The sequence below is a fragment of the Crinia signifera genome, chromosome 4 (genome assembly GCF_055691185.1).
Source record: "Crinia signifera chromosome 4, ASM5569118v1, whole genome shotgun sequence".
Classification (NCBI taxonomy): domain Eukaryota; kingdom Metazoa; phylum Chordata; class Amphibia; order Anura; family Myobatrachidae; genus Crinia; species Crinia signifera.
The window spans coordinates 121,288,638-121,360,726 of NC_139220.1; the positions used below are offsets into that span (position 1 = coordinate 121,288,638).

At 42.9% G+C, this 72,089-nt stretch overlaps 1 long non-coding RNA gene across 1 annotated transcript; it reads right to left on the reverse strand.

Annotated features, from left to right (window-relative positions):
- Positions 1–26,668: 26,668 nt before the first annotated feature.
- Positions 26,669–33,880, reverse strand: LOC146072409 (uncharacterized). Its single transcript, XR_014473112.1, has 3 exons — positions 33,841–33,880; positions 27,443–27,515; positions 26,669–26,700 (listed from the first exon to the last, which is right to left on the reverse strand). It is a non-coding gene; the product is annotated as an uncharacterized LOC146072409 (long non-coding RNA).
- Between the last annotated feature and the right edge of the window lie 38,209 nt (positions 33,881–72,089).

The following is a 72,089-nucleotide window of genomic DNA, read 5'->3' on the forward strand; positions in this document are numbered from 1 at the left end:
CCAGGCCAGAGTGGACAGCCTTATTGAGTTATTACGGCTCACTTTTAAGATAAAGGAGCCTGAGGTACAATCCTCTGCAGAAGGGCCAGATGCTGAACCAGTATTCAAGCGTAAAAAGAAGGACACTGCTTTTTTCCCTCAGTCAAAGCAGTTGGATAACCTGTTTGAAGAAGCATGGAAACATCCTAATAGGAAATTCCTTGTGTCAAAGCGTATCCCTTCTTTTTATCCTCTAGCGGACGACCACAAAAAATGGTACGACCCCCCTCAGGTAGACGCCCATGTCACCAGACTAATCAAGGCTACGGCTTTGCCCATACCAGATGTAACATCCTTAAAAGACCCTGTGGATAAGAAGCTGGATCAGTTTCTCAAATCCATTTATTCAAACGCAGGGGCAGCTCTGCGGCCTAGCTATTCAGCCGCATGGACAACTAGAGCTATAGCACATTGGGCAGATGCTCTAATAGAGGGTCTACAGTCTGGTACCAAAAGATCTGAGTTACTTCCTTTGGTGGACAATATTAGGGAGGCGAGTTCCTACCTAAGTGAGGGTGTGTTGGATGCTGGAATATTTGCATCCAAAATTTCAGCAGTATCAGTGGCGGCACGCAGAGCCCTTTGGCTCAGATCTTGGAAGGCGGACAATGACTCAAAGAGAGCTTTAAAGGCATTGCCATTTACGGGAGGTATCCTGTTCAGATCAGAATTGGACAAAATCGTTACGTCCATTGCAGCCTCAAAGTCAGCCTTTTTGCCCACAGGAGCCACTAAACCAAGACAGCAGGCCTTTCGGTTCTTTTGTCCCTCCAGTAGGGCCAGATCCAATTATACAGGATCCTGGCAAACAAGGTCACAGCAGTCTTTTCAAAAGACACAAGTCCAAGCCCAAACAGGGATGGGCAGCTCGTCGTCAGACCCCGAAGCAGCCTGAAAAGCCTGCGTCCTGACGCCGGGCACACCAAAGAGGTGTCGTGGGTGGGGGGCCGCCTTCTGGAGTTTGCGGAGACCTGGTTAAGTTCCACATCGGACTCTTGGGTGTCGGAACTAATATTGCACGGTTATACTCTGACCTTTTGCTCCAGGCCCCCAACACAATTTTTCACGACGGCTGTCTCAACCCTGTTGGAACAAAGGGTGATCATGCTGGTTCCACAATCACAGAGAGGGACCGGATTCTATTCAAATTTATTCCTGGTCAGCAAACCAGACAGGTCCTTCCGACCTATACTGAATCTCAAGAGATTGAATGTCTTCCTGAGAGTACCCAAATTCAGAATGGAGTCTCTGAGCTCCATCCTCAGTGCTCTGGAACCAGGGGATCTGATGACCTCTCTGGACATACAAGATGCATACTTGCATATTCCAATCAAACAGGAACATCAGAGATTTCTCAGGTTTGCAATATTAGATCGCCATTTTCAATTTCGTGCTCTCCCGTTCGGGCTCTCAACAGCCCCCCCGGGTGTTCACAAAAGTCATGGGGTGATGGCGGCTCGCTTACACCTTCTAGGTATTCGGATTCTCCTTTACCTAGACGATCTTCTCATTGTAGCTCAATGGAGGAAATTCAAAATCATCTACAGATTGCTCTCAACCTCCTCCAATCTCACGGTTTGATAATCAACTGGAGGAAGTCCAGCTTGACCCCATCATCCTCCATGATACATCTGGGGTGATAGACACGGAAGCTCAAAAGGTATTTCTTCCCCAGAATAAGATACAGGACCTACAATCACAAATCCAGTTCTTTCTGGCGCAACGCAGAGTCTCTGTCCACCTCTGCATGACATTGATAGGGAAATTGGTATCAGCCTTCCCAATGCTGGAATTCGGACAGTTCCACTCTCGGAGACTACAGCTAGCCCTGTTATCTCAGTGGAATCGATCGCACATGGACCTAAAAAGACAGTTCCTCACTATATCGGACGAAGTCAGAAAGTCCCTCCAATGGTGGCTACTGTCAGACAACCTAAGAAAGGGAAAGTCCTTCGCAAGTCACAACTATGTCATAGTGACAACGGATGCCAGCCTACAGGGTTGGGGAGCCGTGACACTGGACCAGTCGTTCCAGGGCCTGTGGACACCACAAGAAGCAAAGCTACCAATAAACATCCTAGAGCTAAGGGCCATTTACCGCACGTTTCACAAATCAGGAACTCTTCTTCACGGAAGGCCAGTCAGAATCCAGTCAGACAACGCGACAGCGGCCGCGTATGTAAACCACCAAGGGGGAACCCGGAGCCGAGCAGCCATGCGGGAAGTGACTCAAATCCTCCTATGGGCAGAGAAGTATCTACTCGCCCTGTCGGCTGTATATGTTCCCGGGGTGTTGAACTGGGAAGCCGACTTCCTGAGTCGCCAGACAATTCACTCCGGGGAATGGTCTCTCCATCCAGAGACATTCACTACCTTAGTAGACCTATGGGGAGCCCCACAAGTGGACCTCATGGCCTCAAAGCACAACAAGAAACTCCCTCTGTACGGATCCAGAACAACAGACCCACAGGCATGTCTGGTAGACGCCCTATTGGCTCCTTGGCCATTTCAAAGGGTATTTGCATTTCCACCCATTTTGTTAATTCCCCGTCTGCTTTGACGCCTCAAGAGGGAGAAAGTGACCATGATCCTAGTGGCCCCGAATCGGCCAAGACGATCATGGTATCCGGACCTGCTACAACTGGCCAGGGCACCTCCATTCCCATTGCCACTCCGGCCCGACCTTCTATCACAGGGACCGTGCCTACACCCGGACTTAGCCAGGCTGGCTTTGACGGGGTGGCTGTTGAGGAGTCGGTCTTGAGGAAAAGAGGTTTTCCACCTACAGTCATCAAAACATTGCTAGTGGCAAGGAAGCCCTCATCAGCAAAGGTGTACCATAGGATTTGGCAAAAGTATTTTCTTTGGTGCGAACCTAGGAGGTTTAACCCTAGAATATATAAACTGGACAGAGTCCTAGGTTTCTTGCAAGCAGGCCTGGACATGGGGTTGAGCCATTCGTCCTTGAAATTGTCGGCTCTCTCGGTCCTTTTCCAGAGGAAAATCGCTACATCTTCAAAAATTCATACGTTCTTACAAGGAGCACTCCACCTACAGCCACCTCTACGTCCACCAGCAAATCCATGGGATCTCACACTAGTGCTGAGACGGCTGACCAAGGCCCTGTTAGAACCTTTGGAGTCAGTTTCTCTGTCATGGCTTACCCTTAAGACTCTTTTCTTGCTACCCATCGCATCGGCGCGGCAGATTTAGGAGCTCTCTCCTGTAGACCTCCATTACTTATCTTCCATGAAGATAGAGCAGTTCTCAGAACTAGACTCGACTACCTCCCAAAGGTCATATCTAGATTTTATATAAATCAGGAAATCGTGGTTCCAGTTTTTACTACCACCACTTCGGACTCACAAGAAAGGGACGTTTCTTTATATGTAGTTCGAGCCCTTAACATTTATGTGACCAGAACAGAGTCAATACGGAAATCTGATTCCCTATTTGTCCTCTTTGATGCCCGGAAGCTGGGTTGGCCCGCTTCAAAGTGCACCTTGGCTAGGTGGCTAAGGTCCACCATAAGACAAGCGTACCTGTTGGCGGGAAGGCCAGTACCTCATTCGGTAAGGGCACATTCCACCAGGTCTGTAGGGGTATCGTGGGCCCTGCGGGCAGGGGTCTCGGCGGAGAGCATCTGCAGGGCAGCCACGTTGTCTTCGGCTCACACGTTCATCAAATTTTACCGTTTCGACACCTTCGCCTCGGCCGATGCGGCTTTTGGCAGAGGTGTCCTCAGTGCAGCTCGGGAGCGTTCCCACCCTTAGGGACACAGCTTTAGGATGTCCCACATTTCCCAGCATCCACCGCAGGCCGTAAGAAAAAAGGGGATTTTTGGTCCTTACCTGTAAAATCCTTTTTTCAGAGGCCAAGGTGGATGCTGGGCGCCCGCCCTATCGCTCCAATCTTGCAGTTAGTAAGTTATAGTTAACAATGTTTAGTTGTTCGGATGGTTGAATGTTCATGTAGTTGAATGGTTCCCCTCTCCTATACCTGTTCCTCAGCTTGTTAAGTTAAAAACTGGTCTCTGAGGACAGGAAGGGGTATTAGGGGGCGGAGCCTGGGGCTGCACTAGCCAAAAGAAGTTCTACTCCTTGGTGCCCGGACCTCCAGCCCCGGAATACCCACATTTCCCAGCATCCACCTTGGCCTCTGAAAAAAGGATTTTACAGGTAAGGACCAAAAATCCCCTTATGTTACTTATAGAGTTAGACACAATAAGAAGGAGCCCCCAACAGTTTTCTGTACATGTAACAGTAACATTACCATTGCATCAGCTACTGTGAATATTTGAATTTGTTATTTTGATGACATTATATCCTGGTTTAGGAAACCGTTGCATCATTCTCAGCCTTAAATCTGATTTCTTTGTTTTGACTGCCAGCACAGTAATGCAAAGCAGCAGATTAAATCTTTCAGAACAGCTTTTATAATGTATTTTAAACATTTTTTGGCAAAAACATATGGTGTGTCTTAGAAAATAAGTCTTGGTTTTGATATTTGGTTTCTGCTAAACAAATGTTCTCCTTCAATGAAGGTTAGACTTTGAAAGCTTGATAATTTGTCTTTTTGCCGGTTTAGCTTAATACTTTAACCCCTTCCCGACATTTGACGTACATTTACGTCATGGTCGGGAAGCACTTCCCGACACATGGCGTAAATGTACGTCATGGATTTAAACTGTCACCGCGTCTATAGCCTGTTTGAAGAAGCATGGAAACATCCTAATAGGAAATTCCTTGTGTCAAAGCGTATCCCTTCTTTTTATCCTCTAGCGGACGACCACAAAAAATGGTACGACCCCCCTCAGGTAGACGCCCATGTCACCAGACTAATCAAGGCTACGGCTTTGCCCATACCAGATGTAACATCCTTAAAAGACCCTGTGGATAAGAAGCTGGATCAGTTTCTCAAATCCATTTATTCAAACGCAGGGGCAGCTCTGCGGCCTAGCTATTCAGCCGCATGGACAACTAGAGCTATAGCACATTGGGCAGATGCTCTAATAGAGGGTCTACAGTCTGGTACCAAAAGATCTGAGTTACTTCCTTTGGTGGACAATATTAGGGAGGCGAGTTCCTACCTAAGTGAGGGTGTGTTGGATGCTGGAATATTTGCATCCAAAATTTCAGCAGTATCAGTGGCGGCACGCAGAGCCCTTTGGCTCAGATCTTGGAAGGCGGACAATGACTCAAAGAGAGCTTTAAAGGCATTGCCATTTACGGGAGGTATCCTGTTCAGATCAGAATTGGACAAAATCGTTACGTCCATTGCAGCCTCAAAGTCAGCCTTTTTGCCCACAGGAGCCACTAAACCAAGACAGCAGGCCTTTCGGTTCTTTTGTCCCTCCAGTAGGGCCAGATCCAATTATACAGGATCCTGGCAAACAAGGTCACAGCAGTCTTTTCAAAAGACACAAGTCCAAGCCCAAACAGGGATGGGCAGCTCGTCGTCAGACCCCGAAGCAGCCTGAAAAGCCTGCGTCCTGACGCCGGGCACACCAAAGAGGTGTCGTGGGTGGGGGGCCGCCTTCTGGAGTTTGCGGAGACCTGGTTAAGTTCCACATCGGACTCTTGGGTGTCGGAACTAATATTGCACGGTTATACTCTGACCTTTTGCTCCAGGCCCCCAACACAATTTTTCACGACGGCTGTCTCAACCCTGTTGGAACAAAGGGTGATCATGCTGGTTCCACAATCACAGAGAGGGACCGGATTCTATTCAAATTTATTCCTGGTCAGCAAACCAGACAGGTCCTTCCGACCTATACTGAATCTCAAGAGATTGAATGTCTTCCTGAGAGTACCCAAATTCAGAATGGAGTCTCTGAGCTCCATCCTCAGTGCTCTGGAACCAGGGGATCTGATGACCTCTCTGGACATACAAGATGCATACTTGCATATTCCAATCAAACAGGAACATCAGAGATTTCTCAGGTTTGCAATATTAGATCGCCATTTTCAATTTCGTGCTCTCCCGTTCGGGCTCTCAACAGCCCCCCCGGGTGTTCACAAAAGTCATGGGGTGATGGCGGCTCGCTTACACCTTCTAGGTATTCGGATTCTCCTTTACCTAGACGATCTTCTCATTGTAGCTCAATGGAGGAAATTCAAAATCATCTACAGATTGCTCTCAACCTCCTCCAATCTCACGGTTTGATAATCAACTGGAGGAAGTCCAGCTTGACCCCATCATCCTCCATGATACATCTGGGGTGATAGACACGGAAGCTCAAAAGGTATTTCTTCCCCAGAATAAGATACAGGACCTACAATCACAAATCCAGTTCTTTCTGGCGCAACGCAGAGTCTCTGTCCACCTCTGCATGACATTGATAGGGAAATTGGTATCAGCCTTCCCAATGCTGGAATTCGGACAGTTCCACTCTCGGAGACTACAGCTAGCCCTGTTATCTCAGTGGAATCGATCGCACATGGACCTAAAAAGACAGTTCCTCACTATATCGGACGAAGTCAGAAAGTCCCTCCAATGGTGGCTACTGTCAGACAACCTAAGAAAGGGAAAGTCCTTCGCAAGTCACAACTATGTCATAGTGACAACGGATGCCAGCCTACAGGGTTGGGGAGCCGTGACACTGGACCAGTCGTTCCAGGGCCTGTGGACACCACAAGAAGCAAAGCTACCAATAAACATCCTAGAGCTAAGGGCCATTTACCGCACGTTTCACAAATCAGGAACTCTTCTTCACGGAAGGCCAGTCAGAATCCAGTCAGACAACGCGACAGCGGCCGCGTATGTAAACCACCAAGGGGGAACCCGGAGCCGAGCAGCCATGCGGGAAGTGACTCAAATCCTCCTATGGGCAGAGAAGTATCTACTCGCCCTGTCGGCTGTATATGTTCCCGGGGTGTTGAACTGGGAAGCCGACTTCCTGAGTCGCCAGACAATTCACTCCGGGGAATGGTCTCTCCATCCAGAGACATTCACTACCTTAGTAGACCTATGGGGAGCCCCACAAGTGGACCTCATGGCCTCAAAGCACAACAAGAAACTCCCTCTGTACGGATCCAGAACAACAGACCCACAGGCATGTCTGGTAGACGCCCTATTGGCTCCTTGGCCATTTCAAAGGGTATTTGCATTTCCACCCATTTTGTTAATTCCCCGTCTGCTTTGACGCCTCAAGAGGGAGAAAGTGACCATGATCCTAGTGGCCCCGAATCGGCCAAGACGATCATGGTATCCGGACCTGCTACAACTGGCCAGGGCACCTCCATTCCCATTGCCACTCCGGCCCGACCTTCTATCACAGGGACCGTGCCTACACCCGGACTTAGCCAGGCTGGCTTTGACGGGGTGGCTGTTGAGGAGTCGGTCTTGAGGAAAAGAGGTTTTCCACCTACAGTCATCAAAACATTGCTAGTGGCAAGGAAGCCCTCATCAGCAAAGGTGTACCATAGGATTTGGCAAAAGTATTTTCTTTGGTGCGAACCTAGGAGGTTTAACCCTAGAATATATAAACTGGACAGAGTCCTAGGTTTCTTGCAAGCAGGCCTGGACATGGGGTTGAGCCATTCGTCCTTGAAATTGTCGGCTCTCTCGGTCCTTTTCCAGAGGAAAATCGCTACATCTTCAAAAATTCATACGTTCTTACAAGGAGCACTCCACCTACAGCCACCTCTACGTCCACCAGCAAATCCATGGGATCTCACACTAGTGCTGAGACGGCTGACCAAGGCCCTGTTAGAACCTTTGGAGTCAGTTTCTCTGTCATGGCTTACCCTTAAGACTCTTTTCTTGCTACCCATCGCATCGGCGCGGCAGATTTAGGAGCTCTCTCCTGTAGACCTCCATTACTTATCTTCCATGAAGATAGAGCAGTTCTCAGAACTAGACTCGACTACCTCCCAAAGGTCATATCTAGATTTTATATAAATCAGGAAATCGTGGTTCCAGTTTTTACTACCACCACTTCGGACTCACAAGAAAGGGACGTTTCTTTATATGTAGTTCGAGCCCTTAACATTTATGTGACCAGAACAGAGTCAATACGGAAATCTGATTCCCTATTTGTCCTCTTTGATGCCCGGAAGCTGGGTTGGCCCGCTTCAAAGTGCACCTTGGCTAGGTGGCTAAGGTCCACCATAAGACAAGCGTACCTGTTGGCGGGAAGGCCAGTACCTCATTCGGTAAGGGCACATTCCACCAGGTCTGTAGGGGTATCGTGGGCCCTGCGGGCAGGGGTCTCGGCGGAGAGCATCTGCAGGGCAGCCACGTTGTCTTCGGCTCACACGTTCATCAAATTTTACCGTTTCGACACCTTCGCCTCGGCCGATGCGGCTTTTGGCAGAGGTGTCCTCAGTGCAGCTCGGGAGCGTTCCCACCCTTAGGGACACAGCTTTAGGATGTCCCACATTTCCCAGCATCCACCGCAGGCCGTAAGAAAAAAGGGGATTTTTGGTCCTTACCTGTAAAATCCTTTTTTCAGAGGCCAAGGTGGATGCTGGGCGCCCGCCCTATCGCTCCAATCTTGCAGTTAGTAAGTTATAGTTAACAATGTTTAGTTGTTCGGATGGTTGAATGTTCATGTAGTTGAATGGTTCCCCTCTCCTATACCTGTTCCTCAGCTTGTTAAGTTAAAAACTGGTCTCTGAGGACAGGAAGGGGTATTAGGGGGCGGAGCCTGGGGCTGCACTAGCCAAAAGAAGTTCTACTCCTTGGTGCCCGGACCTCCAGCCCCGGAATACCCACATTTCCCAGCATCCACCTTGGCCTCTGAAAAAAGGATTTTACAGGTAAGGACCAAAAATCCCCTTATGTTACTTATAGAGTTAGACACAATAAGAAGGAGCCCCCAACAGTTTTCTGTACATGTAACAGTAACATTACCATTGCATCAGCTACTGTGAATATTTGAATTTGTTATTTTGATGACATTATATCCTGGTTTAGGAAACCGTTGCATCATTCTCAGCCTTAAATCTGATTTCTTTGTTTTGACTGCCAGCACAGTAATGCAAAGCAGCAGATTAAATCTTTCAGAACAGCTTTTATAATGTATTTTAAACATTTTTTGGCAAAAACATATGGTGTGTCTTAGAAAATAAGTCTTGGTTTTGATATTTGGTTTCTGCTAAACAAATGTTCTCCTTCAATGAAGGTTAGACTTTGAAAGCTTGATAATTTGTCTTTTTGCCGGTTTAGCTTAATACTTTAACCCCTTCCCGACATTTGACGTACATTTACGTCATGGTCGGGAAGCACTTCCCGACACATGGCGTAAATGTACGTCATGGATTTAAACTGTCACCGCGTCTATAGACGCGGTGACAGTTTCAACATGTCTGCTGTCCCTGACAGCAGACATGTCCGTGCATGCCCCGGGGGGGCTGCGATGCCGCCCCCCCGTCGGCGATCGCTGTGATTGGCTGTTCAGTGTGAACAGCCATTCACAGCGTTTTCCTGTGTCACCGGCGAATAACGTTCGCCGGTGACACGGGATCAGAGGTGATTGGTGCTGTAAAGTACAGCACCAATCACCGCGGGGTGTAAGGGTGACACTGGTGTCACCCCACCTCACCCCGCCCGCCCCCAAAGGCCGTGATTGGTCCGTCGGTCCGACGGACCAATCACAGCCAAGGAGGGGGATTTAAACTAACGGTGACTGCACTGCAGACGCCATTCCGGTCTGGAAAGCGTGCAGTGCGGTCACCGTACCCCCCTGCCGCCATACTGACCAGAATACTTGCTGCAATACTTACCTGATCGCTGCTGATTGCTTCCTGGATCCTGTTCAATAATTGTGCCTTCCTGTGAAATTGTGCTGCTGCAGTGTACTAGCTAGATAGATAGAGAGATAGAGAGATAGATAGAGAGAGATAGAGAGAGATAGAGAGAGAGAGATAGAGAGAGATAGAGAGAGATAGAGAGAGATAGAGAGAGAGATAGTGTCAGAGAGTGCTATATTTTGTGCTGCTGCAGTGTGATATAGTTATAGATAGAGAGAGAGAGAGAGAGATAGAGAGAGAGGCCTACTGACAGAGTGCTATATTTTGTGCTGCTGCAGTGTGATAGTTATAGAGAGATAGAGAGAGATAGAGAGAGAGAGATAGAGAGAGATAGAGAGAGAGATAGTGTCAGAGAGTGCTATATTTTGTGCTGCTGCAGTGTGATATAGTTATAGATAGAGAGAGAGAGAGAGAGATAGAGAGAGAGGCCTACTGACAGAGTGCTATATTTTGTGCTGCTGCAGTGTGATAGTTATAGAGAGATAGAGAGAGATAGAGAGAGAGAGATAGAGAGAGATAGAGAGAGATAGTGACAGATTGTGCTATATATTTTTTATATAACTGACTGCTGCCCCCTCCTTTTGTGCTGATCAGTATAAATTAACTGATCAGCAACTTTTTGGGGGCGCAGGTTTTTTTTAATATATAGATATACCTGTCAGTGCTGCTGCTGCAGTGTCATAGAGTGATAGATAGTGATAGATAGTGAGAGATAGAGAGATAGAGAGAGATAGTGATAGAGAGTGCTAAATTTTGTGTCTGCTGTCCCCGCCTTTTGTGCTGATCACTATATCTGAGGTGATCAGCAACTTTTTTGGGGGTACAGAGGTTTTTTTTTTTTTATATATACCTGTCAGTTGCACCAAAGGTTGTGCACCTGCTGCACCTCACTGGTAATCAGTGTCGCATCACTGATCACCTTTTTTTTTTGTGTGTGTGCTGTGGGGTATTTTTAAAATTTTTTTTTTTACACACACTGTGATTTTGTGGGTGTCCTGTGGCCGCTGTGCGCTGATCAGTGACGTACATCACTGATCATCTCTTTCGGCACAGGGTTGATCTATTTTTTTTTTTTTTTTGATCAAATTCCTGTTGCCTTTGAGCGCTGTTCAGTGACAGACGTTACTGACCAACATCTGTGCTCAATTTTTGGCGCAGGACCTTTTTTTTTTAACCCCTTCCTTTTTTTTTTTTTTAACCCCTTCATTTTTTTTTTTTTTAACACCTTCATTTTTTTTTTTTTTTATTGGTATAAAGTATTTTTTTTTTTTCTGCACCACATACACACTACACACTACATACCCCCCGGATTGAAATAAAGTTTGTGCCCCCCCCTACACTATACACGTGTTGAAACATTTCACTACCGGTAACACAAAAATAAAAATGTCCTCCCAAATGTCCTCCCAAATGTCCTCCCAAATGTCCTCCCAATCATCCAGGAGAATGTATTCAGTGGAGGAGGCATATGCCATGCTTGCTTCTGACTCTGACACAGCCAGTGATGCAAGCGGGGAATTTGAAGGATTTGCCTTAAGCTCCTCTTCCTCCTCTGCTGATGAGGGACCCCCTCAAAGACGCCCCCGTAGATCAGCTGAGATTCCCCCCCCAATAATTGATCTAGTATGGACCCCACCACCAGACAATTTTGAGCCCCAGGTTCCTGAGTTTTTGGCCATGCCAGGAATCCAATTTGATTCCACAGGTCTCAGAGAAATTGACTTTTTCAAATTATTTTTCTCTGATGATTTTATAAATTTAATGGTGGACCAAACTAATTTATATGCCCAGCAGTTTATTGCTCAAAACCCCACGTCATCATTTGCTAGGTGGACCCCTGTAGATGCAGTAGAGATGATGACGTTTTGGGGTCTGGTGTTTCATATGGGCATAGTAAAAAAGCCAGAAATTAGGCAATATTGGAGTACAGATGTTCTGTACAGTACTCCATTTTACCGTATGGCCATGCCCCGGACTCGATTTGAGACAATTCTTAAATTCATACATTACACCGATAATGCACAGTGCCCACCCAGAGATGATCCCACCTTTGACCGGCTATTCAAAGTCAGGCCGGTCATTGATCATTTCAGTGCCAAATTTGAAGAGGTGTACATCCCTGAAAAATTTATTTGTATCGACGAGTCCCTTATACATTTTAAAGGAAGGGTTAAATTCCGCCAGTACCTTCCCAGTAAGAGGGCAAGGTATGGCATAAAAATGTATAAACTGTGTGAAAGCACCTCAGGGTACACCCACAGGTTTAGGGTTTATGAAGGGAAGGATTCAAGAATTCAACCGCCAGAATGCCCCCCCTCCCTCGTAGGTGTTAGTGGGAAAATTGTCTGGGATTTAGTGCACCCCTTCCTGGATAAAGGTTATCACCTCTATGTGGATAACTTTTACACTAGCATCCCCCTGTTTAAGGCCCTTGGTTCAAGAGGTACAGCAGCTTGCGGTACTGTGCGCAAGAACCAAAGAGGCCTCCCAAAAACGCACATTGCCCAAGTAATGAGAAGGGGTGAAAGCAGGGGAATATGCACCGAAAATATGTTGTTGGTCAAATATAAGGACAAGAGGGATGTCCTTATACTGACAACAATTCACGGAGACAGTACCACCTCCGTCCCTGTACGAGGTACCAGTACCCACACCTCAAAACCTAATTGTATCCTGGATTACAATAGGTACATGGGCGGAGTGGATCTTTCAGATCAGGTACTGAAGCCGTACAGTGCCCTGCGGAAAACAAAAATCTGGTACAAGAAGGTGGCCGTGTATATCATCCAGATGGCACTGTATAACGCTTACGTGCTATTCCGTTCTACCGGCCAGAGGGGGACATTTATGCACTTTCAAGAGGAAGTCATAAAGGGCCTAATATTTGGGAACCAGCAGGCAGAGGGCCCCAGTACTTCTAGTACTGGCCCCCGTATTGTACCAGGGCAGCATTTTCCTGATGAAATCCCCTCCACTGGAAAAAAGGGCAGGACACAAAAAAGGTGCAAAGTTTGCTATAAAAAGGGAATAAGAAAGCAAACTATTTTCCAGTGTGACACTTGCCCCGACAAACCCGGCCTATGTATAAAGGAGTGTTTTAAATTATACCACACATCTATGGAATATTAGGTTCATAATTTCACCGTGCTTCGGGGGTCTTGCTAATGCCACATAGCACCCACCATTCATTCCACCAGAATCTGAGCCGCAAAATCCAAAAATCACTCCTTCCCTTCTGAGTCCTGCCATGCACCCAACTGGTATTTTTTGGTCACATGTGAGGCATTGCCGTACTCGGGAGATATTGGGGCACAGATTTTGGGGTGCTTTTTCTCCTTCATACCTTCTGAAAATGAAAAATTTTGAGCCAGAACTGCATTTTTGTGTAAAAAATGTAATTTTTCTTTTTCACTGCCCACTTGTATCAAAATTGGTGAAACCCCTGGGGGTTTTAAATGTACACTATACCCCTAGATGAATTCCCTGAGGGGTGTAGTTTTCAAAATGGGGTGACTTGTGGGGGGGTTCCACTGTATTGGTGCTTGGGGGGTCTTGCTAATGCGACATAGCACCCACCAAAATTCCACCAGAATTTGTGCTGCAAACTCCAAATATCACTCCTTCCCTTCTGAGTCCTGCCACTTTTTGGTCACACATGAGGCATTGCCGTACTCGGGAGAAATTGGGGCACAGATTTTGGGGTGCTTTGTCTCCTTCATTCCTTGTGAAAATGAAATATTTTGAGCCAGAACTGCATTTTTGTGTAAAAAAATGTAATTTTTCATTTTCACTGCCCACTTGTATCAAAATTGGTGAAACCCCTGGGGGTTTGAAATGTACACTATACCCCTAGATGAATTCCCTGAGGGGTGTACTTTGCAAAATGGGGTGACTTGTGGGGGGGTTCCACTGTATTGGTGCAACATAGCACCCACCATTCATTCCACCAGAATCTGTGCTGCAAAATCCAAAAATCACTCCTTCCCTTCTGAGTCCTGCCATGCACCCAACTGGTATTTTTTGGTCACATGTGAGGCATTGCCGTACTCGGGAGAAATTGGGGCACAGATTTTGGGGTGCTTTTTCTCCTTCATACCTTCTGAAAATGAAAAATTTTGAGCCAGAACTGCATTTTTGTGTAAAAAATTTAATTTTTCTTTTTCACTGCCCACTTGTATCAAAATTGGTGAAACCCCTGGGGGTTTTAAATGTACACTATACCCCTAGATGAATTCCCTGAGGGGTGTAGTTTGCAAAATGGGGTCACTTGTGGGGGGGTTCTACTGTATTGGTGCTTGGGGGGTCTTGCTAATGCGACATAGCACCCACCAAAATTCCACCAGAATCTGAGCTGCAAAATCCAAAAATCACTCCTTCCCTTTTGAGTCCTGCCATGCACCCAACTGGTATTTTTTGGTCACATGTGAGGCATTGCCGTACTCGGGAGAAATTGGGGCACAGATTTTGGGGTGCTTTTTCTCCTTCATATCTTCTGAAAATGAAAAATTTTGAGCCAGAACTGCATTTTTGTGTAAAAAATGTAATTTTTCATGTTCACTGCCCACTTGTATCAAAATTGGTGAAACCCCTGGGGGTTTGAAATGTACACTATACCCCTAGATGAATTCCCTGAGGGGTGTAGTTTGCAAAATGGGGTGACTTGTGGGGGGGTTCCACTGTATTGGTGCTTGGGGGGTCTTGCTAATGCGACATAGCACCCACCAAAATTCCACCAGAATCTGAGCCACAAAATCCAAAAATCACTCCTTCCGTTCTGAGTCCTGCCATGCACCCAACTGGTATTTTTTGGTCACATGTGAGGCATTGCCGTACTCGGAAGAAATTGGGGCACATATTTTGGGGTGCTTTTTCTCCTTCATACCTTCTGAAAATGAAAAATTGTGAGCCAGAACTGCATTTTTGTGTAAAAAAATGTAATTTTTCATTTTCACTGCCCACTTGTATCAAAATTGGTGAAACCCCTGGGGGTTTGAAATGTACACTATACCCCTAGATGAATTCCCTGAGGGGTGTACTTTGCAAAATTGGGTGACTTGTGGGGGGGTTCCACTGTATTGGTGCAACATAGCACCCACCATTCATTCCACCAGAATGTGTGCTGCAAAATCCAAAAATCACTCCTTCCGTTCTGAGTCCTGCCATGCACCCAACTGGTATTTTTTGGTCACATGTGAGGCATTGCCGTACTCGGGAGATATTGGGGCACAGATTTTGGGGTGCTTTTTCTCCTTCATACCTTCTGAAAATGAAAAATTTTGAGCCAGAACTGCATTTTTGTGTAAAAAAATGTAATTTTTCTTTTTCACTGCCCACTTGTATCAAAATTGGTGAAACCCCTGGGGGTTTTAAATGTACACTATACCCCTAGATGAATTCCCTGAGGGGTGTAGTTTTCAAAATGGGGTGACTTGTGGGGGGGTTCCACTGTATTGGTGCTTGGGGGGTCTTGCTAATGCGACATAACACCCACCAAAATTCCACCAGAATCTGAGCTGCAAAATCCAAAAATCACTCCTTCCCTTCTGAGTCCTGCCATGCACCCAACTGGTATTTTTTGGTCACATGTGAGGCATTGCCGTACTCGGGAGAAATTGGGGCACAGATTTTGGGGTGCTTTTTCTCCTTCATACCTTCTGAAAATGAAAAATTTTGAGCCAGAACTGCATTTTTGTGTAAAAAATGTAATTTTTCTTTTTCACTGCCCACTTGTATCAAAATTGGTGAAACCCCTGGGGGTTTTAAATGTACACTATACCCCTAGATGAATTCCCTGAGGGGTGTAGTTTTCAAAATGGGGTGACTTGTGGGGGGGTTCCACTGTATTGGTGCTTGGGGGGTCTTGCTAATGCGACATAGCACCCACCAAAATTCCACCAGAATCTGAGCCGCAAAATCCAAAAATCACTCCTTCCGTTCTGAGTCCTGCCATGCACCCAACTGGTATTTTTTGGTCACATGTGAGGCATTGCCGTACTCGGAAGAAATTGGGGCACATATTTTGGGGTGCTTTTTCTCCTTCATACCTTCTGAAAATGAAAAATTGTGAGCCAGAACTGCATTTTTGTGTAAAAAAATGTAATTTTTCATTTTCACTGCCCACTTGTATCAAAATTGGTGAAACCCCTGGGGGTTTGAAATGTACACTATACCCCTAGATGAATTCCCTGAGGGGTGTACTTTGCAAAATGGGGTGACTTGTGGGGGGGTTCCACTGTATTGGTGCAACATAGCACCCACCATTCATTCCACCAGAATCTGTGCTGCAAAATCCAAAAATCACTCCTTCCCTTCTGAGTCCTGCCATGCACCCAACTGGTATTTTTTGGTCACATGTGAGGCATTGCCGTACTCGGGAGAAATTGGGGCACAGATTTTGGGGTGCTTTTTCTCCTTCATACCTTCTGAAAATGAAAAATTTTGAGCCAGAACTGCATTTTTGTGTAAAAAATGTAATTTTTCATTTTCACTGCCCACTTGTATCAAAATTGGTGAAACCCCTGGGGGTTTGAAATGTACACTATACCCCTAGATGAATTCCCTGAGGGGTGTAGTTTGCAAAATGGGGTGACTTGTGGGGGGGTTCCACTGTATTGGTGCTTGGGGGGTCTTGCTAATGCGACATAGCACCCACCAAAATTCCACCAGAATCTGAGCTGCAAAATCCAAAAATCACTCCTTCCCTTTTGAGTCCTGCCATGCACCCAACTGGTATTTTTTGGTCACATGTGAGGCATTGCTGTACTCGGGAGAAATTGGGGCACAGATTTTGGGGTGCTTTGTCTCCTTCATACCTTCTGAAAATGACAAATTTGGAGCCAGAACTGCATTTTTGTGTAAAAAAAATAATTTTTCATTTTCACTGCCCAGTTGTACCACAATTGGTGAAACCCCTGCGGGTTTGAAATGTACACTATACCCCTAGCTGAATTCCCTGAGGGGTGTAGTTTGCAAAATGGGGTCACTTGTGGGGGGGTTCCTAACTTTTAGCATGTTATGGTGCCTAGAAACCTACATGGTGCCTAAAAAATAATCTCATAAAAAGGAGGCTCCAAAATCAAGTAGGTGCTCCTTCTATTATGAAACCTGTGGTTTGGTCACCGTGCACACTAGGGCCACATATAGGATATTTATGAAAACAAAAGAATTGGGGGAATCAATTTTTAGTCACATTTCTCTAGTAAAATGTACTGTGTTCCTTAGAAAAATGTATTAAAATTGCAAATCTGCAAAAAAAAAGAAATTTTGAAATTTCACCTACACTTTGTTTTAATTCCTGTGAAACACCTAAAGGGTTAACAAACTTCCAAAATGCTGTTTTGAATACTGTGAGGGGTGCAGTTTTTGAAATGGCATCATTTATGGGGGTGTCTCACATACAAGTCCCTCAAAGTCACATCAGAACTGAACTGGTCCCTAAAAAAATCAGTGTTTGAAATTTTCTTGAAAATTTGAGAATTTGCTATTCATATTGTAAGCCTCCTAGTGTCCCAAAAAATTAAAAGGAAGTTGAAATAATGATGTCAACATAAAGTAGACATATGGTCTATGTTAGTTATTCACTATTTTGAGTGGTAAGATTATTTGTCTCACAAGCAGAAAATTTAACATTTTGCAAATCGCTAAATTTTCCATTTTTTCACGATATTTTGGTATTTTTCACAAAAAAACACAGACTGTATCGACGAAAATTTACCACTAACTTGAAGTACAATGTGTCACGAAAAAACAATCTCAAAATCACTGGGATAAGTAAAAGCAAAAAAAAGTTATCCCCACTTAAGTGAGACATGTCAGAATTGAAAAAAAGGGCTCTGTCAGGAAGGCAAAAACAGGCTCTGTCAGGAAGGGGTTAAAAACCACAGATGAGTAATATAAATAATGTTTTTCACAAACAACATAAAAGCAACATAAGCTACAACTGTGTAACATTTTTTTTAGGCTTTTTAAATTATCACAAAATAAAACACAAAATATATCTCCCAGTAATAAAAGATAAACATTGGTTTGAGTCTTAGGTTAAGATGTATTAAAGTGTGGTTCAGTAAAATTGACATTCTTAATGCTGTTTGAGGTGTGGTTTGCAAACCATGCAATTTATAAATGACACATTTACACAAAGAAAACAGCATTGCTTCAAACAGGCAGATCTGGGAAACATACACACAGTGCAATGTACATGATCAAAATGGTGGTTTGAAATAGCGTACATTTCTGCAGGTCAAACTGCTTCTATTTAGGACCTGATTATTATTGCGGAGAGTATTCAAATGTCATGATTTCTATAAATAAGACATGTTACAATACAGTATAGTACTGTACCATAGCTCTGTGAAAATTGTGGCGATTGGTGAAATCGTTTGCCTTTTTCAGACAAAAAGGGAAATGTGTTAAATATTCTTAATCAAGGCTATTCCACTGGCCCGTGATTGACCTTTTACAAAAAAATTTTTAATTACTTATCAGGGAATTTGGGGACTCACTTTTTCAAAATGTTTGGGTCACTTTGGAGATAGTAATAGCCGATAGTACAGTCAGCAGCTGCAGAAGACTATAAGAAAAGGAGGAGATGCTGGCGTCTTTCACTCACTGCTAGATGCAGCAGGACCCTGTTTGGGAAGGGAGGAGGGTGTCCAATGAAAATTTTGCGTGTGTGGGGAAGTTATTGCTGCCACTCACTGGCTGGTGAGCTGTATAGAATGCAGCTTTGCTCAATCCCCATCATCACCCGTATATACAGTATAAAACAGTGAGCAAAGCAGTACCTGTTATACTTTAAATGCAAAGGAACCTGCTGCGCTGTATAAGAAAGTGTTAATAAATAATTAAATAAATTCTTCAATAAACCAAACCACTGGCCTGTTCATAGTTTGTCATCCTATCTATCTATCTATCTATCTATCTATCTATCTATCTATCTATCTATCTATCTATCTATCTATCTATCTATCTATCTATCTATCTATCTATTGTATCTATCTATCTATCTATCTATCTATCTATCTATCTATCTATCGATCTATCTATCTATTTCTTTATCTTTATGCATGGTGTGGCATTATAACAGATTAGAGTACAAACTTCCCCGAGTTCTAGTGCCAAGCATGTATGCACAGTAGGGAGTGCTGGAGTGTACTAATATTTACTGTCCTGTACACTGTTATGTCTGAGGGCCTGGTTTGGTGTGGGTTTGAATGGGGTATTGAGGTAGAGGTTATAGGAGCATGAATGAAGTGATGTGGTAGGAGACAGTTCTTTCTCATGAACAGTGTGTGTGGAGACTCGAGAGAGAGAGTCACCCAAAGGCAGGTGGAATGCAAAAACTTTATTGTTCAAGTAGTTATACAAGGAATCAGATGGGGGGCTGGAGAATAACTGCAATTATAATAGTTTTGGTAGCTGTATTGGAACTAGAATTGTGCTGGAAGCTAGACTGGAACTGGAGTAGTGCTGGAGGTTGGACTGGCACCGGATTGGTGCTGGAAGCTGACCTGGAACCGGACTAGTGCTTTAAGCCGGGCTGGAACCAAAATAGTAATACAAATACAAAAGTGTTGTAGACTAACTGAGAGTGCACTTAAAACAGCTGGCCTACTGAATAAACAGAAAGTGAAGTTACTAAATTCCTTCACCCAGAAACACAAATGCACAAAAAAGAATTCTGAAAGCTCTCTTCACTAGCACTGAGTCAGCCAGATGTAATTTTAAAAACAGTATATTTCCATTGTCACACGGTTTTCAAAATAGAAAGAGAAATAGTATATAGTGAAGTACCATTAATTTAATCTTTAAGAACATATCATAAAACATCAAAATATAAAATAACCATAGCCGTCATGTAGGATAGATAGCATCAAATTACCAGAGGGCATGTGAACTGATATGATATAACCGTTCAGGTCGAGCATAGGATTAATTATACCTCGGGTGATAGTCACTGGTCCTGGCTCCTGATGGTCAATGCTGCCTGCAAAGTGACTGCAATACTGTTGGAAACTGAACTGGGCTAGTGCTGGAAGCTGGACTGGAACCAGAATAGTGCTGGAAGTCGTACTGGAACCAGAATAATTACCTGAGTGATTCATGGAAAGGAACTTCCTACATGTAAGAGAATCTAGAACTTACTGGATCAGACACACTGGAGTTTCCGAGTCTCAGAGAGCACAGCACTGTGTGTCAAATTCACAGAAGCGATGTAGTTTTAGTGATTTTAGTCAGTTAGGAAACTGAATTTATAGGGTTGAACAGTAGCAGTTTATTTGTAGAAATCAAGTGACTTGGAAGCTGTGCCCTGAGTGGTGGAGAGATGTCAGGTGACTGCATTCAACATGGCTGCACACATGTTGGTGTTTTGGAGGAATATCTGGTAAATGTAATGCCGGATGGGATCTCTGAGTTTGGCATGCTGCGTGGAAATGTCTTTCTGCACAGACTGGAGTGCAACACAGGACCAGCACGAACAACCAGCCTAAAGCAATGTGCATTTCCGGTGGACCTCCATGACATCAGGGAGCAAGATCTGGACAGGCACTGGAAATGTTAAAAGGTAGTTTACAACTCCAGCGCATGACATTCAAATTATTATATGGTTTGCAGTTCATGGAAACAGGATTAAAGGGGGGAAGTAACATCCATACCAGATAGATGTTATAGCAAGATTGTCCAGATGGACAATCCTTTACTTCAATGAAAGTGTATCCTGTCGCATACACCTGAGGTCTTTTCATTGTTATACATATGAGTTCTGTACTCAACTTATGTAAGAATTATTCTTTTTTTAACTATTTTATAGTAGTGGCAGTCTGGGGTGGAGGGTGGTTTTCTGACCTATTCTGATGATCTCCTTTGGTAATGTGCAATCATCTCCAACCTCAATGGAACTTTATTCTACATCAAGTATTATTTTGGATTTTCTATTGCTCCTAACATATTTTTCATTTCTGTTGCATAGTACTTTCTTTGTGAATCACTGGCCCGTGTGGAGGCAAATTAACTTATAATAAAACTTCTCCTTAATACTTAGTACTCTATATGTATGTGTGTGTGTGTGTATAATATATATATATATATATATATATATACACACACACACACACACACACACACACACACACACACACACATATATATATATATATTATATATATATATATGTAAGCAGTAAGGGCTCCATGGTAATTTTAAGATTCTTGGTCACATGATCACAGTAAAACTTTGTTCACAAAGTTAACAAATTTGTAAGAACCCTCCTTTTTCCTTGTGAAAGAAAGGTTTAACTTTGAAACTTTCCTTTTTTTAATAAAAATAAAATTATCCTGATCTCAGACAATCTTTATTCCTATTACATATCATATTGTCAAAGTTGTTAGGTTAATTGTTAAATAGTTCAGTTTGGGGCAAACTTCCTCAAGTTATAATTGGGTTAAATCTACAAAAAGTAGCATATGCTATTTTTACAGTACTTAATGAGCTGCATTCATTCTACAGTACAAATGAAAGTACTCATGAATAATTATGTATTAATAGAATGTACAACATTGGCTGTACTTTAAGCTGGTGAAGTACTGTATAGTTCTGTTTACAAATGCTCAATAATAGAAACATTTCACATAACAGCTTTTATCTGCTAGCAAAATCTGATTTTTTATTTCAATCACTTTCTTTATTCAATATGTAACAGAGCAATTCAATATTATTACTGTAATAGGGCTGGATCTCAGCATCTTTTTTTGCACCGGTACTGTAAAAATGCAATTTGCATCATTTTTTAACACTAGGGGAGGTATCTTATTCCCACAGGGTACTATGGTACTATTGTGGCAGAAAGAGAACTGATAACAAAAAGATATCAGTTAGGGGCGCAATTTCTAGACCTGGTTTGCAAAGAAAAAGCTGCAGTACAAAAAAAAGGGGTTGTCACTCCCCAGCAATAAGATACAAAAGAGAAACACAGTAGACTGCGCTAGCTTTAAAAGGAAGGTATTAAAGAATGCAAGTAACCTAAATGTGAAATATAATTTAATGTAAAAATAAAACAGAATTAGCAGCTCTAACTAAAAACAACATTCTTACATGTATTTAACAAATATAAATAAAATTAATGGGGGGACTTAGGGTTCCTAGAGTGAAGTGACTGAAAATTGCAAGTGTTTTCATGTCCATATGGTACCGTATATTTGCAAAGAGTCCAGCTGGATGGGGGGTAATGATAAGCCCGCTTGGATCCGTTCCTATTCTGCCTCAAGTGAAGAGGGACCTGGATGGCTGGGGGAGGAATTTGCAGCTTGACTTTGTGGAGTATATGCACTTCCTGCTGTTCCTTAAATGCCAGGTAAGATGGAAAGTGGCCTGGTTGTAGGTTATCTCCCAGAATTGATGCCAAGATAAGGTCTGGAGGCTGGTCCGGTCTCTTGGGGTTTGTATCAGCAACTCCGGCCAATATATAGGATAGGGGTTTAGCACAATCCCATTAACGCTGATCAGTCAGAGTGTCTTAAATAAAACACTATTGAATTCCTCCAGGTGCAGCTTGTCCATCATAGCCACCTGTTTCAGTCAAATCCCCCTGGGCCCCCATTGTGAGGTCTCCAGACCATCCCCCTGCACCCACTTTCAGACATTTTTGGTGGATACCAGACAAGCGAATTGAAAGCAGGTCAGCGGATTGAGGCATATAGCGGTCCATTCCCCAGTGACCACGGAGTGACTACAGGACATTCAGACCCCCTTGGATCCATTCACCACCCACCACATCGATTCCCTCTGACACCCAAAAGGGGACATTTCCAGAACGGAGTTGATACAACTCCCTCTCCATCATCTCCATTATTGGAATACAAAAAACAATGGATACTACCCCTCCATCCATCAATAGGAACCTTAATACAGTTTCCAATCCTCGGTGCCTTCGATATCCATCCTGACAGTGAGATTACTTTATCACAATTACCTTTAATTCATATGTCATTTTCTATGTAATGAATTTTTATGTGTGTTTTAATTAAAATTAATTCTTAATCCCATGGTTATTATTCCTCCTCATACTAGCGCTGTGCCACCACTTTGTTTCATAGCATTCACTGTGTCATAGTGAAAGTTCTTTTTTTGGGGTGTCAAACATCTATGCTGTGGATACTGTAGGCTATAATTACTTTTGTACATTATGTTTCATGATACATTATTTATTTATTAACAGTTTCTTATATAGCTCACACATATTCCGTAGCACTTTACAGAGAATATTTGAACATTCACATTAGTCCCTGCCCCAGTGGAACTTACAATCTATGTTCCCTACCACATGTACACGCACACACAAACGTTATAGGGTTAATTTGTTGGGAGACAATTAACCTACCAGTAATTTTTTGGATTGTGGGAGGAAACAGGAGTATCCAGAGGAAACCCACGCAAGTAAGGGGAGAATATACAAACTCTGCACAGTTAGGGCCATGGTGAGAATCAAACCCATGACCTCAGTGCTGTGCTAACCTTTACACCACCCGTACTGCCCATATACATGTATATATGCATCCAAGTGAGTTTTTGCACCTCTAGTACATGATGCTAGTGTTTTAATGACCAACTGTAATAAGAACAACATTTTATCAAACTTTAAATATTAAACTTTTGCTTTTTTGGTGTATATTTACTAACTGCCACTGTTGATTTTTGCTGTTTTATAGTCACAAAAGCAACATTCTGATTTCAAATATACAGATGGAGCCATCCTCATCTAGCCATCTCTGGATAGCCATGGTGAGCCATGGCTATCCATGGCCTGTTGTTCTCAACTGCAATACAATACATAGAACAATACAGTAGGGGATTAGCAGAATAATCCTATTATTCACTTAATCCTAGAGCTAGCTAAAGGGCTAGATGAGGATGGCTCCATCTGTACCAATCTATAAAATGTGACTTTTTTTATTCCCTTTCCCACGAATACAGCAGTACACTACAGTCAGAAACTTGGAGAGGGCATAAAGTGCCAAGGAAGACATTTTCCATTCTTTTTCATTGACTTAAATGAATATTAAGTTAAATTGGTATTAATGATGATATTAAAGAAATCCCAAAATGACAATCGTTTGATACAGTACTAGACCATAATAGTTAGCTTACACATAATAAAACAATCTTACATGCAAACATTTAACAGTAGAACAAATCTTATTCCTAGGTTTAATCATTAGCAATACTACTGTATACGCAAACCTCTGGCAGGAAAAACTTAAATAAAGTGCTGATAAGGAAGGCTAAAAAATAGTATACCCTTCATTCATGTATTTTAATATGGAAGACTTTAATTTGAAAGGTCAGTATGGTAGAAAACGTTTAAATTCCAATGTCAGTTTATTTATTTTATTTTGTCAATATAGTGTACAAATTTCAAGTACCTCCAAAGATAACTGTGGATTCTATTGCCAGAATCGGATATGTGAAAAAAAATGTACATCCCCTGTTTTTTAAAAGTTAATATAAAATATGAAACCTTTCATAACTAATTTAAAACACGGATTATGGAACAATAGTATCTGCTGATCTACTGATACTCTTACATTAAACTTGTATTTTAATATTTTACCTTTGACCTGTCATATCAGATCACTGAGTTGTAATAGATCAATATCAAGTAGTTCCTGCTGCTGTTATTTATGAAGGAAATGACATTAGTATAATATTACCTAATAGGCAAAAAAATAACACTAGGCCTTTTATTGAGTCTGCTCTGAAATATGGCACATACAGGTTTTGAAGAAAGGGAGACACTTGGGTATTTTAAAAATGAAAAGATTTCCTTACTAGCTTAAATCCAGGAAATTTCTATAGTTAGCGATAATTCAGAGGTCTTACAAATTCCAACAGTTTGCAAACATTATTATTATTATTATTATTATTATTATTATTATTATTATTATATTATTGTTATTATTATTTTAACCATTATTTTCCTGTAGATTGGACCTAAGCCTAAGATGTGCACAGTAATTTTGTTAGTAAAAGTCACCATATCTAGCAGCCAGAATATGTAGGACTCACTATCCACTCTTGTAATGCACATATTTAATTAATGTAAAGAATAATTGTCTAATAAAATATGTTTTATAGTATTTGTTGTTTATTCAATTGCAATCTTTATAATATGTAATAAAGTGAATTGCCCTCATTTTCTGGTGTCACTACTAACAAGAACACTTCTAAATGAACATTAGTTTCTGTTGGTATACATTTGTAATTTCTCTACCAAATTACTGTACAGTTAAGTCTTTCAATTATAGATTTTTTTAATTTCAATTCCCGGTACTTGTTTCCTAGCACGGCCACACCGATTTACATCGGGTTGGTCGTGTCGGAAAAATCGCGTCGATCGCATCGCATGCGATTTGGTCGCATGCGATGCGATCGACGCGACCGACCCGATTTTTTGATTGAATGAAATGTAAATCAGGTCCCTGGGACCCGATTTTACATTGGATTCAATGTGAAATATTCCCTAGACCCCCAAATTTTACGACGTAAACCCCACCCCACGATAGACGCCAACCCGAAGCGTGGCGAGCGCAGCGAGCCCGCGAGGGGCGGCGGTGCTCGTCCTCCGACCTTTTCATTCCCCTACTATCCACGTCGGCGTGGAGTTGAGAATAGAATAGTGTGGCGAGTGCAGCGAGCCACCGAGCCCGAAGCGTGGCGAGCGGACGCGTATACCTGTGAAGTTATACGCGTCCCCTCGCGGGGCGCGCTGCGCTCGCCACGCTTCGGGCTCGGTGGCTCGCTGCGCTCGCCACACTATTCTATTCTCAACTCCACGCCGACGTGGATAGTAGGGGAATGAAAAGGTCGGAGGACGCGCACCGCCGCCCTTCGCGGGCTCGCTGCGCTCGCCACGCTTCGGGTTGCCGTCTATCGTGGGGTGACGACGGGGACATCTATAATGTGAAATGGGTCATATTGGCCCATTTCACATTTTTCACATTTTTTCAAAGGTGAGATGGACTTAATCAAGTCCATCTCATCTTGTGCCATTATAATGGCACAAGACCGACGCGATCCTCATGATTTCAATGTTAAAAAATATTTTAACATTGAAGCCTATGGCAAAATCAGGGGCATCGCGTCGGTCGCGTCGGGACCAATGTTAATGGTCCCGACCGACCCGATGCCCCCGATTTTGTACCTTTGCCGGCAAAATGGACCTGATTTCAAAGGAAATCGGGTCCATCGTGTGGATCGTGTACCTTAACTTAAAGGTACACGATCCACACGATTGTGGCCGTGCTAGGAAACAAGTACCCAATTCCCCACATAGGGGTTCAATTTGTTTACTTAGTCTGCAACTACATTTAGGTACAGGTGTGGTAGCCGCCACGTTAGGGGTAGATATATACCCTTGTTGTAGATATGTATATGTTATGAATGTACAGTTAATGTCATACTACAAGTCTCATAGAGAATACTTTATGTTTTGTGTAATAATTAAACCCTATAGGGGACATTAAATGTATGTCTATGGGCATGCCTCCACAGAAGGCAAGAGACTGTTCTTTTAATGGTTTTACACTGTGCTCCCCGCCAGAGAGACATTAGACAGGGAGCAACGAACTGCTGGCAGAAAACCCCTATGTCGATAAAGTTATTCAGCCCGTGCACATGACGGGCACCGTGAGCCACGAGAGCCTGGGTAAAAAACTGACAGCCGTTAACGGCTGTTGAGCAGTTCCCCAGAGATTGTAAAAGCAAGCAGAGCTACGCAGCTGGAGAGGAAGCAGAGAGCGGTGCTGAGACACGGAGCACACTCACCAGGGGCTCCAGAGACGACGGCAGAGCTTCTTCCCTTCAGCGGGGACTAGGCGGTGGAGGCGGCACCGGAGGAAGTGTCCAGTCGATCCTGCAGCAGATAAGGAACAATAAAGAGGCGCGGTGAGTGACTATCCAGCCCAAAAGGGCCGCCCACTATGCCCTCAGCCCTGCCTCCCGCATCATACACTCAGCTGTTCTAGCAAGTCCCAGGGACTTGTATCACACGCATCAATCAGACTGCTTTGCTCAGTAAGAGCTGTATAAAACTGCATACAGAGCTGTAAGAGCTGCATAAAGTACAGAGACGACGCTACATCATCTCCCAGTGTAGTCTGCACCCCCGAGTCTGGCTATAAGGTTATCTCAGCACATTAGGAGTAGTCATAGACTTCAGGACGTACGCTCCTTGCCAGCAATCCTTACTGAAGCTTTCGATGTTACAGAGAGAGAGGGACCTTATAACTAATCCAGGCTTGCTTCAGAAATAGCTAATAGACTATCATACTTTGGAGGTTTAGACTACAACTGCCAGTTAAACTAAGATTTTTCTAGGACATTGTATTTGGAGACTGATTTACTAGCAGCAGTGCTTCATCGTAATAAGAAGCCTATCCCAGCAATAGCAGGGACAGTTCACATAGCAAGAGGGTTCAGGATAACAACAAAACCAATTTTGCAGTATAATCTCAGCACAGAGGAGCAATAATTTGGAAGTGCCAGACAGCTGGGGACTGTTGTAATTTATAGACCATTCTTCGGTTTAACGCCCATTAGCCTATTCTTCCCTTTAATGCATAGACTACATCAGGACCCCGCCAAGCGACACTTACCTACTTCTTCCCAAATTTTGGATTACAAATATTCTGTTCAGGGAATAGACATTGCGACGTGGGACCTGAAAGCCTGCAACAAAGGAATAGACAGTTATTAAAAAGCGCTTGTATAACAGTTGACTATAGTCATAAAAAGAGTTAACTCTAGGTTATTATAAGACGGAAGGATTATTGCGCAATAATAACCCATTCGTGTAATTAAAGGCCTTATAGGAAACAAAGGGTACTGTGGAAATGTTTAACATTTTAATGTAATTGATATTTAGGAAATGTTTTACCAGCAATTATTTTGCCTGTCTATCAAAGTAATAACAATCTAGTGTAACGGTTTAGACAGCGATCTCTAGAGGTCAGTGTAGTATTTATTCGCATTATTTGGCATTGTAACGTGTCACCATAGTTTGTAAGTGAAGTGTTAAATCTTTATTTATTCTGCTGTCAACCAGTTGTTAGATAGTAACAGCTCACTAATGTTATGTGAGTAAATGTTTGTATTGGCATGTTGATATTTCATGCCCAATAACAACCTTGATTTCAAACAGGCTTTCATCGAAAGCAGAGTTCCAGTTTAATAAAAGCAACCTTATTGTTTTATTTGTGTGTTTTATTGTAATGAACTGTCCATAAGTGTATAGCTGAATAACCTGTAAAAACAAAGCGATACTTACCTGTGAGGATCACAGAATTGGCGTCGCACGAACAGGATTCGTACAAGAAAAACAGCAAAATGTCCAGCGGAGATTCAGCTGAAGGAACCCCGCAACCAGCCATGGCCACCCCTAACCCAATTACCTTGCCATATCATTTTGGAGCACCATGGATTCCATGCTATTCTGGCGAAGAAACAGGAAAGGATGGCGTTTCATTGAAAGCATTTAAAAAGAAACTGAACTCTATATTTATACTTCATCCATTAAGTCCACAGCAACAAGTGGAAATAGTTATAGGGCAGCTGAAAGGACCAGCGCTAAGGGAAGTTTGGTCCTGGCCAGCAAGAGAAAAGCAGACGGCAGATCAGATTTTTCAGAGACTAGCAACAACCTTCCATATTGCCACTCTATCAGAGTTAAAGTCACGGTTTTATGCAAGAAAGCAAAGGTTGGATGAGACTTTGAGAGATTTCGCCCTGAGTCTTCAGGAAATGCTGAAGGATATACAAGAATTCGATGCAGAAGATGCCCAGATTCCGGACGAAAATGAGGCTCTTATCAACAGATTAATCAAAGGAGTACACCAAGACAGTGTCCGGACCCAATTGAAACTCTTGCGTCTGCAAAAAGACGAAGCCTCATTCCTAGATTTCAAAGATGCGGCCATTAAACTAATTGGGGTTAAGCGTAACACTGGAGCTGGATTCCCGGAACTCCCAGGGTATCAGGAACATTCATTTTCAAGTCCAGATGAACTTTTGGGGGCAGCAAAGGAGGTTAAGACACAACAAGTGAATGCTCAGAATGCACAGTCGGCTGCTGGAGATCTAAACTACATCCTAAAAGGACAGATAGAGGATCTAGTTACAGGAATGGCTGACATGAAGAAAGAGATTCAGAGGTTAGCAAAAAGTCGACCCAACGAAAGACCAAATTCTGATTGGCATACTAGAGACCGTTCTTCACGAGGCGGGGGGTGGGGCCCTAGTCAAGGAAGAGGCCGAAGGCCAACGGATCAATTCGACGCCCAAGGTCGTCCCATCTGCAGGAGATGTGGCCGCGGTGGTCTTATTGAGCGAATGTGTCGTCAGGAGAGACCTTTAAACGCGAATGCCCCGGGGACAGAGACCGATCCCCGGGGAGATTACCCTCAATAGGTCCGTCCCCAGAAGAGTGGTGCTCTCGATATACGGGGCGATGCCCTGTAATACCTGTATATATCGATGATGTCCAAGTCCTCGCCACTCTAGATACTGGGTCACAAGTCACCACCATAGACTATAAACTTTTTTGCCAGCTCTGGGATAGAAAGGAGACACTCCCACCGCCCCCCACATGGCTTAGACTCCTAGCCAGTAATGGCCTGGCCATCCCCTGTGAAGGATATTGTGAGGTCAATGTAAAAATAGGACAGACACTGTTAACTCGGCAAGGGTGTCTTATCACGCATACTGAAGATTCGTCTATCCCTGCAATAATCATCGGGATGAACATCCTGCAAAGTTGCCCCAATGAACTGATTAACGCCTTACAGTCAGAATTACCCCACGTGCCTTCCTGTCACCAAAAAGCCTTATGTCAAGTGATAAAAGTGTTGCGTAGCCAAGAACAGTTTGTGAAAGAAACTGGAGAAATCGGAAGAGTTAAGTTCACGGATCAGAGAGCCTTTGTGGTTAAACCAAATACGGAAGTTTTCCTATGGTGCAAAGCCCGGTGTGGCCCAATGGGAAGATCCTATCAGGCATTGGTGGAACCGAGCAGAACACAATCCCGACTCGACCTAGTCGTTGCTCGAACCCTTGTCACTGTAAGCAATGGAAGGATACCTGTCAGAGTGCTCAATCCGCATGACTATCCCATCCGAGTAGCACATCACCAGACATTGGCGAAATTGAGCTGGATAGCTTTCCAAGATATCCATGACGTAGTGAGCTTCAATCAATCCTCCACCGCTACAGCTGAAAGTACAGAAGATAAGCCCTGGTGGAAAGAGATACACATCGGGGAGGAAAACACCCCGGAGGAACTCATAGAAGGCGTTTTGAGAGTGGTGCAGGAAAACGCCCAAACGTTCAGTAAATACCCCTCCGACTTCGGAAAAGTTGAGACCATAAGACATTTCATTCCAACTGGGAACGCACCACCCATAAAAGAAAGATACAGAACGCTGGCTCCTGCCTTATATCAGCCGGTGAAAAAGATGTTAGAGGACATGAAGGCGAGTGGGGTGATTCATGAAAGCTATAGCCCATGGGCGGCACCCATTGTCATCGTGAAAAAGAAAGACGGAAGTTTGAGATTCTGCGTCGACTATAGAAAACTGAATCAAGTTACTCATAAGGACGCTTATCCTTTGCCCAGAATTGAGGAATCCCTGACCGCCCTAAAGTCCGCATCGTACTTCTCCACCCTAGATCTCACCAGTGGCTACTGGCAGATCCAGGTAGCCACTGGGGATCGTGAGAAAACCGCCTTCACCACCCCCATGGGACTTTACGAGTTTGATAGGATGCCCTTTGGGCTTTGTAATGCTCCGGGAACATTTCAACGACTAATGGAGCACTGCCTGGGGCATCGAAATATTGAAATCGTCTTACTATACCTCGATGATGTGATAGTGTACTCCAGCACGTACCATGATCACCTCCAACATCTACATGAGGTGTTTCAAAGACTGGCAGAATTCGGCTTGAAGGTCAAGCCCTCCAAGTGTTTCCTTCTTCAGAGCAGTGTCAAATATCTGGGGCATGTTGTAAGCGCCCAAGGAATTGTCCCTGATCCAGATAAGATTTCAGCTATCCGAGACTGGCCCGTGCCAAAGACCATTAAAGACGTTCGCAGCTTTCTGGGGTTTATAGGCTACTATCGTAGATTCATAAAGAACTTTTCCCGTGTGGCTGCCCCATTACACGAATTACTACGAGGGATCAATAGACAACAGCAGAACAAACAGACTCCCATTAATTGGACTGAGACCCAGCAGGAAGCTTTCGATACCCTTAAGGAGTTAATGACCACTACGCCCATCCTCGCCTACCCTGATTATAGTCAGCCCTTTCATCTATATACTGACGCCAGCTTTCAAGGGCTTGGGGCCGTGCTGTCTCAAAAGCAACATGATCAAGAGCGTATCATTGCCTTTGCTAGTCGAAACCTAAAAAAAAGTGAAAGGAATGATAGTAATTACAGTGCCTTTAAACTTGAACTGTTAGCCCTCGTTTGGGCAGTCACGGAAAAGTTCAGAAATTATTTGCTTGCAACCCCGTTTGTCGCATTCACGGATAACAACCCGGTAGCTCACTTAGCAACGGCTCAGTTGGGAGCCCTTGAACAGCGGTGGTATTCCCGGTTAGCCAACTTCCAATTTGTCATCAGATATCGATCTGGGAAAAGCAATGGCAACGCCGATGCTCTCTCTCGTGTCTCTCAAGAGCAGTTTATTCAAGAAGACGCGGACAAGTGGGAAGAGATAGAAATGCCAGCTTTCCAAGACATCTTCCTTGGTAAAACCACCGTTTCTAAGGAGAAGAAACAGCTAGCCGCTCAAGCTGAAACCGATACTTCGAGCCCTGAAAACAGAGATTATTGGGAGCAGATTCAGGGGGAAAGTCCACTGTTGACCAAATTGAAGACATTGATAACCGCTAAGAAAAGGTGGAAGTATGAATGCGAACCAGAAGCGGATCCTGAGCTCATCCGATTATACCAACAGAGGAGCAAATTCCGTTTCCAAGGGAACCTACTGGTGCGTGCGATCATCAACCCCAAAACACACGCTTTAATCCGTCAGATAGTGATACCCAGATGTCAGAAGGACAGAGTGCTCCAAGCTTATCACAATGACTCCGGGCATTATGGAGCTGAGAAGTTAGAATCCACTGTGCGGCAACGTTTCTTTTGGGTAGAGATGCGGAAAGATATGGAAGAATGGTGCAAGAATTGCACGAGATGTATACTTAAAAAGAAACCGGCAACGTCACAAAGAGCTCCACTACATCCTATTGTTAGTCATCATCCCTTGGAGCTGGTTCTCATAGACCATGTGAAATTAGAACCGAGTCGCCAAGGTTACCAATACGCCATCATGATCATAGATCACTTCTCCAAATTTGCTGTCATCATGCCTGTGAAGGATCTTACGGCCCGAACCACTGCTAAAATAATTTGGAGAGCCTTTGTAAAACAGTACGCTTATCCCGAAAGAATCCTCACCGACCAAGGGGCTGCATTCGAATCAACCTTGTTCCAAGAACTGTGCAAATGGTATGGCTGTAAAAAGACACACACTACGGCCTATCATCCCCAGTGTAACGGGGCCTGCGAAAGACTCAATCAGTCTCTAATTAACATTCTAAGAGCCCTACCCAAGTCAGAAAGGCAAGATTGGCCTGAATTGCTACCTGAGATTTCTTTTGTCTACAATAACACGGAGCATGGAGCTACCGGATTCACTCCATACTATCTGTTGTTCGGGAGGAATGGCAGGTTGCCTGCAGATCTAAAGTTGGAAGTGCCCCAGGAAATGTCCTCAGTGGAGAATCCAAAAACAGAATGGGTACAAACTCATCAAAAAAGAATCCGTGATGCCTACAAACTTGTTGACCTAAGAAGGGATAAATTACATCAACAACAGACTGAGTATTATAATGAAACCGCACTGGCAGAGCCCTTGGCAGTGGGAGATGTTGTCTGGAAGAAAAAGAACCAACGACAGAGCAAACTGGATTCGTTTTGGGAGGAACAGCTGTTCATCATCAAAGAAATACCAAACCCTGGAATGGACATTTACCAAATCTCAAAATTGGGCGAAGAAAACTCAGTAGTAATACACCGAAACCAACTCAAGAAATGTCATGATTCAGTGTCAATTCCTAAGCTTCCTGTCTCGGAGCCTACAGATACGGACAGCAGCGGCTCATTCCCTGAAATGTTAAAGCTATTCTGGCCAGGGTTAGCCAATGGCATGCCTTACTGCTTTATGAATGTTTCTGAAAATCCAAATGTTGTTAACCTTGGTAATGAAATTCCTGTATTCCCTGAAAGTAATGTTTCTGTCATTCCACATGATGAAGTGGCCCAGGATACCTCAGAGTTAAGACGTTCGAACAGAAGTACACAAGGCGTCTTACCTCTCAGGTATAGAGATTAGAAAGAGAAAGTTTTTAATGTGTTACTGACATGGTCAAATGTAATGCAGTATTGTTTATTTTTTCCTTTTGAATCTTATTCTAAGTAGGAAAGATTCCGTTTATTTTTAAAATTTGTTGCATGGGGACATGCAAGGTTCTACGAGGAAGTGTGTGGTAGCCGCCACGTTAGGGGTAGATATATACCCTTGTTGTAGATATGTATATGTTATGAATGTACAGTTAATGTCATACTACAAGTCTCATAGAGAATACTTTATGTTTTGTGTAATAATTAAACCCTATAGGGGACATTAAATGTATGTCTATGGGCATGCCTCCACAGAAGGCAAGAGACTGTTCTTTTAATGGTTTTACACTGTGCTCCCCGCCAGAGAGACATTAGACAGGGAGCAACGAACTGCTGGCAGAAAACCCCTATGTCGATAAAGTTATTCAGCCCGTGCACATGACGGGCACCGTGAGCCACGAGAGCCTGGGTAAAAAACTGACAGCCGTTAACGGCTGTTGAGCAGTTCCCCAGAGATTGTAAAAGCAAGCAGAGCTACGCAGCTGGAGAGGAAGCAGAGAGCGGTGCTGAGACACGGAGCACACTCACCAGGGGCTCCAGAGACGACGGCAGAGCTTCTTCCCTTCAGCGGGGACTAGGCGGTGGAGGCGGCACCGGAGGAAGTGTCCAGTCGATCCTGCAGCAGATAAGGAACAATAAAGGGGCGCGGTGAGTGACTATCCAGCCCAAAAGGGCCGCCCACTATGCCCTCAGCCCTGCCTCCCGCATCATACACTCAGCTGTTCTAGCAAGTCCCAGGGACTTGTATCACACGCATCAATCAGACTGCTTTGCTCAGTAAGAGCTGTATAAAACTGCATACAGAGCTGTAAGAGCTGCATAAAGTACAGAGACGACGCTACATCATCTCCCAGTGTAGTCTGCACCCCCAAGTCTGGCTATAAGGTTATCTCAGCAAATTAGGAGTAGTCATAGACTTCAGGACGTACGCTCCTTGCCAGCAATCCTTACTGAAGCTGTCGATGTTACAGAGAGAGAGGGACCTTATAACTAATCCAGGCTTGCTTCAGAAATAGCTAATAGACTATCATACTTTGGAGGTTTAGACTACAACTGCCAGTTAAACTAAGATTTTTCTAGGACATTGTATTTGGAGACTGATTTACTAGCAGCAGTGCTTCATCGTAATAAGAAGCCTATCCCAGCAATAGCAGGGACAGTTCACATAGCAAGGGGCTCAGGATAACAACAAAATCAATTTTGCAGTATAATCTCAGCACAGAGGAGCAATAATTTGGAAGTGCCAGACAGCTGGGGACTGTTGTAATTTATAGACCATTCTTCGGTTTAATGCCCATTAGCCTATTCTTCCCTTTAATGCATAGACTACATCAGGACCCCGCCAAGCGACACTTACCTACTTCTTCCCAAATTTTGGATTACAAATATTCTGTTCAGGGAATAGACATTGCGACGTGGGACCTGAAAGCCTGCAACAAAGGAATAGACAGTTATTAAAAAGCGCTTGTATAACAGTTGACTATAGTCATAAAAAGAGTTAACTCTAGGTTATTATAAGACGGAAGGATTATTGCGCAATAATAACCCATTCGTGTAATTAAAGGCCTTATAGGAAACAAAGGGTACTGTGGAAATGTTTAACATTTTAATGTAATTGATATTTAGGAAATGTTTTACCAGCAATTATTTTGCCTGTCTATCAAAGTAATAACAATCTAGTGTAACGGTTTAGACAGCGATCTCTAGAGGTCAGTGTAGTATTTATTCGCATTATTTGGCATTGTAACGTGTCACCATAGTTTGTAAGTGAAGTGTTAAATCTTTATTTATTCTGCTGTCAACCAGTTGTTAGATAGTAACAGCTCACTAATGTTATGTGAGTAAATGTTTGTATTGGCATGTTGATATTTCATGCCCAATAACAACCTTGATTTCAAACAGGCTTTCATCGAAAGCAGAGTTCCAGTTTAATAAAAGCAACCTTATTGTTTTATTTGTGTGTTTTATTGTAATGAACTGTCCATAAGTGTATAGCTGAATAACCTGTAAAAACAAAGCGATACTTACCTGTGAGGATCACACAGGATATGTGTCATGAATGCCAGGACGCACGGTTTCCCAGCCCAAAGCAACATACAGTACTGCATTCCAGTACTTATAGTGCTGGTGCCATGTCATCACCAAATAAATAACACACATGCAGGTGTCTGTCCACATGATATAAAAGAGTATAATAGACCAGTCCATCTGCCCAATGTAGGCATTAGTGGACAAGGTTCCGTATTAGGCACACTGACTGCCCTGTAGCTGTGCAGCTGTGTGTTTTGACACTTTTCTATCATAGCCAGCATTAACTTTTTTTTTAGCAATTTATGCTAAAGTAGTTCTGTGGGATTGGACCATACATGTAATTTGTTGCTCTCCAAATGCATCAATGAGCCATGTATGTCTATGACCAGTGGTGGTTTTAACCTAGGGGCTGCTGACCATAACAATTATACCCTTGTCACTGTTCCTTACACTTTCCTGTTTTTCCTGCTTTTAATACATCAGTTTCAATAACTGTTCACTTGCTGCCAAATATGTCTGATTCACTTTACCTGTCAGTGGTTTTAATGATATGAATAATGGCACTCCAGTATCAAATCTCTCTCTTGAATTCACAGACTTTGCAACTTAATTTTCTTTTTTTCTTGTTGAAGACTTTCCTTTTTGTCGTTTCTATTCTGCATGTAAATAATCTAGAAGAGCCCTCCCATATACAGTGAGGATAAAACTGACATGCTTTAAGAGTGTGGTAAAAGAGATTTTTCCTTATACTTGGCTTAGTGTCACCTTCCAATGAAACTATAGGAAAATATATTTTATGCATTGATTTCTAGTTTTAAATCTAGTTTGAAATACACTGATGTTATGATGACGTTGTTAGTTGTCAGCATTCTGTTTACTAACCCTAACAGTAACCCTAACATGTTGGACCATTCTGTTACTATAACATTATTGCTTGTTTCAAAGATAATATAAACAATATAATAAAGGATATAATGTACCATTAAATTCCTCAGATCTTCCAATTTTATTTTATCTTCCAAATCAGCATTTCCAATTCAGCATTATAGTAAATGGCCATGTGATCTCCCATCTTTCTGCTTGGACTGATTTCAAGATTGATAAGAATTTTCAACAACATCTACCACCTTGTGAGAGTACATGAATTAAAAAATAATATTTTCTTTTACTGAAGCATGAAGCGAAAGTACAATAATAATGTAATTTCTCTGTACATAACACAATGTATCATTTCTACAATTTACATACAATAAAAATAAACAGGCTCCAACAAATACATTGTAGTAATTTGTCTCTTTACAAGTACCCAATACAAAACAGTAAGGAGAGAGTAAATGTATGTGCCTTGATCTGTGCCTACAGACAAATAATAATGGGGGGTCCTGCATACACACTCGAGTTTCATACCGCAGCGTATTCTTGAAACACTGCCATATCTTCTCTTTCATGGATTCCGACACAGTTTCTATAGAACTCTCGCACATCTCTAAGAATTTCTCAGTAAATTTCTCTTTTTGCAATGAAGCTTGAAGCTACTCCATTCTGAAAATATAGAACAATTTGGACAAAAAAATAAAACACAATTTAAGGATGCATTTTGTAGAAGGTATTATAAGTAACTCTCTGTGCTATCCAGGTTCCTTCCGGCATGATACCAAAAATAGCCCATGCGGGGGTCATGGGCAGGCAATTCACTAAATGCTAAATCACATATCCCCAAACATGGACCCACAATCTTCTAATTTTCGGGCAGTCCCATAAACAAAGGAATAATTCCACCCTCTAAGGAGAGCTCATGAATTTTATCAAGACACCGTAGTACTAATGCCTCATCATGCTCCCCCACACAGTGCAGCAAAAGCACCTGGCACTGAATTGTATTGTTACATATACATTACTTTTACCACTGCAAAGATCTGACATTTATCAAGCTGTTTTTTCATACAAAGTAGAAAATAAAGTTAACATAATATGGTGTGTGAATAAGTACAAATAGCGCAGTCCCCATTATAATCGATGTGGACTACGATCGGACCCCTATGTATTAAACCCTGAAAATGAAAGCTTTCTTAGGCCATGTTATTTCCACCCTCTTCAGAGGACATAAACTGCTTTAAGCCTATGGAGGCATAGTAGTAGGAGAGTGATCTTTTCATCCCCCTTCAGCATCCTCCACCCAGAGTTGCCCCCATTTCAGATTTACCTGAATTGAGTTTTCACAAACTTCCTTTAAAATTCCAGGGAAGTATCTCCCAGAGGCAGTGGTTATCAATACTGCTGCCCCTGCAGGTTTCTTAACATACATAGCTGGGATATTTTCATAGAATCTAGTGTTAATTATCATGGCAGATAATTAATACATATGCCAAATAATACTGAAAGCCCGCAATGATATAACTAAATAAAGACAGTTTTGTCACATGACTTGATAAAGGTAAATTACTGTATATAAATACACAAGTTTCAATTTAATATAAACTTGCAGCATCGGCTAGCAAAACAATCTTTCCAAGTGTTTGACTCCTACCTATTAAATGACTATTTTAAGCAAATGTTCTGTTGCAGTCTACTTTTCTTTTGTTCATGCAGGTAATGGTATCTCTCATATTTTATCTAAAATTCTAACAATCAAAAATAATATTCATATCTAAACTTTTTTCATGCAACAAGAGCAATTATGGACAGTTCTGTTAGTTATACTGTATGTAAACATATTATTTTAAACAGAACAGAAGTGTAAAAGTAAACCAGTCTTTTCTCCTTACCTGTGTTAATGCAAGACCCCTAAATTGTATCTGTTAAAAAACATGTGTGTAAAAACATATGTAGTCTTATTATGGTAGACATTAATTACTTTTTTACAGGTCATAGCACTAATGTCATCTACCTGATTAAAAGTCATTGTGGACTGGTGCATATATATATATGAAGAACCACAAGGGCTCTGAAAGCAAGTATTGCAGAGCACTCAAATATAAAAAGAGGTCTGTTCTCCCACCCCTGTCAAAACATGTTAAAATGAAACATAACTGTTGTGCCAATAAAATAAAGAGGTCTGTAGGTATCCAACATATCAAAACATACAATTTATAGAGATGACTGCACCATAAATCCTCTCACAAATAAGTGTAAAAATAAGTCCCAGATCTTAAGTCCCTGGAATTTTGTAGATGGAGATTCCACGTTGTCATTCTTTCCATCCTTCACTGATAGCTCTGTCCATACATAAAAAGAAAATATATGGGTGACAAAAGGCTCCCATGTATTAAAATGTGTTGGCTTATACATGCTTACATAAGCAAACATGGGTGAACTCCTACAAAGGTATCTTTTAGGTGCTCCAAACATCAAGTGATATTTCGCTTTCATGTGCTTACATACAAATACTCAAGTGGACCTGCCAAACTGCACAAGATATGGCCGTCAGTCTCCAAACACTGCTGGCGAGGCTGCACAGAAGTAGGAGATAGCTTCCATATATTCTGGTCATGCCCCAAAATCTGTCAGTTGTGGAAAGACGTATTTGCTTTAGCCTCTAAGGTCCTACGAATACATATCCCATCAGTAGCCCTACTCCACACCTATTCGGATGTCATCCCTACCTCAGCTCGATATGTCCTGGGGCATATACTAATAGCTACTAGAGCAGCGATAGCACAAAGTTGGAAATGCCCGGATCCCCCACCCCTTGCAAAGATTATCTGAAAAATTCACTTTGCATACCAAATGGAATCTGTAGGTTTTCCACCCCCCTCCAACCCCAAATCACCCACATCTAAATGGATTAGTTGGCATCAATACTCAATTTCTAGAGAAGGTCTTGATACTATGCTGTAGATTGAACCAACATTGATGATTATGGAGGGAAGTATGCTTCACCGACTGAACATATCAATCTTACTACGGTACAACAAGGTTCATCTACTTGTACTGTGTATGTATGTCTAAATTGTACACTGCTATTCTATATATTATGGTCGGACTCCTATACTCAAGTGGAAATCTATAACAGTTTCTTTGTACATGCTCACACTGGCTTACTTGAACTGGTCCGTAGATGAGCATATAAAGGTATATTTTTCATACATCACAGTGATTTGCCGTATGAAAAAAATATAGAGAACTCCTCATGGTGCAACTAAAATCATAACATGAGGTTTTAATAAAATAATAACATAGATAAAACAAGACGGCCTCGTAACATGGATGAGGTGTTACAAAGATGTAAACAAAGTAGGTGAGATGGAACCCGGGTACTCCTATTTGATGAATCACCGAATCGTAGGTGCATGGAAACCTCCTTAGAAACACTCCTCCAACATGTTTCGACGCACTTGGGTGTCTTTCTCAAGGTGGAGTGTATGGTATATGCCTTCACATATTTATACCTCCCCCGGCCGGAAATTAACTTGACCAGAAGTGGCATGTACTGTAGGGCTATTTCAGATTAAAATATGGACTTAAAAATCAGATACCCAGTTTAGAGGCTCTGAAGGACGCATCTATGGGTGTCTATCCTATCGGTGCAAATGCCCCCCCGTGGAACCGGGGTTGCCTTGCACCGTCTGTCTAGATCTCTGGTCACATGATTAAACTAGTGATGCGTCCTCATGCTGTCTAGTAACAGTTTCCAGTCATGTGATGTAAACAGTCATCACGAGTCCCCGGAGTGTGTGTGTAAACACTATGTAGCTGGTCACATGATGAAAACATTCATCATGTGTATGAGGAAAACTCCTTAGGCGTGCTGTTATTATACCATTCTGTCTTATGACTTTGAGCATAAAAATATTCTCATTTAGGTTCATTACTGAAATAAAGATAGGTAAATGGCTGTTATTGTTCTAATGAAAAAAAATAGTTTCCCTATCATTTTACGGTACCCGTTTTCCAATTTAAACTATCTCCACAGGGTCTAAACAAAGATTTTGTACTGAAATTGATCCTCTATAACCTGATCATTTCTTATAGAAACACACAATAGTCATACACAATGGAACACTTATACTGAGCTCCAAGACTCTGAGGGGACCCTCAGGATTCTAAAGACATCCATTGCTGTGTCCCCCTTGCCTGTGCCACTGACACAGTACTGTGGATAGCAGTAGGAACCCAAATTCTAGTCCTGATATGGAAGGTCTGAAAGCTAAGTGTGGGTCTGAAAAACACAGGGGGAGGGGAAGACTGGGGAAACACAGGAAGAAGGATCGGAAGGCTGAGAGACACAGGTGCGAGGAGTACATGGCAGATAATGGAGAGACATGTGGGTGGTGGTGGTAGGGGGGGGTTGAGACTGGAGATGGAATACATGGGATTCAGGATGGTCAGGATGCCTGTGGGCAAATGTCCAACCTTAGTATCCCAATATGGAGAATCCAGACAAGGACTTCATTAGAAACTTAATCCTCTACCTCTGATCCTAACCCTCCTTTGCAGAAACCTCACAAACCTTTCTCTGCCTGGCCCAGACCCTCCTGCTAATGTATAGCACTACATAATCCTGACTGAATACTCTGGAGACACAGGGATGTTGCTGGAGAGGCACAGGTGAGGATAAGTCTGGAGCAATACAAGTATGGAGCAAGGGTGGAGAGACAGGTGGGGCTGGAAAGATATGGGGTATGAGCCAATAGGAGACTGACCCGCGGGCCCCAAATATATGAATGTACCAGATCATAAAATTTCTGTTGCCATCCCCAGAATAAGACACATTTTTTTTTTAGATCTAATCGATTCCTAAAATGTTGCAGAAATTATGTTTCTCAGTAGCTTTGAAGACAATGGGACAGGTGTATTAAGCCTGGAGAAGAGATAAACTTGAGATAAAGTGAAAGGAGATAAAGCATGAGACAATCAACTCCCAACTGTCATTTTCAAACACAGTTCATTGGCTGTTGCTTTATCTTTTTTCACATTATCTCCACTTCTCCAGGCATAAAACATCTGCCTCAATATCTCATTTAACAATAGGTGACAACAATTTTACATATATTAAAATATTTATGTTTGCTTTATTATAGGGCAGTACGGATGGTGTAATGGTTAGCATTACTGCCTCACAGCACTGAGGTCATGGGTTCAATACCCACCACGGCCCTAACTGTGCGGAGTTTGTATATTCTCCCCGTACTTGCGTGGGTTTCCTTCGGGTACTCCGGTTTCCTCCCACAATCCAAAAATATACTGGTAGGTTAATTGGCTCCCAACAAAATTAACCCTAGAATGTCTGTGTGTGCATGTACATGTGGTAGGGAATATAGATTGTAAGCTCCACTGGGGCAGGGACTGATGTGAATGGTCAAATATTCTCTGTAAAGCGCTGCGAAATCTGTGTGCGCTATATAAGAAACTGCTAATAAATAAATAATAAATAAATAATTATACAAAAATTATGTGCAATAACAATATTTTATAAAAATAAGTAGGCATAGTGGTAATGTAATTTCCAGTCCCGATTGGCAAATTGCTCAGCATTGATAAACAACTATGATGAGGAAACCCTTAAAGCATCCTATCCAGTTATTTCCAGTTGAGTGGGGACAATATCCAGTAATGACATTAGCAGGAGAAATAACTATTAACAGACACCTAATGGACCTGTGATCTTATCACTTCTGGATCGGGGTGATGGCTTCCAGTGCAGATCACATCAACTTTCGTCACTGTGCCAGATATATTATCTTCTTGCCAGGCTGAGAATCTTGTTACATTGTATTCAATCCACTATACAAACACAATTTATTAGAAATGTGATTTTTTCTTATTTGGATGCTTTATATATATTTTTACATTATTCAGGCCAGTTCTGGTCATACAGAAAGCAAAAGTAAAGGAACCAGCCCCTGTTTATACTCCAGTCAAATGGTACCTCTCCATACCTTGATAAAGAGGCTAACAGGTTTCAAAACACATTGGTGGGGTCCATGCCCTAATATGGCCCTTGTCCATGACATTACTGTGTATATCTAACTATAGGGTACTCAAAGAAAATGGATTTGGAACAATTATTACCAATAATTCAAACCCATAAACTTTTTGAGTCCAGTCAAACACCCTGCTCATTGATCTATTTGATCCTGCAGTAAATCTATGAGATTTCAAACTATATAAAGCTACTTGTACTTTGTAAAAAAAAATAGAATTGCAGTTGAGCAGCTCTAAGTAGTGTGCAGCCACACAGAAAATCCAGTGCAGTCTCACACTACATAGATCTGCTCAGCTGTAATGCTGATATTTTTTTCACAAAGTAAATGGGGATCTTCAACTTTCTATTCAAGGGCAGATAGCTCAATAAATAGAGTGTCTGTCTGCAATGCCACATACAACGGGTTTGAATCGTAGGTATGTCAGCAACTTGAAATGTAATAATGGACAGTGACTGAAGAACAAAGAGCTCTTATGTTAAGTTCATGAATTTTGTATAGGTACTACTGATGAACGGAGACAGGGGCAGTAAGGCAATGTTGGGCCGCAAAGCGCTACAAGTGAAAGTAATTTAAATAGATACAGATAATTGACAAGTGCCGCCAACAGCACCCCCTACCCTGCAGTACTGTGTTCAGTGCCACCCTTATCACCGCCCTAGTTATGGCCCTGGCTTAGAGCGTGACGATGCACACCAGCACACCTAGTACAAAACTGTTTGATTATTTTTCATTCTTAATACTAATTTTATACAGTGAATACACTACTAAACCATGTGTTCTGCATTCTGTTTATAAAAACTATTAAAAAAATAATGTTTACTAAATGTAATTCAGACAATTGAGGTGGTATTTTTTTGATCATATTTATGGTAACTTATTTTTTATTATAATTTTATGTAACATGACTTCACAGTTTTCCACACTGAAAAGTTAGACAGCATGCAGTCATGTAATCAAATTAATTGTTGCGTGTGTTTAAGTACTCCCAAGACTGCAGTTCCATGAAGTGAAGCATTATATCTGCAATAAACTCAAAACATTTGAAACAAATTTTCATCAAGCCAACGAATTTATATTTTGTCTTTATAGTCATATGTGTCAACTCCCTTTAAATGAATTGCAAATCCCTGTAGAACAGAACGTTTGCTACAGCTTTCATTATTCCACGTCTTTGGATACGTTTTTAGAATGTAAGTTTCCTTTAGGGAATGTGATTTACAATATTGTGTTACATGTAATGCCAACACTAATGTTTACTGCAAATTATTGAAAAAGTTATCCAAATTCAAGATATTTTGGCAATAGCCCAAAATTTAGTAAATGATATTTTAACCTACGGTGTCTTTCTTCTAGCTTTTATGCCAGGCAAATATTTACTTAACAATGAATGAAGTGTGATAGTTTTCAATCATAACAAGTAATGTTTACAACATTGTAATGTTTCTATACCAAAAATGTTCTGAATTTTAAATCTGTAAAATAAATTAGCATTTACAAATTTAAATAAGAATAATTCATTATAATAAATAAATAATTGATATTTAAAAAAAAAGTATTTTAGGACAATGGTAATATAAGAAGTAAATCCTAACACATTTGTAACTACTAGGGATGCCAATCCCAGATTTTTTTTTCAATCTTGTAGTTCAGGATTAAAAAAAATCGCAATCCAGGGATTCCCAGTGTCCTGGGTTTGAATTGTACTTCAATTTCCACTAAATTAACCCTTTGCACTATGAGTAGAGAGGTCTACAAGGTCCAGAGCAGCAGTCCATGCACATCGTCAAGTGTCAAGAGACACTCTGGTGTGGAGTTGCACGTCCTGACCTCACTTCACGCTGCACACAGCCAGGAAGCCAGGGCTGGGCAGCATCTGAGGTCACTAGCATTAGTCAGCCAAAGAAACAATAATACATGTGTGCAGCTTTATCCTGTAAATACCGAGTTTGAAGACTCCAATCCCAGAATTTAAATCCCAACATTTTTGTCCTGATATTTGCACACCAGTAGTGTTCTCTTACTTTGCTGCCTCTATTAATAGTTGTTAAAAGCATACTCTATTATGCTTACTCAACGTAGTTTTGGAATATGTACAAGTCTATTGCAATATTTACTGTAGCCTCCTGGGCAAAGGCTTAACTCACAGAGGCAATGGAGTTACCAGCCTTCTGGCTCCAAACCATGAAGGGGCACTGCATGTACAGCATCACCTGTGTGGTTCACAGTGGGATGAAAGTGTGACCACTGCTCTTCCAATGAAGCTCTGCGTTCAACCCATTGCTGCTCCTTAATTAGTTGGCTCTATTCCTACTGTCCTACTGACACCTGCAATAGGGGAAAGGACAGCTACTCAACCTGCATTGCAGCAAGTGATGGTGCATACGCCTATTGTAGCTGGACTGAGACATGGGACCTAAGGGAGAATGCTGATTCTGCATGATGCAGGGGGCTAGATGTCATTTTTTTGATTATGCCATCTTCTGATATACTTCTTTACGGTTATTCTATGTCACTTTTTGGGGTTACAGCCATATTTAATTATTTTTATATGCACACCTGTTTTCATGATTTTCTAATATTCTAGGTTGAAAAATGGGAGAATGTATGTATATATATATATATATATATATATATATATATATATATATAAACTTCGTATACCCGGCACTCGGACCCTCCAAGGGTTGTCTTGCTCAGGTGCCTTCTGTGTCGGCAAATAGCCCAATGTGTAGTACTCCTGGAAGCAGCGGCACTCAGAGACTTGTAAACAGTGAATCAAGCGTGAATTTAATGTCTACTTGTTTCGGGGTACTTCCCCGTATTCAGGACAAAAGCAAAGTGAACAAACAGTGGTATAAATACCCCACACAGAACTTACCCCTCCCGCTGTCTTCCCGCGCTTCCAGAGCCGCCTCCCTCCGTCACCGTCCGTTCACCAGATGCACGGCAACCGGAAGTTGTCGCGTCGCTCTCAGTGGTTGCCAAGGCGCCCAGAGGACTCTCACTCCCCCGGAACGCCCAGCCCCGTCCTGCGGCTTCGCGTCTCCTTCCTGCCATCATTGGATACTTCCGGGGACGCCAGGGCAGGTTGTCATGGAGACGCCGGAGACCCTGTAAAATACATAATAACAAAAGACAAAATGATAAATCTACAAAACGCATAAACATCTCTGCAAATAAATCGTTAAAAACATTTAGTGCAGGTATCTATAACCATGTTACAATATGCTAAAACCTAAGCGTGTTTTACAGGGTGTACTTAGTGACATACACACATGTTACATGGAAGCTCCCAAAAAAATCAATATTGCTAGTGTTGCACTCATATTAATGTAAGGGGAGCCCATAGCTATTTAGTGCACTACAAATATTTTATTTACCTATTTAAAGTGCAAGTGCAAAAAAAATTTAAATATGTAAAATTGATTAAAGTGCACGTTAAAAAAAGCAGTGATACCAGGGGGCATCGACTGGCACAAAAATGGCCTCTGCTCCTGTGACATATTGTGGGACTAATCCTGCCTATGTCATAAACCTCAGGTAGACGTGGAGGGCAGACCAAGAGACAACTAAGCATGGGGGGCAAGACCGCTGGTCTAATCAGGTATATCTGTGTACTCCCTCACTGTCATCTATTATACAAAATTAATGAGGCCAAGGGATTCATTAAGACCTCTGGGTTTTAATGTTTGCAATCTAAAGATCCACCGGGCCTCTAATTGTAATAACGCTTTCCCACGGTTGCCACCCCTCAGGCTTTCTGGAACGTGGTCGATGATTTTGTATTTTAATGTAGCCATGCCATGTTTCAAAGTAGCAAAGTGCCTGGCTACAGGCTGGTCGCTAGACCCAGTGCTCGGTGCCTGTCGTATGGCTTGCCGATGCTGTGCCATGCGGACTTTAAGCTGACATTCAGTTTTCCCGATGTAATAAAGTCCGCACGGACACAGCACGGCATAGACCATGTAGCTCGAGGTACATGTCAATGGCCAATTGATCTTGTACCTTTTACCCGAATGTGGGTGTAAAATAGTGTCACCTGTGGCCATGTAGCCACAAGTACGACAGCCCAGGCATTTAAAATATCCGTTGCGTCTACTAAGGAAATTTGCTGCCACAGCGGGTTTTTTCTTTTTAAACTGGGTTATGTCAGTTTTGACAACCAGATCTCTGATATTACGCCCTCTGGCAGAGGCTGACCCGCCGGGGGGACAAACAAAGCGGCAAAAAAAGTGGGAGACCTCCGAGGAGAGCCCGAGTTTAATATTCAATCTCTCCCCTACCCCGCTAACGCCCGCAGAAGAAGAAGTCCTGAGCAAGGGACTATCTTTTGTCCCCACCAATAGGGGCAATGCGTTTCAATGGAAACTTGACAACTTTAAACTGCATCGGGCTTTAAAACTCAAGGAACACTTTCAAAAAAATCCCCTCCCATCCCAAAACCCTTCTCTACCTGACAAAATCCAGAAATTGTGACCCAGGTCACGGTTTGACCCTCAGACACATAATGCGTCCATAAAAACCTTCAGCCGCCTCTTGGAACAGGCAAACCCCTCACCATCCGATGGATCGATACAATCCAATTTGACCCGGGATCAAGCCGTCGCCCTCAAAGCATTAAGCAAGAGAGAAGATATCATCATACGAGGGGCCGACAAAGGTGGGTCCATCGTGATTCAAAGTCTGGATAATTACACCAGTGAATGCCAGAGACTTTTAGGTGACTCAGGGACATATGAACTATTACCAAGAGACCCCACCCGCCTTTATCAAAAAGAATTGAGTGGCATTCTAGATGAGGCTATTCTAGAAGGGACCATTTCTAAAACACTCCGTGATAAGCTATTTGTAGAATTTCCCAAAGTCCCGATTTTTTATAGCATCCCCAAAATACACAAGGACGCTCAGAGCCCCCCTGGCCGGCCGATCATTTCAGCCAGGGGGTCCCTGTGCGAAGCATTGGCCATTTACCTTGATGTATTTCTACAGCCCTGTGTGCAGGGCACATTCACTTATTTACGTGACTCAGGGATGTTATTACAAAAATTGATGGAGGTTGACCTGGTTCCGGGCGATCTGGTGTTGGCAACGTTGGACGTGACAAGCCTCTACACATGTATACCGCATGAGGCGGGACTCCTGGCGGTGAGGAGGCTTGTCACGGGCAATCCCAGATACACCGGTCCAGACATTGACGTGTTTATTGAATTGCTGAGATTTACACTCTCTCATAACTACTTTTTATTTGATGGTCAGTTTTACCGCCAAACCACTGGGTGTGCGATGGGGTCCCCTGTGGCCCCATCGTTCGCCAACACCTAAATGTGGGAAACTGAGTGTAATATCTTTTTCTCATCCCCCAGTGTCACACAGTCCATTTTCATATATTTTCGTTATATAGACGATCTGATTGTCTTATGGACAGGGGATGAAGTGACGCTGGAGGATTTGGTTGAGAAACAGAACTCATCCAACAGTCCCATAAAACTGACACTGAACAAAAGTAAAAAAGAAATTTGTTTTTTGGATATTTTGCTAAGAGTAGAAAAAGGTAGAGCAGGAAGTCTCCACTGTGATTAAAAACCTTAAACCCAACAAAGCCCCAGGCCCAGACGGCTTCACAGCCAATTATTATAAAACCTTTAATGCTATATTATCTCCTTACCTGTCGAAGCTGTTTAACGGGGTAATGAAAGGGGGATCCTTCTCTATACAGTCACTTGAGGCCAAAATAATAGTTATCTTGAAAGAGGGGAAGGATCCATTGAACTGTGCAAGCTATAGGCCTATATCTCTGCTGAACACAGACATAAAGATATATGCAAAAATATTAGCTGACCGTCTCAACCGCATACTACCTGATCTGATTCATGTCGATCAAGTAAGCTTTGTTCCGGGAAGACAGGCCAGGGACAATACGAGAAGGGCGATCAGCTTAATACAATCACTAAATAGTACACAAACCCCGGCCATAGTACTATCGTTAGATGCGGAGAAAGCATTTGACCGGATTAGCTGGCCTTTTATGCTTCAAACTTTACGTACATTCGGCCTAGAAGGAGACTTTTTATGTGGGGTCCGGGCTTTATACTCTTTTCCATCAGCCAAAATATCTGTAAATGGGATGACATCTACCTCATTATCTATAACAAATGGTACTAGACAGGGGTGCCCACTGTCACCCCTGATTTTTGCAATGGTCATCGAACCGCTCGCAGCATGTATACGCCTTAACAAAGATATAGGCGGAGTATCCCTGGACTCAGAGGCATATAAGGTCTCCTTGTTTGCGGATGACGTACTGCTTACCCTGACATCCCCACATACTTCCCTTCCTAATCTATTCCAGACACTGGAGACTTATGGTATGTATTCGGACTATAAGATAAATATTACTAAAACGGAGGCATTAGCCATCAATATTTCATCAGTAACACTAGATCTTTTCCAGCGTAACTACAAATTCTCATGGCGTTCTTCTAAAATTAAGTATTTGGGGGTATATATTACAAAACAATATGACAAGCTGTATGCAGCAAATTATATCCCATTGTTTAAAGATTTTAAAAGAGACCTATTTCGCTGGCGAGGCTTAATTATATCATGGTTGGGGAGAATAGTGGCTTTAAAAATGAATATTGTACCGCGTTTGCTATATCACTTCCAAACCCTCTCCGTACAGATACCAAAAACGGCTCTTTCTCAATTGCATAAATGGTTTGTCCAATTTGTATGGAGACTTAAACCGCCCCGCGTTGGCCTTGCGACGGCCAACTAGCAACGGAGGAAACGGGTTCCCAGATATTAACCTATATTACTACGCCACCCATCTCAGCCAAGCAATCGCATGGTTTGCAACATCTTACGCTCCTAGATGGGTTACAATAGAGGCTAAAATTTTACATGTCTCCTCAATGTCCACTATATTAGGGCTAGCTCCCTCAGATAGACCAGTATCTATTAGAACCCACCCTATAATTGCTTTTACATGCTCTATATGGGATTTCTGTAAATCCCATTGGGATACTACTACCTCCTATCCCTCCCCTATTACTCCCCTATGGGACAACCCCGCTTTCTCCCCAGGATATAATATTAAACGCTTCGCAACCTGGGCAAAGGGAGGTATCAGAGTAATCGCTGACCTTCTGGATACCAATAAGTGTGCATCCTTAGAGGTTCTTCGTGCTAAGTACAACCTGTCAACTGTAAACAGCTTTACATATATCCAACTACGCCATTTTTTTAACTCCTTACCCATTGCAGCAATTACCAGACCTCTTACTCTGGTTGAACCCCTTAGCCTCCAGTGTCCTGTGCGAAAAGGGATAATCTCAGACCTATACTCTAGTTTACTACTAACTAAACTCCCGGATCTCTTAAAACATGAAATCCAATGGATTAGAGACTTGGGAGACCCACCAAATGAGAACTCATGGTCGACTATTCGTAAGAGGGTCTCCAAAGCTTCTATTTCTTCAGCAATCAAGGAAAATGCATATAAAATCTATTATAGGTGATATTTGGTTCCATCTCGGTTACGCAAAATGTATAGCTCAGCCTCAGATCGATGCTGGAGAGGATGCGGGGAGGAGGGAACTTTTATCCACATTTGGTGGACATGCCCCAAGATTGCCAGGTTTTGGGACACAATAGTACAACTACTATCCCAGGTCTTTTCAATAGAGGTTATAAAGTCCCCATGGTCCTTTCTCCTTGGCTGCCAAATAGATGGACTAGATAAAATCTCAGACAAACTGGCGATCCATATACTAAATGCGGCAAGATGCTTAATCGCCAATCACTGGAAAGATGAAGATCCGCCATCATTCCAACAATTATTGAATAAAATCTGGTACGTGGCAGCCATGGAGCGAATATCAGCATATCTCCATGATACATCCTATAAATTCCTATCTATATGGGGTCCCTGGTTTATATTTAATAACTTGACCCCCAACAGACTAACACCAAATGGTTTTTCAGACCTTTTAAATTAGTCAATTTATGTATTATGACCATCTGAAAGGAGCCATTATTTGGCTTTCATCTACTTATAATCAATCCATTCTTACCGGTACTCGGTCTCTCTTATAGTATCACTGTTAATTTTTTTTTTCTTCTTGCTCTTCCTTTTCTCTTCCTCTTTTTCTTCTTATCTGTCTTTCTTTATTAAATATTGAAGTATTTTCATTTGGGCTAGTACGCATACAAATGTCCTATGTATAGATTTATTCTGGTCGGTTGTTTTTTTTTTTTTTTTTGCTTTCTCTATGAGAGTCTCTGATTAGTTATCTGTAGGCTATACTTCGGGTACTGGTATCCCAGCTCAGTGTAGAGCTGGGATATTACAGTAGCGAACTCCTAGATATAGCATGACACTTATTTAGGTACTTATGTAGTATCTGGGCTGCCGATTTTTTGATTGTATGCCTTAAGTTAAGGCATACAATCAGATGCGATGCGATGCGATATCGCATCGCATCGCATACGACCATGCGATGCGATGCGATGCGATGACCCGATTTTACCATAGGATTCAATGTTAAAATGGACTGAGTCCATTTTAACATGGAATTCAATGGGAAAAAGGGGTCCTTTTCATACCCCTACTATCCAAGTGGGAATGGAGTTGGATATAAACCTGTGGCGAGCGTAGCGAGCCACCGAGCCCGAAGCGTGGCGAGCGAAGCGAGCCCCGCGAGGGGACGGTATTCTGTGTCCCCTCGCGGGGCTCGCTACGCTCGCCACGCTTCGGGCTCGGTGGCTCGCTACGCTCGCCACAGGTTTATATCCAACTCCATGCCCACTTGGATAGTAGGGGTATGAAAAGGACCCCTTTTCCCATTGAATTCTATGTTAAAATGGACAGAGTCCATTTTAACATTGAATCCTATGGAAAAATCGGGTCCATCGCATCGCATCGCATGCGATATGGTCGGGTGCGATGCGATGGACCCGATTTCAAAATCGGCAGCCCAGTTACTACATAAGTACCCTTATTTATTTTCTATTTACTATCAGAGCCAGATATCTGACAAATACAAATGCTTGTGTAAACCACAGCTTAGAGATACCATTAATGCTTTGGTTAACTTTTTGTTTAATACCAATTATTATATTTGGATATATGTGTACTGTGTATTTTAGAAATTCATATGAAAATTATAAATAAAATACTATAAAATATAGGCATACATGAACTCAAAGTAAATAGTTGATCTTAAATAGGAGTATAATTAATAATATAAAAAGGTTACAAAATGATAAATGTTTACATACAGTACAGGCTGTGTGTGTGGCATATTAATTTACATGGATTGATTATATTGTTTAAGTGTAACCTATGTATTAACCTAAAATTGAGATAGATGTTTAAGTCCCCTGAATCCATTCTTTTGCCTTCGCTAGTTCGAGCAACAGAATAAAAATGTAGTTATTTTCTAAAAAAAAAAGAAAGAAAAAAAAAAAAGAGTAGAAAAAGGGAAAATTGAGACGTCCCTTTACACCAAACCCACCGACCGCAACACATTGTTGCGGTATGAGAGTCACCTCCCCCGGGCAGCAGTACGTGGCCTTCCCTATTCCCAGTTCATCCGTGTGTGCCGTACCACTAGCGACAACTCCATTCTAGAACAACAGTTGTCCGAAATGTTCTCCAAATTCAGAGACCGAGGTTACCCTGCCAAGGAATTACAACAGGCTTTGCAGAAGGCTCGCCAAAAAAATAGAACAGAGCTAGTAGCCCAATCCAAAAATTATAAAACTACGCAAATTTTTCCTTGGGTCAACCAATACACGGTCGACAGTAACATCACTGCCAGAAGGGCCAAGGAACTTTGGCCCATAGTGGCCACAGACCCTGAATTACAATGCTTTAGACAAACTCGGTTTATGCCATGTTACACCAGAGGGCGTAATATCAGAGATCTGGTTGTCAAAACTGACATAACCCAGTTTAAAAAGAAAAAACCCGCTGTGGCAGCAAATTTCCTTAGTAGACGCAACGGATGTTTTAAATGCCTGGGTTGTCGTACTTGTGGCTACATGGCCACAGGTGACACTATTTTACACCCACATTCGGGTAAAAGGTACAAGATCAATTGGCCATTGACATGTACCTCGAGCTACGTGGTCTATGCCGTGCTGTGTCCGTGCGGACTTTATTACATCGGGAAAACTGAATGTCAGTTTAAAGTCCGCATGGCACAGCATCGGCAAGCCATCCGACAGGCCCTGAGCACTGGGTCTAGCGACCAGCCTGTAGCCAGGCACTTTGCTACTTTGAAACATGGCATGGCTACATTAAAATACAAAATCATCGACCACGTTCCAGAAAGCCTGAGGGGTGGCAACCGTGGGAAAGCGTTATTACAATTAGAGGCCCGGTGGATCTTTAGATTGCAAACATTAAAACCCAGAGGTCTTAATGAATCCCTTGGCCTCATTAATTTTGTATAATAGATGACAGTGAGGGAGTACACAGATATACCTGATTAGACCAGCGGTCTTGCCCCCCATGCTTAGTTGTCTCTTGGTCTGCCCTCCACGTCTACCTGAGGTTTATGACATAGGCAGGATTAGTCCCACAATATGTCACAGGAGCAGAGGCCATTTTTGTGCCAGTTGATGCCCCCTGGTATCACTGCTTTTTTTAACGTGCACTTTAATCAATTTTACATATTTAAATTTTTTTTGCACTTGCACTTTAAATAGGTAAATAAAATATTTGTAGTGCACTAAATAGCTATGGGCTCCCCTTACATTAATATGAGTGCAACACTAGCAATATTGTTTTTTTGGGAGCTTCCATGTAACGTGTGTATGTCACTAAGTACACCCTGTAAAACACGCTTAGTTTTTAGCATATTGTAACACGGTTATCGATACCCGCACTAAATGTTTTTAACGATTTATTTGCAGAGATGTTTATGCGTTTTGTAGATTTATCATTTTGTCTTTTGTTATTATGTATTTTACAGGGTCTCCGGCGTCTCCATGACAACCTGCCCTGGCGTCCCCGGAAGTATCCAATGATGGCAGGAAGGAGACGCGAAGCCGCAGGACGGGGCTGGGCGTTTCGGAGGAGTGAGAGTCCTCTGGGCGCCTTGGCAACCACTGAGAGCGATGCGACAACTTCCGGTTGCCGTGCATCTGGTGAAGGAGGGAGGCGGCTCTGGAAGCGCGGGAAGACAGCGGGAGGGGTAAGTTCTGTGTGGGGTATTTATACCACTGTTTGTTCACTTTGCTTTTGTCCTGAAGACGGGGAAGTACCCCGAAACATGTAGACATTAAATTCACGCTTAATTCACTGTTTACAAATCTCTGAGTGCCGCTGCTTCCAGGAGTACTATATATATATATATATATATATATATATATATATATGTATCACTGTTCACCGTGACAAAGGGGGTCAGACCCCGAAACGTTGTATTGATGTGATAATACACGTTTGTTTGATAAAAGACCTACAAATGCCGCCATCTTTTGTTTGTTTTGGGGCCAAAACATGTGACAGCTGATACAAAATACAATCCTGTTTTGAGATCTGGGTAAATCTGAATCTGCACATGCCTATTATTATTACATTTTATTTATAAGGTGCCGCAGCAGAATACAGTATGAGGAATCGAAGACTGTTTATTTATTAATAGAGGTGAATAGAGTACATCAAGACTGCTTTCATATCACAGGAGGGTGACAGTAACTCCAATAACCATGAGTTACAACAGAGGTACTACATCAATCAATTTAACTGGATGATAGTAACAAGACATTTTTAGAAGAACCGGAGGGCTTAAAAAAGTCTAGCTGGTGGTCATACACATGTCTGTGTCTAATGGCCCCACTACTACACATTGTTGATATATATATATATATATATATATATATATATATATATATATATAATATATAGGCAAATTTTAAAAAAGGTATGCTCCATAGTGCATTAAAAGGGTTTTAATCGGATAAAACACAGTATCCCAGGTACATTACAAAGAAGCCTCGTACCAAATAAATTAGCGCTGTGGTCTGTCCACTGTCCCTGGTCTCACCCCGTTTACCTGCACGGCAATCCTGCCAGGCGGACCATCCCAGGGATATTGTTCCTGTAACGTGAGCAGCTTTGCCTTTGGCATATATATCAAATCTTGTGGTACCCAGTCCACAGCGCTAATTTATTTGGTACGAAGCTTCTTTGTAATGTACCTGGGATACAGTGTTTTATCCGATTAAAACCCTTTTAATGCACTATGGAGCGCACCTTTCTTTTCATATTTGCCTAGATCTTCCCTCCATGGATCCCAGAGGTTCCCCAATTCAACAAAGGTTGCTGCTGGGACTTTCATAGACTCTGGTGCCGTTACAAACCACTGTGATTACCGCAAAGTTCACTCAAGCTGGGAAATCCAGCAACTATATGTGGCGCTTAGTTTCACTAGCTATATACATATATATATATATATATATATATATATATATATATATATATAATGCGAACAGTCTGCACTCGCTTTCCTGGTCAGCTGCGTGGTGCTCGGGGCAAGGGGGTATGTAGGAGACGATAACCCGGCACTCACATATCAAAATAAGGCTCACAGGCTCATAGTTTGCGTTTGCAAAGTTTCGGATCCCTTTATTGGATTGGATATATATATATATATATATATAAGAAATGTGAGACGCAAGCCGTTACTGCGGAAACCACCTGCCGGACTGACTTCCGGCAAGATGGTGGTGCGTTCCACTGCGGCTTCAGTGGAACGCACGCCGCAAATAGATTATTGGGACTAATGACATGTATAGCTACCTTAAATACGGCCTGGCAGGATACTCTGCTCCCGGACCAACATTGGAGACATATGGGGATTCTGTCCCATTTGAGAAGTAATTTGTCTTTGCGAGTGAACCAGAATAAGGGCCATTGTGTGTAAGCAGCCCTACAGGGGGAAGTTTGTGTGTAAGCAGCACATCAGGAGGCATTATGTGTGTAAGGCACTTCAGAGGGCATGTGTAAGTGGCACTAGTGGGGGTATTATGTGTGCAAGCAGCACCAGTGAAGGCATTATGTGTGTAAGCAGCACCAGTCAGGGCATTATGTATGTAAGCACCACTTCAGTGGGCATTATGTGTGTAAGCACCACTTCAGTGGGCATTATGTGTGTAAGGGGTACTACAGAGGGGTACTGTGTGTGTAAGCAGCACTGGGGAGAACATTATGTGTGTAAGCGGCATTGCAGGAGGCATAATGTGTAAGTGGCACCGTGGGGCATCATTTGTGTGTGAGACCTAAAATTGTGTCATCGGCAAAACTGTGTGTGGCCTAATATTTAATAAGCATTATGATGTGTGGCATAATGTGTAATGGACCTTACTGTGAGTGGCAGAATGTGTAAGGGGCATCACTATAAGAAGGAAAAATTACTTGGGGGGGTGCCAAAACATACACTTGCTCTGGGCACCGGGTCACCTAGCTACACCTCCGGTGACAAGTCATAAAATGTATCCAATCCAGTGCTAATAAAAAAAAAATAGATGGCTTGCATTATATGATCACTAAAATAAATGCTCAACAAGTTTCTACTATTGCTTAAAAGAAAAGCCAAACATTGAAATCTGTAAGATGATGAGGCTGACACATAAGTATACAGAGCCTTTCTGCAGAGTGATTAAGTCAAACATGCTAAATGCGGAAACTTATGTTACTAATTAAAGGTTATAGCTTTTCATTTTGCTAAAATAGAAAGGCGACTGTGACATATGTTAGTTACAGCTGCATAGAAACAATTACAACTAGATCTAATCACTAAAACATCTTTGAATTCTTACTTTAAAGATTGCTGGTAAACTACAAACATTAATTCATACCAGACCGAGTCTATAAAGGTCACCCTAACCTATGTCAAGGCTAATGTGGTTTAAATGTCTTCATTTGCCTTCTAGATGCTCATTGTCAAGATGTGCTCCTATCGGAGGTAGTAACCTTTCCATTCTGTTTGTAGACGTTTTTCATTTGACCTCTGTCAGCTGAGAAGTCAAAGGATTTTACAGTACGGTGCATTGAAATTGTATGCACCTGTCAATACTATTCTGGTTAATGCCTAGAAGGGACTGTGCACCTTCTCTGAATGTAAAGCTTGTAGTTCGGAAAAGTTTAAGCGTCATGTCTAGTGAGAAATGTGGTAGTATGAAAAAAGTTATGATTGTTAAACTCTTCATCTAAGTGATTTAATTACTAATGTGGCTTGGAATATGGTTTTTCTATGGATGCCATCTGCAGAACTGCATGTGTCTACTCACAGTAGAGACTGTGGTCATGGCTACCACTGCATTTCCTGTGAATAAACACTGCTGTGCTGAGACATCACCCCAATCCGGAGGCAAGAATAAATTACCCAAGCTTCATTATCTAATGGCTTTCAGTTATCTATATTCACATACATAGTCATACACATACATGCACATAGTGTCACACACAATCATGCACACATTTTTGTACAATGCCACATGTACTAAGCCTTAAAAGTGGAGAGTGATAAAATACCAGCCAATCTGCTCCTAACTGCTGGGTTTTAAAAAGGACAGGAACTGTATGGTAAGTAGTTTATCACTCTCTACTTTTCAAGGCTTAATACATCTGGCATTACAGATGCATAGTCACATATATACATAACAACAAACATACATACAGATAGACAGTGCCCCTTCCATGAGTAACTCTTAACATATAGTAGTAGTACGTTTATTTATAAGGCGCCGCAAGGTGTCCGCAGCGCCGTACATAGCAAACAAAAAAAAAACAAATTACAAGGTAACGTACAGGGTGTGTTGAAAGATACAGTATAAATAGGGGTATAGCTGGTAGAACTAAAATCAGCATCAGTTCAGAAGTAGGTGTCAAAATTGTCAAGGAGACTGAAGATGAAGTAGAGGAAGGGAAGAACAGGACAGGAGCACAGGTGAGGTAATGAGGTAGGGTGAGTACGTGAGGAAGGAGGGCCCTGCTCATAAGAGTTAACATACTAAAAATAGGTGGGTGGACGAACGAAATACAATAGGATAAGTAGGAACGGAGGGGAACGGAGGCAGGATAGGAGGATCAAAAGAGGTTAGGAGGAGGGATAGGCTTCCCTATATCTTACGTATATCTCTGTTTGACATGACCATTACCTCTACTGTTTAAGTTATCTTCCTATGTATTATTCTTACATTCCTGTTTCAAACAGCTACGAAAATTATCAACTGATTTTTCTATTGCCATTAATGGTCTTCTATTATCAGACTTTCAACTCTATGATGTAGACTGGCTGCTCATATAGACATATAGACTGGCTGCTCATATAGACTGGCTGCTGGATACCAAGGTCTATTCCCCTTATCACTCCCATGCTGCTGGCACTGATTGCACAATGCTGTGTAGCTTCTATGACTGCTTGTACTTAACTCCCTGTTAACTTATCTAGTAAAGTACAGTCCTGCTCTGTACAGTTGTGATTAAATAATTGGGTATTCTCTTCTTATGTTCCCACAAACACACCTCTTCATCCCATAGTGTAACATATTCATGCTGTAAATATGTTAAGAAATGTAATTATAAAAGTATAAGCAGTTTCCACCTCAGGATTGATGTTGTGTGATGAACTTTTCCACAGATATGGTAACGCTGACTGAGCAACCAAAATGTATATTTTGCTCAGAAACTGTTTAAAACCGGGTGGTATAGACTCATACATGTTAGATAACTATGGCCAGTGACAGGCTCTGCCAAAACTGTGTTTTAGTGTTAAGTTATTGGACGAAAGGCATTGGTGGCAGTGGAATGTATTAATGACTCATGGACATTGGTAATGCAGCGCTTACACATATGCTGCTGCCCCCTTTGTGAACCCACAGCCAGCTGCCAATCAAACAGGTATAGTAAGTGTCCCCGAGGACACTAAAAGTGCGGGAAGTCAGCTGTCTCGTGCACTGAGCGGGAGAACAGCTGTTCTCGTGCCGCACAGCTGACCTCCCAGCACAGTATATAAAGGAACTGTCAGAGCTCATAGGAAGAAGCTGATCGCTCCCTTCTAGAACCCTCCAACGGAGTCAGTCAGCGCCGCTGTAGACATTGAGCTGTAATTAGCGCGGGCTGAGCTCCTTGGAGAGGAGTCGGGGAAGGGACCCCAGGCAGGCTCTGCAAAACTTCTATGTGTGCCGGCATTCTTATGTTATCAGAAGGACAACGCCGGAGAGACAAGCTTCCGCTGCACACTGGGAGCTGCCTCCCTTCAGCCCACCGCAAGTGACACAAGAGCCTCACGCTGTCTGGGGAAGCGCTGACAGCGCGCCACCCACAAGAGCCTCCAACCCGGGAAGACGCTGACAAGCGCAACTCACCTGCACCGGAGACGCCGCTGACGGGTGAGCCTCGCGCTGTCTGGAGAGGCGCTGGCGGCGCGTCATCCACAAGAGCCGCCCAGCCGGGAGAAGACGCCGCCTGTCAAGCCGCCTGCCGGTTGCCGCCCACAGATCCACCTACACGCCGGGAGGAAGAGACCAGCCCCGCTCACGCCCCTCTACACCCAGGTGCAGCCTGCTTGTCTGGCAGCGCTGCCCTGCGGGAGACGGGAGGAGGCGTGGACGGCAGAAGGAAGAAGCTGCACAAGCACCGCAGACGAAGAAGAGGAGTCACCGCCCAGCACAAACAGTAAGCCGCCGCTGTCACACCCCTCTACACCCTGGGGCCGCCCTCACCATTGACGGCCACCAGCGGGAGACGGGAGGAGGTGTGAACAGCGAGGGAGGGAGCCGCCCATCATCACCAGCCCAGCCGAAAGCCGCCGCCCAGCCCTGCCGAAAGCCGCCGCCCAGCCCAGCTGATAGCCACCATCCAGTTCGGGAGAGAGCCACCCCTGTCGCACCCCTCTACACCCTGGTGCCGTTCATATCACTGACGGCCACCAGCGGGAGACGGGAGGAGGTGCTGACAGAAGAAAGGGGGAGGGCCCCCGCTGTCACCCACCTTGGACAGTTGCCAACAATTACCATGCCAGAAGTAGCGCTCCTGACTCACTTATAGGAGCACTCTAATATTCTCCTCCGCACCCAGGGTCTGCCTGTTTTAACAGCAGTGCCCTGCGGGAGATGGGAGGTGGGGGGACAAAGTGACAGGTGTACACACTAGGCTGGGTGCAGGAAGAATAAAGGCAGGCAGATCAAAGACATTAAAGCAGGAAGAGAAGGAAGAAGATAGGAAAAAAGACAGTTGCCCAGATAGATGATCAGAGCTGCAAGAAGGGTGAGCTAACCTTCATTATGCACTATCACACGCAGGAACCCCAGACATTGATGTTAGCTCCACTTAATACAGCAGCCGCATAGAAGTAGCCTAAGCTTCCTACTTCACAGAATAGGAGACTTTGTAACAATTGCCCCTGGGCTGACAGTCAAACAACTTTAGAGGAGCATAGAAAGTTTCAATCTACACCAAAGGAAGTCAGACTATTGTATCTAAACTCAATTACACAGATACTTGGTGCGAGTAATATCACACATTACAGGGACAGAGACATAGACTTCTACAGTGCTAGGAACCCCTAGTGAAGACCAGCGGACAAATTCATATTTAAACAGGTTGCTTATTAGCCTATTCACACCTTCAGCAAGGGCCCCAACGCGCGCCAACAAATATATCTATATGCAGTGTTTTTTATGCTGGCCAGCGCACAGTAACTTTTTGTGTAAATGCATGCATTACTATGTGTATAGGAAAGATAGAAAGTATAGTAGTTTATTGAGTTTATACATGTCATGCAAAGTTATTTATTGAACCGTCATACTGTGTAAAGTTATGCTCTGCTTGTTCTACTGTTAAAGTCAATTATTGAAGCCGTAAGTTATGAAAAAAGTTGTTTATTGAATTCAAATGTTTGTATTGTAATGTTATATTCTTCACATTTTGAAAAGTAAACTTACCCTTTTATATAAACGCGCTGTACCTCTATTCATTTGAGAGCCCTAAAAGGAAACAAGCATAAAATCAGTATAGTACATGTGGTAGCCACATACCTGAAATTAAAAGGTGGTTACATTTGGAGGCACTGGAGCTGAGATTTGATAGGATTTCCTGTTTACCTAACACGTATAAAATGGAGGCTTTAACAGGAACGGATATACACGAGTGGTGTATACAAAAAGATAGGGACCCTAGGAAATGCCTAGGAATAGCAGGAAACTTTTCGGAGTTCTCAGATGAAGAGGTACTAGAACAAGCAGACAAACTGTATGGAAGGGAGCCTTGGGGAAGGTAACAGCATTTCTCATAGAGAATCTGAGAGAATTAGACCCCAGCTTACTCCCGGCAATGGTTTTAGCTAACGAAGAAACAGGGAGGAAATGGCATATAATAGGGCCAGTAAAACCAGAAGGGCCTGCCAGTACAAAAAAACCCACCACTAATGCAAATGCCAAAGGGAAGGAGGAAAGGGATGTAGAGGATAATGATACCCAAAGCGAAACCACCAATGTAAGTGGCGGACAATTTGAGGTTATAGTAGACAGGGTGGTAACACAACTTGAAAGATGGCATTATGAGGGAAGTTATCGTAGGCTGCGTATATTTTCTGGGATTATCCCAATACCCACGGGAGAGGAAGCCTACGAGGCATGGAAGGAGGCAGCCATACAGCAAGCTGAGGAATGGCAGTGCCCAGATAAAATTAAAAGGCAAAGGGTGGTAGAAAGTTTGAGGGGCCCCGCCATGGTAATTATCCAGGCAGCCAGGCGCAGTAGCCCCAATGCCACCCTGGAAACGTATTTTGAGGCCCTGGATTATGCTTTTGGGACCCTGGAAGACGTAGGGGACCTTACGTCTCGACTATACCATACATTCCAAGACCCTGGGGAGAAGCTAAGCACCTTCCTGATCCGCCTAGACAAGTTATTGTATAAAATAGTGGATAAGGGAGGAATAGAGAAAACGGAGGTAGACAAACATAGGATGAAGCAGCTTCTCAGAGGAGCATTAACTAGTGACCCTGTTGCACAGAAGTTAAGATGCTCAGGGGTACGGGAGCCTCCCCCTACCTTTAATGACTTACTTAAGGAAGTGAAGCAGGACGAAGTCCTAATTGAAATGAGAGAAAAAACTGTGAAAAAGGTAAAGGTGGTACAATCCGCCACTGAAAGTAGCGAGTTTGAGGCCAAAATCCTTAAAATGTTAGAAGAACAAAATAAAAAGTTAGAGGATTTTATTGTAAAGCAGAATGCAAAGGCCCCCACTCCAAACGTCAACACCCCGATAAGAGGATTAGGAAGGGGGAGTGGCAGGGGATGTTTTAACTGTGGAAGGTTTGGGCATAGAGCCTTCGAATGTAACCGGGGCACATACAGAAACCCTGGCAGGAGAACAGACAATAGCAACCTGAGCCAAGAAAGTCAAGAGCAGGGAAACGGGAGAGGGAGGTCTGTGAACCCCGCATAGGCCCCCTAGAGATAACTTGCTGCGCCATGGGAAACTCCTGGTGGAATGGGGAATTACCTGAGGGATTAGTAGGGCCCACTTGCCACATGAACGCGTCCATTAACAACAAGCCGTGTAGAATCTTAGTGGATAGCGGGTCCCAAGTGTCCATAATATTTGAGGAGTGGTATGAGAAGAACTTGTCAGAAGTACCTATTCAGCCACTCAGCGGACTTGTAATATGGGGCCTTAGTGCTGAAAAGTACCCCTATCTGGGCTATGTACAAGTGAACCTCAGTTTGCACAAGACGTCATCACAAGAGACTGACACTCTAGAAACACCTTTAATCGCTTTAGTGTGTCCAGACCTGTCGAAAGAAAGGGGAGAGACACCTGTCATAATAGGGACCAACACCCACATATACCAGGTGTTACAGAAGTGGCAAGAGGGAGAAGAAGAGCAGGCGAATGCAAGTTCTTTCTATGTGGGGACAAGGGAAGATAAGTTTCAGGACTGTTTTGAGGGGAGCGACATTACACCAAATGATAGAGCCATGTTAATTGAAGAACTTGAAAAGCATAAGCAAGCCTTCTCTGAAGGAGAGTGGGATCTCGGCATGGCTAAGGGAGTGGAACACAATATAAGGCTCACAGATGAGACCCCTTTCCGGGAGCGTTCAAGAAGAATTGCGCCAGCCGACTTCGAAGATGTGAGGCAGCATTTAAAAGGACTATTAGAAAACCAAGTTATCATAGAGTCCCGGAGCCCTTATGCCTCCCCTATTGTGGTAGCTCGCAAGAAAAGCGGGAAGATCAGGATGTGCGTCGATTACCGCACTTTAAATCAGAGAACAGTGACTGACCAATATACAGTACCAAAAATAGACGAAGCTTTAGACTGCTTACAAGGGAGCGCTTGGTTCTCGGTGCTCGACCTAAGGAACGGCTTCTATCAAATTCCTATGAAACCCGAAGATAGAGAAAAAACAGCCTTTATCTGCCCATTGGGGTTCTTCGAGTTTCTAAACATGCCCCAAGGAGTCAAGGGAGCCCCAGCCACCTTCCAACGGACAATGGAAAGGATCGTGGGTGATATGGTGTACCGAGAAGTCATCGTGTACCTGGACGATATTATCGTGTTTGGGTCAACCCTTCAAGAGCATAACCAACGCCTGCTGAAAGTGCTGGAGAGGTTGATCGAAGGAGGGTTGAAGCTATCGCTTGACAAGTGCCGGTTGTGCCAATCACGAGTGAAGTACTTGGGGCATATTGTCAGCAGAGATGGTGTGGCGACCGATCCAGAAAAGGTAGAGGCAGTGAAGAAGTGGCCCCGTCCGAACAAGCTTAAGGAGCTGCGATCATTCCTGGGTTTCTGCGGGTACTACCGCAGGTTTGTCCCGAACTATTCCAGTATTGCAAAGCCCTTGACCGATCTGACCAAGGGATACCCATCGACTAACAAGAGGGTAAAGTCAAAGAAAGACTGCTATAAGACAAGTGAACCCTTTGGAGATCGGTGGACGGATGCATGTGAGGCTGCTTTCAACTCCCTGAAACAATGCTTAACAGAGGCACCTGTCCTCAGCTATGTGGACCCAGAATTGACTTACGTCCTACATATTGATGCATCGCTGGATGGACTGGGAGGAGTGTTGTACCAAGAGCACGGGAAGGAGCTAAAGCCGGTGTCATTCGCCAGCCGTGGATTGAGCGAAAGCGAGAAAAAATACCCGACGCACAAATTGGAATTCCTAGCCCTGAAATGGTGTATTGTGGATAAATTCCATGACTACCTGTATGGAGCATCCTTTACCGTCCACACTGACAACAACCCGCTCACTTATGTGCAAAGCACAGCCAAGCTTGATGCTACTGGACACAGATGGCTAGCTGCATTAGCTCTCTACAACTTCTCGCTGAAATACCGCCCAGGTGTCAACAACACCAATGCTGACTCTCTTTCCCGCATGCCGGGCCAACCTGAAGAAAAAGGGGAAGATGAGTGGATCGAGGTACCCGCAAGTAACATCAAGGGGATGTGCCACAGCATCGGAGTGAACCAACCACCCGAAAAGAGATATGCAGATTGCTTGGGGCTGCCACCGCAAGTCTTACCGCTATCCTACTGTTGGATTAGCCAAGTTGAAATGGAAGGGCTACCGAAGGTGAGGCAGAGTCAACTAAGGCAAGACCAGCAAGCTGATCCAGGCATGAGGTGCGCTTTCTCTCACAAGCACAGCCCCAGCACTCCCCCAGAGGTCAGGAAAGAAGCTGAACTGTTGAAAAGACAGAGAAAGAACCTGGTTACCAAGAAAGGGGTGATGTACCGAAAGCATGAAGCTGGGAGAAACCAATGGCAGATTGTGCTGCCAAGGAAGCACCGTGTTACAGTAATGAGAGCTCTTCATGACAAACATGGCCACATCGGGATAGAGAAGACTCTGAAATTAATAACTGATCGGTTCTACTGGCCAGACATGAGGAGAGATGTGGAGGCCTATTGCAAGAACTGTGGTAACTGTGTCGCCAGGAAAACTCTCCCGGGAAGAACAGCCCCACTGGTAAACATAAAGAGCCAAGGGCCCATGGACCTAGTCTGCATTGACTTTTTAACCCTGGAAGTGGAGTCGGGAAACAAATGCAACATTCTAGTAATTACCGACCACTTTACCAGATACGCCCAGGCATATGTCACTCCAAACCAAAAGGCTGTTACAGTTGCTAATGTGCTGTGGGAGAAATTCTTCATCCACTATGGACTTCCTAACAGACTGCACTCAGATCAGGGGCGTGACTTTGAAAGTAGACGTATCAAAGAACTGTGTCAAAGTTGCGGAATTAAAAAGTCACGAACCACCCCATACCATCCACAGGGTGACCCCCAGCCTGAAAGATTCAACAGAACCCTGTTAGATATGTTGGGGACCCTGAATCCATTGGACAAGCGCAGATGGAAGCAACATGTATCCAGGCTGGTGCATGCATATAACTGCACACGTTGTGATGCCACTGGGTATTCGCCATACTACCTAATGTTCGGACGTGAAGCAAAGCTCCCAATCGACATCAGCTTCGGAACTTTGAACTCTGATCCGTCAAATACCTCACACTTGAAGTATGTGCAAACCCTTCGGAAAGAACTCCAGGAAGCCTATGAACTGGCTGAAAAGACAGCAGACAAACTAGGGAGGAAGAACAAGACTAACTATGACCGTAAAGTACGTGATCATGTCTTACACCCAGGAGACAGAGTGCTACTTCGACGACTGGGACACCCTAGAAAATTCAAAATCTCTTACCGCTGGAGAGAAGAACCATTTGTGGTGTTAGAAAAGTTTGAGAACTTACCTGTATACAAAATCCAGAGAGAGGATGGAGAAGGGGCTGTATTGACCCATCATAGACAAAACCTTCTTTCCATTGGACGAGATACCAGAATGGAGGACCTGAAAGACAGAGACACAGAACCTGTAAGAAAAGAAACGCCTACAAATGACACTGCACAGATACATCATTCTACAGAACCAGAAGAGAATGGAGATGAAATTGGCCAAGGCTGTTACTTCAAAGACTATGAAAGAGACATTGCCAAAAGCCTTGAGGAAAGTGAACTTAATGATGAACCCCCTACGCCAAGCCCTGCCGTAGCAGATTGGGATTTTACAATTAATGACTCTGACTGTCCTGTCCCTGAAGAATGGGTTGTGGGGGAGGAGGATACAACAGAGAATTATCCCAGTGACTATACCTTGGAAGATGGGGAAGCATTTGGGGAAGTGACCACAACTAGGCCCAAGAGAGCATGTAGGCCCCCAAACATTGTCACTTATGATCAGTTAGGGGTACCCACATATATCCCAAGAGTGACCTACCCTGCCAACTTAGCAGTATGGCCTTATTTTGCAAATACTGAAGTTGTATATTAATAAATGTAAATATTTCTATGATGATCCAAGTTCATCTATTGCCTTGTATCATCAGGGGAAGAGTGTAACATATTCATGCTGTAAATATGTTAAGAAATGTAATTATAAAAGTATAAGCAGTTTCCACCTCAGGATTGATGTTGTGTGATGAACTTTTCCACAGATATGGTAACGCTGACTGAGCAACCAAAATGTATATTTTGCTCAGAAACTGTTTAAAACCGGGTGGTATAGACTCATACATGTTAGATAACTATGGCCAGTGACAGGCTCTGCCAAAACTGTGTTTTAGTGTTAAGTTATTGGACGAAAGGCATTGGTGGCAGTGGAATGTATTAATGACTCATGGACATTGGTAATGCAGCGCTTACACATATGCTGCTGCCCCCTTTGTGAACCCACAGCCAGCTGCCAATCAAACAGGTATAGTAAGTGTCCCCGAGGACACTAAAAGTGCGGGAAGTCAGCTGTCTCGTGCACTGAGCGGGAGAACAGCTGTTCTCGTGCCGCACAGCTGACCTCCCAGCACAGTATATAAAGGAACTGTCAGAGCTCATAGGAAGAAGCTGATCGCTCCCTTCTAGAACCCTCCAACGGAGTCAGTCAGCGCCGCTGTAGACATTGAGCTGTAATTAGCGCGGGCTGAGCTCCTTGGAGAGGAGTCGGGGAAGGGACCCCAGGCAGGCTCTGCAAAACTTCTATGTGTGCCGGCATTCTTATGTTATCAGAAGGACAACGCCGGAGAGACAAGCTTCCGCTGCACACTGGGAGCTGCCTCCCTTCAGCCCACCGCAAGTGACACAAGAGCCTCACGCTGTCTGGGGAAGCGCTGACAGCGCGCCACCCACAAGAGCCTCCAACCCGGGAAGACGCTGACAAGCGCAACTCACCTGCACCGGAGACGCCGCTGACGGGTGAGCCTCGCGCTGTCTGGAGAGGCGCTGGCGGCGCGTCATCCACAAGAGCCGCCCAGCCGGGAGAAGACGCCGCCTGTCAAGCCGCCTGCCGGTTGCCGCCCACAGATCCACCTACACGCCGGGAGGAAGAGACCAGCCCCGCTCACGCCCCTCTACACCCAGGTGCAGCCTGCTTGTCTGGCAGCGCTGCCCTGCGGGAGACGGGAGGAGGCGTGGACGGCAGAAGGAAGAAGCTGCACAAGCACCGCAGACGAAGAAGAGGAGTCACCGCCCAGCACAAACAGTAAGCCGCCGCTGTCACACCCCTCTACACCCTGGGGCCGCCCTCACCATTGACGGCCACCAGCGGGAGACGGGAGGAGGTGTGAACAGCGAGGGAGGGAGCCGCCCATCATCACCAGCCCAGCCGAAAGCCGCCGCCCAGCCCTGCCGAAAGCCGCCGCCCAGCCCTGCCGAAAGCCGCCGCCCAGCCCAGCTGATAGCCACCATCCAGTTCGGGAGAGAGCCACCCCTGTCGCACCCCTCTACACCCTGGTGCCGTTCATATCACTGACGGCCACCAGCGGGAGACGGGAGGAGGTGCTGACAGAAGAAAGGGGGAGGGCCCCCGCTGTCACCCACCTTGGACAGTTGCCAACAATTACCATGCCAGAAGTAGCGCTCCTGACTCACTTATAGGAGCACTCTAATATTCTCCTCCGCACCCAGGGTCTGCCTGTTTTAACAGCAGTGCCCTGCGGGAGATGGGAGGTGGGGGGACAAAGTGACAGGTGTACACACTAGGCTGGGTGCAGGAAGAATAAAGGCAGGCAGATCAAAGACATTAAAGCAGGAAGAGAAGGAAGAAGATAGGAAAAAAGACAGTTGCCCAGATAGATGATCAGAGCTGCAAGAAGGGTGAGCTAACCTTCATTATGCACTATCACACGCAGGAACCCCAGACATTGATGTTAGCTCCACTTAATACAGCAGCCGCATAGAAGTAGCCTAAGCTTCCTACTTCACAGAATAGGAGACTTTGTAACAATTGCCCCTGGGCTGACAGTCAAACAACTTTAGAGGAGCATAGAAAGTTTCAATCTACACCAAAGGAAGTCAGACTATTGTATCTAAACTCAATTACACAGATACTTGGTGCGAGTAATATCACACATTACAGGGACAGAGACATAGACTTCTACAGTGCTAGGAACCCCTAGTGAAGACCAGCGGACAAATTCATATTTAAACAGGTTGCTTATTAGCCTATTCACACCTTCAGCAAGGGCCCCAACGCGCGCCAACAAATATATCTATATGCAGTGTTTTTTATGCTGGCCAGCGCACAGTAACTTTTTGTGTAAATGCATGCATTACTATGTGTATAGGAAAGATAGAAAGTATAGTAGTTTATTGAGTTTATACATGTCATGCAAAGTTATTTATTGAACCGTCATACTGTGTAAAGTTATGCTCTGCTTGTTCTACTGTTAAAGTCAATTATTGAAGCCGTAAGTTATGAAAAAAGTTGTTTATTGAATTCAAATGTTTGTATTGTAATGTTATATTCTTCACATTTTGAAAAGTAAACTTACCCTTTTATATAAACGCGCTGTACCTCTATTCATTTGAGAGCCCTAAAAGGAAACAAGCATAAAATCAGTATAGTACATGTGGTAGCCACATACCTGAAATTAAAAGGTGGTTACAATAGTCAGTATTTTCCCTGCACAGAAACAAAATAACTCACCAAATCTAATTCTATTTGTACATTTTACATCTGCCCCCCCCCCCCCCTGCAGTGCACATGTTTTTTTCCAGCTAAGAAGGAATTTGTCAGAAAGAGTGAACCAAAATAACCCCCATAGTCTCATCCCAAGTTTAACTTAAATCTGAAATGTACAGTACTTGATGTCTCTAATGATATATTTTTATTATTATTCAAGCATGCAATGATTTCAAAATTCTGACCAACACTTTCAATTTACTGTCCTTTTACTAAGCTCATTTGCCCCTCCAGGCTTCTTGACAGGCTTTGTCTACACCCATCTCACACGCTTTCATTTCTCACATAACTGTTGGACATTTTTCAGTCAAGCTTTCATTCCCCACACTCCACAGTGAGTGCACTGACCATGATGGTGAATGATTTAATCACTGCTAAATCTAGAGGTCAGTAAGTTGTTTTTGACATCTCAGCTACATGTAATATTGTTTCTGACTTTTCATAAATACACAAAAAAAATCTAGGTATTGTAGACATTATGCTATCCTCACAATCATCCTGTATGTGAAATTGCTCTTTTGGTGTCAGTTTCTTTGTGTCCACATCCTCTTATCGTTATCTATTATGGGAGTACCACAAGGCTCAGTCCCAGGCCCTATGCTCTGATCTAGCTATACAATTCTCTTGGAAAACTCCTTTGGATTTCAACATCATCTTTATGTGGCTGATACCCAAATATAAATATCTTCTGCAGATCTGTCACAATCTGTGTTGGTCTTTATCTCTGAATGAGTTTTTTATGTCCTCTGGCCACTTCAAGCTCAATATTTAAAAAAAAATGGATCAAATAATAATTCCATCAGATCTATCTTACGTATATCTCTGTTTGACATGACCATTACCTCTACTGTTTAAGTTATCTTCCTATGTATTATTCTTACATTCCTGTTTCAAACAGCTACGAAAATTATCAACTGATTTTTTAATTGCCATTAATGGTCTTCTATTATCATACTTTCAACTCTATGATGTGTTTTGAATAGAGGCTAGTATGGTTTTCCTCAAAAACGTTAATCTAATATGGCTGTATTCAGTCAGTCCCTACATTTGTTGTCTTTATTAATTCATATGAAAAAAAAAAATACTAATATACAAGGCTAAAAAAAGAGATACACCACCATTCATCTATTCACTTTTCTTAAAATGTCTCCCAGTTCAACCCATCCACCATTTCTTCCATACTCACTGCTCTGTCCCTTGAACAACCAGACTTCAGCTAGCCTCCAAGTCTTTCTTTCACCTTTTCTATTTTCAGTAGCCAGTGGTTCTTAAAGTCTCTCCACAGGACCCCAAACAGGTCACATAGAAGGTACACAGGTGCACTCGTTACTTGCAGATATGTTTTAAAAGATCCACTGGTGGAGCAAATTATTTCACTTGTGACTGTGATTTAGACTTGGAAACAAAAACTGTTTGGGGTCCTGAGGACTGAGTTTGAGAACTTGTGCTCTAAGCTATTTACATTTGTACATATGTTCACTTTCAGTTAAAAACGTGCTTCGACTCCCTGTTTTGCTTCAAATACATTTTCATGTTTTTCTCTATTTTTTTTCCCCAAAACACCCTTCATCTGTTTTGGTTTTGGATCTGTATGTTTTTCACAATTTAATAAAGCAGCTAAAATCTCATTACTTGGGAGTTTTCTGTTCATATAGCATTATTAACCATAATAATTATAATGTTTTTTAAATCAAGTTTCTGCCAAATGATTGATTCTGAAAATGTTAATTAATTTAATTATTAACAATGGTAATGATGAAAAATGAAATATTATTTTTCATTGCCTTTTCTGTCCTCAGTTTCTTTAACAGAATGAAAGACGGACTGACTAGTTATTTCTTGACATTTAGAAGATCTCCAAGAACAATAAGATTTGCCATGTCACCATCTGAAACAAGAGGTGACCAGCAGTGTGTTGAGGTGAGACAGTGTTATTTGACTATATATATCATATGAACCATACAAAAAATATATAATTTTTATAATCAAAACTCTGGAGTAAAAAGTGTATGACAGGTGAAACTATAACACAGGGAGAGGAGGATACTCAGTTTTATGCAAGCTACTGAGGTAATTTGAAATAGCAAATAAAGAAATGTGGAAAAAACTTGAACTACAAATTCCATGAGAAAGATATTTGCCACCCATTGTATTAAAGTACAGAAATTTATGTAATGGTTAATTCCAGTGTTGGTAATTTTATATTTTTCATTAAAAAACTTTCCTTATTTTAGATGTTTTTTTTCTTCAGCATTGTGAAGTATTGTTTCGATTTAATGTGCCCTTTCTTAACCCCTTCCTGACAGAGCTAGTTTTTGCGTTCCTGACAGAGCCATTTTTTTCAAATCTGACATGTCTCACTTAAGTGGGGATAACTTTTTTTTGCTTTTACTTATCCCAGTGATTTTGAGATTGTTTTTTCGTGACACATTGTACTTCAAATTAGTGGTAAATTTGGGTCGATACAGTCTGTGTTTTTTTGTGAAAAATACCAAAATGTCGTGAAAAAATGGAAAATTTAGCGATTTGCAAAATGTTAAATTTTCTGCTTGTGAGACAAATAATCATACCACTCAAAATAGTTAATAACTAACATAGACCATATGTCTACTTTATGTTTCCATCATTATTTCAACTTCCTTTTAATTTTTTTGGACACTAGGAGGCTTACAATATGAATAGCAAATTCTCAAATTTTCAAGAAAATTTCAAACACTGATTTTTTTAGGGACCAGTTCAGTTCTGATATGACTTTGAGGGACTTGTATGTGAGACACCCCCATAAATGATGCCATTTCAAAAACTGCACCCCTCACAGTATTCAAAACAGCATTTTGGAAGTTTGTTAACCCTTTAGGTGTTTCACAGGAATTAAAACAAAGTGTAGGTGAAATTTCAAAATTTCATTTTTTTTGCAGATTTGCAATTTTAATACATTTTTCTAAGGAACACAGTACATTTTACTAGAGAAATGTGACTAAAAATTGATTCCCCCAATTCTTTTGTTTTCAAAAATATCCTATATGTGGCCCTAGTGTGCACGTTGACCAAACCACAGGCTTCATAATAGAAGGAGCACCTACTTGATTTTGGAGCCTCCTTTTTATGAGATTATTTTTTAGGCACCATGTAGGTTTCTAGGCACCATAAGATGCTAAAATTTAGGAACCCCCCCACAAGTTACCCCATTTTGCAAACTACACCCCTCAGGGAATTCATCTAGGGGTATAGTGTACATTTCAAACCCCCAGGGGTTTCACCAATTTTGATACAACTGGGCAGTGAAAATGAAAAATTACATTTTTTACACAAAAATGCAGTTCTGGCTCAAAATTTTTCATTTTCACAAGGAATGAAGGAGACAAAGCACCCCAAAATCTGTGCCCCAATTTCTCCCGAGTACCGCAATGCCTCACATGTGACCAAAAAATACCAGTTGGGTGCATGGCAGGACTCAGAAGGGAAGGAGTGATTTTTGGATTTTGCAGCTCAGATTCTGGTGGAATTTTGGTGGGTGCTATGTCGCATTAGCAAGACCCCCCAAGCACCAATACAGTGGAACCCCCCCACAAGTGACCCCATTTTGCAAACTACACCCCTCAGGGAATTCATATAGGGGTATAGTGTACATTTCAAACCCCCAGGGGTTTCACCAATTTTGATACAAGTGGGCAGTGAAAATGAAAAATTACATTTTTTTACACAAAAATGCAGTTCTGGCTCAAAATTTTTCATTTTCAGAAGGTATGAAGGAGAAAAAGCACC